Source organism: Trachypithecus francoisi, unplaced genomic scaffold (assembly GCF_009764315.1).
Source record: "Trachypithecus francoisi isolate TF-2019V2 unplaced genomic scaffold, Tfra_2.0 Contig01705, whole genome shotgun sequence".
NCBI classification, from domain to species: Eukaryota; Metazoa; Chordata; class Mammalia; order Primates; family Cercopithecidae; genus Trachypithecus; species Trachypithecus francoisi.
The window spans coordinates 760,080-822,577 of record NW_022681450.1 but is presented as its reverse complement, the minus strand read 5'-3'; the positions used below and the strand labels follow the sequence as shown (position 1 = coordinate 822,577).

At 55.9% G+C, this 62,498-nt stretch overlaps 4 protein-coding genes across 12 annotated transcripts; 3 read left to right on the top strand and 1 right to left on the bottom strand.

The window, feature by feature from the left end:
- The first annotated feature begins 3,008 nt into the window (after positions 1-3,008).
- Positions 3,009-14,333, top strand: RPS19 (ribosomal protein S19). 4 transcript variants are annotated; one of them, XM_033198243.1, is made up of 7 exons: positions 3,009-3,172; positions 3,657-3,727; positions 3,972-4,072; positions 11,264-11,405; positions 12,134-12,317; positions 12,801-12,855; positions 14,268-14,333. In XM_033198243.1, exons 2-7 carry the CDS (start codon positions 3,657-3,659, stop codon positions 14,312-14,314), a joined length of 600 nt encoding a protein of 199 aa, XP_033054134.1. In that variant the 5' UTR covers positions 3,009-3,172; the 3' UTR covers positions 14,315-14,333. The 4 variants fall into 4 exon arrangements, with proteins under 4 accessions (XP_033054134.1, XP_033054142.1, XP_033054124.1 ...); XM_033198225.1 differs by lacking the exon at positions 3,009-3,172 and adding an exon at positions 3,203-3,328; XM_033198251.1 differs by lacking the exon at positions 11,264-11,405.
- A 6,583-nt stretch (positions 14,334-20,916) lies between these two features.
- Positions 20,917-25,862, top strand: CD79A (CD79a molecule). 2 transcript variants are annotated; one of them, XM_033198214.1, is made up of 5 exons: positions 20,917-21,216; positions 23,243-23,425; positions 23,784-23,902; positions 25,140-25,208; positions 25,336-25,862. In XM_033198214.1, exons 1-5 carry the CDS (start codon positions 21,138-21,140, stop codon positions 25,447-25,449), a joined length of 564 nt encoding a protein of 187 aa, XP_033054105.1. In that variant the 5' UTR covers positions 20,917-21,137; the 3' UTR covers positions 25,450-25,862. The 2 variants fall into 2 exon arrangements, with proteins under 2 accessions (XP_033054105.1, XP_033054096.1); XM_033198205.1 differs by having other exon boundaries at positions 23,243-23,539.
- A 1,802-nt stretch (positions 25,863-27,664) lies between these two features.
- On the top strand, positions 27,665-53,637 carry ARHGEF1 (Rho guanine nucleotide exchange factor 1). Of its 5 annotated transcripts, none has more exons than XM_033198163.1 (30): positions 27,665-27,763; positions 33,507-33,549; positions 33,635-33,721; positions 34,499-34,612; positions 38,398-38,496; positions 38,704-38,746; positions 38,976-39,222; positions 39,647-39,676; positions 40,078-40,177; positions 40,322-40,418; positions 40,497-40,532; positions 41,309-41,446; positions 42,343-42,448; positions 43,079-43,090; positions 43,785-43,952; positions 44,278-44,423; positions 48,068-48,214; positions 48,455-48,537; positions 48,713-48,838; positions 48,966-49,080; positions 49,490-49,590; positions 49,892-49,969; positions 50,221-50,296; positions 50,400-50,567; positions 51,131-51,218; positions 51,357-51,443; positions 51,945-52,012; positions 52,124-52,210; positions 52,889-52,989; positions 53,287-53,637. In XM_033198163.1, exons 2-30 carry the CDS (start codon positions 33,526-33,528, stop codon positions 53,614-53,616), a joined length of 3,102 nt encoding a protein of 1,033 aa, XP_033054054.1. In that variant the 5' UTR covers positions 27,665-27,763; positions 33,507-33,525; the 3' UTR covers positions 53,617-53,637. The 5 variants fall into 5 exon arrangements, with proteins under 5 accessions (XP_033054054.1, XP_033054062.1, XP_033054077.1 ...); XM_033198178.1 differs by lacking the exon at positions 27,665-27,763 and adding an exon at positions 28,540-28,962; XM_033198171.1 differs by lacking the exon at positions 43,079-43,090.
- On the bottom strand, positions 53,609-59,208 carry ERFL (ETS repressor factor like). Its single transcript, XM_033198263.1, has 5 exons — positions 59,148-59,208; positions 56,047-56,287; positions 55,460-55,655; positions 55,244-55,361; positions 53,609-54,839 (listed from the first exon to the last, which is right to left on the bottom strand). The coding sequence occupies exons 1-5, from the start codon at positions 59,206-59,208 to the stop codon at positions 54,391-54,393; spliced, it is 1,065 nt and encodes a 354-aa protein (XP_033054154.1). The 3' UTR covers positions 53,609-54,390.
- Between the last annotated feature and the right edge of the window lie 3,290 nt (positions 59,209-62,498).

Sequence of the window (62,498 nt, the reverse complement as noted above, 5' to 3'; positions counted from 1 at the left end):
TGCAGTGAGCTGAGATCACGCCACTGCACTCCAGCCTGGGCGACAGAGCGAGACTCTGTCTCAAAAAAAAAAAGTTTATTGAAAGAGCTTGAGCATCTTCAGTTGTGGCTTCAAATTCGAGCTCAGGCTTTAACCTTATGTGACCCTGGACAAATGACTTGACTCTAAGGCTCAGTTGACTGGTCTATAACCACCTCACAGAGTTGTCAAATTATGAACCTGTAAAAACTAACGTACAAAAATTAACACCAGGGACACAGTGTTGAGAAACTGTGTTCTCTAAAATCACAGACTGCCAGAATTTTGCTCTTTAAAATCATAACAATAGTGAGAATGGGACATCTCATTCTTACCTGGAAAGTCTAAATCACTTTGACACAGAGAAGCAATCATGATCTCTAACTCGGGTGAGAGCTTCAGAGAAGTGGTTTTTGGAAACAACATTGTATATTTATCTAAACTTTCTAATGTCCAAGGAAACAGAATCCTGGGTCTGCTCCTAGCCCAGGCATGATGTTAGCTCCATTGCATAAATACATGCCTGCTTTGCCTTATGTCCATCAAAACTCTGCTTTATATAAATTTTACCTAAGCTTCACTCTTCCCAAAATCCTGTATTCACTGTCTCTTCCCTTGGTCAGGCACTCCAGAGTTCCTCTGGAGAGCTTTAAAAAAAAAAATTTAATTTAATTTAATGAAATGACTCAAATGAATTATGTGTAAATGATTCAGAACTGACATTAGAAATTATTAAAAGTGGGGACCAGGCACGGTGGCTCACACCTGTCATCCCAGCACTTTGGGAGGCCGACGCAGGTGGATCACCTGAGGTCAGGAGTTCGAGACCAGCCTGGCCAACATGATGAAAAACAGTCTCTATAAAAATACAAAAAATAGCCAGGTGTGGTGGCAGGCACCTGTAATCCCAGCTAGTTGGGAGCCTGAGACCAGAGAATCGCTTGAACCTGGGAGGCGAAGGTTGCAGTGAACCAAGATCACATCATTGCACTCCGACCTGGGCGACAGAGCAAGACGCCATTTCCAAAAAAAATTAAATAATAATTAATTAATTAAATTATAAAAAGTGAATATAAATTACCCAAGTACATGGAGATTTCCAGTTAGACATGCATATATTACCCACTTTGAATACATATGCAAATACGTTTGTGCTGGTTCTGGAAAAATAATTGAGATAATGAAAATATTTTCTCAGGTTTTAGAAACAGTATGTGATAGGTTTCAACAATAGTCTACATGAATGTAAAACTCTGATTTAAATATATGATCTTATGCTAGAAGCATGGCTGGTTTTAATTTTTCTAATAGACACGAGTATTGGCTTATTAATAATTAACACATTTTGCAGCCACAGTATCAGTGTGGGGGAAAATTCTAATATTTGCTCTGATGTTTTAAATTCTCAAAGTCTTTCCAACATAAGAAAATAGCTACACACATTTCAGTGTTTCCTTCGTGCAACAAGTTAACATAATTTTATTGGACTACAAGTTATTTGTTGGGCCTTGTAAGGATTAAATGAGATCATGCATGTAGCACTACAGCCACATGATAAATGTCCCAATAATATGTACCTGGGCCGGGCGCGGTGGCTCAAGCCTATAATCCCAGCACTTTCGGAGGCCGAGACGGGCGGATCGAGGTCAGGAGATTGAGACCACCCTGGCTAACACGGTGAAACCCCGTCTCTACTAAAAATACAAAAAAATTAGCCGGGCACGGTGGTGGGTGCCTGTAGTCCCAGCTACAAGGGAGGCTGAGGCAGGAGAATGGTGTGAACCTGGGAGGCGGAGCTTGCAGTGACTGGAGATCGCACCACTGCACTCCAGCCTGGGCCACAGAGTGAGGCTCTGTCTTAAAAAAAAAAAAAAAAAAAAGTCCGGGCGCGGTGGCTCAAGCCTGTAATCCCAGCACTTTGGGAGGCCGAGACGGGCGGATCACGAGGTCAGGAGATCGAGACCATCCTGGCTAACCCGGTGAAACCCCGTCTCTACTAAAAAATACAAAAAAAAACTAGCCGGGCGAGGTGGCGGGCGCCTGTAGTACCAGCTACTCGGGAGGCTGAGGCAGGAGAATGGCGTGAACCCGGGAGGCGGAGCTTGCAGTGAGCCGAGATTGCGCCACTGCACTCCAGTCTGGGCGACAGAGCGAGACTCCGCCTCAAAAAAAAAAAAAAAAGTACCTGTGCCTGGCACTGAGCAGGCACTCAAAAAATATTTGTTAGAGCATGTGATGCGCCATGAACCAGAGCAGCGACTTGAAATGCGCAAATGGGGATCTCCCTCTTTTTTTTTTTTTTTTTTTAATGGTGAGACAAGCCCTCAGAGGGCAAATGGACCACCTAAAGCTACACAGATCAGCAGGGCAGGTAAATCTAAATTGCCAAAGTAAGACTAAGGGCTGAGCGAACAGACTCCGACACTAGAAGGCAGAGCTGAACTAACTTCTGCTAGGGTTCCGCCTCTGCCGCTTTGTCCCGCCCTTATCTGCTCCCCGCCTCCAGCGCCTCATTCCCCTTTCGCTCGCCTCGGCGGTGCTGAAGCAACTTCCGCCCTGAGAAGGGTGGGGCTTCCCTCTCCCGCTCTCGCGACTCCTGGCGGTGAAGGACGGAAGATGACAGCCACATTTCTTCCTCGCCCTTTCCCTAGGTTCCTTGTCACAGTTCCGCCCTTACTACTCCCACTTCCGTCCAGGGACCAGCCACTTCCACCCGGAAAAGGGGTTGTTCCGCTGGAGGCGCCAGTTGTGGCCCACCCAACCTGCCCCGTATTTTCGCCTTCATAGTCTTCTCCACCATTGTTCCTTCCAGCCACGAATGACGCAAACGAAGGCAAGTTCCCCCAGCTCCGAACAGGAGCTCCCTATCCTCTCTCTATTACACTCCTGGAGAAAGAAAGGCGGGAGGAAACCCAGGCCTCCACCCCCGACCCCTTGGCCCTCCCCTTTACCTCTCCACCCTTGACTACACACCCTCCCCTCTAGGCGGGGACGAATCCACATTCGCCCTGAGAGAGGCGGAGCCTCAGCTTCTACTCTGACCACCCCCGCTATCGCGAGCTTTCGCAACTCTCGCGAGATCCGACGCCCGACTTGTGCGCCCGGGAAACCCCGTCGCTCCCTTTCCCCTGGCTGGCAGCGCGGAGGCCGCACGGTAAGCTGGTGCTCCGAGTTGGACCGGGTGCGAGGCTTCAGGGCCGGACGCCGCAGTCTCAGAGCGCGTGCCTGAGGGCCCGGAGGCGCCCGGCGCGGGCCCGTCCCGCCCCCTGGAGCCGCGGCCACGTGCGAACGGCAGGCCCGGACATGCCCGGTCAGCGCCGTCCGGGAACCGAGCGTGGGCCCTGGGGGGCAGCGGCGGGGTGCGTGGGGCGTGCGGAGTCCCGGGGCTGGAGAGTGGGTTCGCGCAGCATCCTCACACGCGGCGGCCGGGCTTTGTTAGTGCGATCCAGAGAGGCCGTGGGCGTCGGTGAGCTCCTTCGGACCCGCAGGAGCCGGGGCCCGGCATTGAAGGGGCTGTGGGAAGTAACGGGGGTACCCCGGTTTAGGATGCCTTGGAGCGAAAGGAGTGAGGTGGGGTCTGGGTCCTTGGCAGTCGTCTCCGCCAGGCTTGTGTTCACATGCTTGACCTTCTCCCGCAGATGCCTGGAGTTACTGTAAAAGACGTGAACCAGCAGGAGTTCGTCAGAGCTCTGGCAGCCTTCCTCAAAAAGTGAGTTTGGGGATTGAGGTTCAAAGCAGGTGGAGGCTATCGCTTTGGCCTGCCCGTCGGGCCCCAGTGTTTGCCGGTCCTGGCAGGGGAGGCTTGTTTCAGTATCAGGCCTGGCTTGTGTTCCGGTTCCAGCTTCTCTCTGTACTCTGGGCACACCATAGTTGTGTTGAGGGGAGGGCCTTTGAGATATGGGGTAGTTTGTGGAGATGACTGAATCGTGCTTTTCTCGCTGTTTTGGTCTTAGGTCCGGGAAGCTGAAAGTCCCTGAATGGGTGGACACCGTCAAGCTAGCCAAGCACAAAGAGCTTGCTCCCTACGATGAGAACTGGTTCTACACACGAGCTGGTGAGGAACTTCGGTCTTTGGCTGGAGAGTGGGGAGCTGGGTGACCCCTGGCACAAACCATACTTCCCTGTCTCTTCTGTTCTTTCCTGCCCCAGGAGGGAGAGAAACCCTTGGTTGGGTCGTCACTTGCTTTGTGTGATATGACATTCAGTAACTTGATGACTCCAAGTTTTTATTACGTTCTAAGAGCTTTGTTAGAGGAGGACCTGTGGCTTTGAGCTTCAGGGAAATCCAGAGACAGATGAGTGTTCATATTTTGCTTACAGATGGTTTAATTCTTACCATATACATGGAGTCAGATTCCCTGGGTGTGGGTCTGTCTTTTACATCTGGCTGTGTGACCTCTGGCAAGTTGGTTAACCTGCCTGTGCCTCCACTTTCTCATCCCCAAAATGGGACTAATTATTGTACCAGTATGAGAGTATTGTGAGGATTGAATGAATTTAAAGCAGAGTGTTTAGAACGTGTCTGTTGCATAGCAGTTATTCAGGAAAAAGTCAGTTATCTTTACTGTTGCTCAGATCATCAAGTTAGCCTTCTCCATGTCTCGAACAGGTTGTTTCTAACTAAATGGTTGGAGATCTGGCCAGGTCAGTCTTCGCTTTTAATCTTGACTTCTGACCTTATGGACACCCTGCGACCTCATGCCAGCCCCGTCTCTTTTTGATCTTCCAATAATAACACTAGTCTTTGACTAGTGTTAGTTCTCACCTGTCTTGACATTTCAGTACTCACTAAATCTTAACTCTCAGGAAGACCCAACAGGGTGGGCCGTGGTAGTGCTGTTAACAGCTGTCAAGGTGACAGCTTCAGTGCGGGCTTCCACTGAGGGGCCTCCACCTCTCCAATCTTTTTTTTTTTTTTTTTTTTTTTGAGACGGAGTCTCGCTCTGCCGCCCAGGCTGGAGTGCAGTGGCCGGATCTCAGCTCACTGCAAGCTCCGCCTCCCGGGTTTATGCCATTCTCCTGCCTCAGCCTCCCGAGTAGCTGGGACTACAGGCGCCCGCCACATCGCCCGGCTAGTTTTTTGTATTTTTAGTAGAGACGGGGTTTCACCATGTTAGCCAGGATGGTCTCGATCTCCTGACCTCGTGATCCGCCCGTCTCAGCCTCCCAAAGTGCTGGGATTACAGGCTTGAGCCACCGCGCCCGGCCCACCTCTCCAATCTTAAACCTCTTTCTATGAAGTGGGGGCTCCATCCTGACCACGGCTTGTCTCCAGATAGGTGGAAGCAGGGTTTAGAAGCAGGAGTAGGTGAGAAGCAGGGTTTGGGAGTCCTCAATGACCCTGAAGAGTTGGCCTTGGTACAGGTTGCTTGGCCCTTCAGAATATGAAGCATTTTGTAGATTAATGGTACACTTGTGCCTCAAGTGGCCATGCAGGCCATGGAGTGGGCACGGAAGACCAGCATAACTCAGCCACGGTCTCTGAGGACTGAAAGATGAACTTGCTGAGGTGGGTAGGGTTGCTGGCATATCACCTACCCACCGTTCTTTTTAAACAGAAAATGGGGCTGATGAAGAGAAGCTGACTTTCCTGGGCGCACAGCAGTGACAAGGCCTGGAAGAGACATATCCCTTCCACCTGTCCCCCCATCCTGCTTTGGCAGTGCCTCAAGGGTCAGTAGGTCAAAGCAGCTTTGGATTTAGGATTAGGAAAAATAATCTCATAGCCTTTCTCATTTGCTGGGATGAAGACACATTCTGCACATACCAAATACCTCCAAAGTAGGACTGTATGTCTTTTGTACTTTTTTGTTTTTTTAACCTGGGGAGGGATTAAGACCTTGGATAGTAAACATAGTTACATCTGCTGGTCATGGTAGAGTTGCTGTGGTCCCTTGCAGCCCACAGTGGCCCTGCCTGGAAACTTCAGGCAATGTGCATCTTCTGCCTGCCTACTGGTCTCTGTTACTTGGAGTACCCCAAAGGCCCCTTTTTCACCTCACTTGCCCAAGCTGTCCTAGCAGCATAGGATGGTTGTGTGGTAGACCAGAGGCTTATCGTGTTTATTTTTGTTGGGATATAGCCACCCCCGTGTATTTACATACACAAGGGTAGAATTGTAGTTGTGGCAGAAGCTGTAGCCTACAAACCCTGAAATATTTCCTACCTGACCCTTTATTATTTATTTTCAGGGACAGGGTCTAGCCCTGTCACCCAGGTTGGAGTGCAGTGGCACAATTATAGCTCACTGCAGCCTCCTGGGCTCAAGTGATCCTCCTGCCCCACCCTCCTAAGTAGCTGGGACTATAGGTGCCTACCAGTCACCATGCCTAGCTAATTTTTTTTATTTGTAGAGATGGAGTCTTAGTATGTTGAACTCCCAAGCTCAAGTAGTCCTCCCGCCTCAGCCTCCCAAAGCACTGGGATGACAGGCAAAGTTTACCAGCCTCTATTCTAGAGTTTAACATGTTCCAACCAGTTTGGCAGTCAGCTTATACTAGTCATGGGAGTGATCTGTTTTACCAAAGAGGAAGGTGAGGTGCAGACAGACAAAGTGACTTGCTGCAAGTCACCCTGGGAGGGCCTGGCAGGGCAGCTCTGTCCAAAACTGGGTTCCCTGCTATACTCCCTTTTTTTCTACTCACAGAGTCTGGCTCCCTCAGATTTGAGGCTAAAGTGTGCTAAAGCTGTGGCCCTGCTGAGCAGGGCCAAATTGTGTAGACCTGTAGGAATGAGTGTGAGGTAGACAGGTCTTAATCCTGGGGTTTAGGGGTAAAGAGGCCCATGGCAGAAGATGGGGCCCTCCTGAGGGTGGTCTGGAAATGGAGCAGAGCTGTAGGGGCAGGGCAAGGTAGAGGAAGAACTGCAAAGACTTCTCTCACTGGACATTCAAGGGATGGCCGCCATGGGTCTTTATGAAGTGGGTGGTACAGTGTAGCCCTGGGACAGCCTTTTTTTTTTTTTTTTTTTTTTGAGAGAGTGTCTTGCTCTGTCACCAGACTAGAGTACAGTGGCGCCGTCTCGGCTCACTGCAACCTCTGCCTCCCAGGTTCAAGCAATTCTCCTGCCTCAGCCTCCTAAGTACCTGGGACTACAGGCGCCCGCCACCACACCCAACTAATTTTTGTATTTTTATTAGAGGCGGGGTTTCACCATGTTGGCCAGGATGCTCTTGATCTCTTGACCTTGTGATCCGCCTGCCTCAGCCTCCCAAAGTGTTGGGATTACAGGCATGAGCTCCCACATCTGGCTGGACAAGCCTCTTGCTGTCTTAATTCTCTGAAGGACTTGCTGAAGATGGAGACATTTGGTGTCCTGGTGTGCGTCTGAGAGCAGCCACTGAATTGGGATGCCTGAAAATATTTCTTGTACGTTGGAGGCTGGTCCATCTCAGGCTCCTGCATGGGGCTGGGCACCCACTTGTGCTGTGATAGTAGAAATAATGAGATCTGGGAGGCATCGCAGAAGTGAGTTAAGAGATGAATCAAGGTCAGGAAAGTGGTTTCTTACAAGTTCAGCAGAGAAGGGTCAGCTAGACTGTGCTGGGGAAGGAGTTCTTCCCTGCCTTCAACTCAGTAGGTCGGGATGGGACCACGGTCTGGACTTTGCTGAGCTGTGATGACTCCTGAGAAGCTGTGCTTGGTGGTCGCCCCATGCTCCAGTCCAGAGGGACCCTCCCTCTTGGTCTAGCAGGAACACAGCTGCTCTCCCTTGACCATGAACTCACAGTAGAGTGGAGAGGGGCGACCTCCTTTACAGTTCCAGGTAGGGGTGATTCCTGGACGGGGGTTCCTAAGAGGAGTGGGTTGCCATCCCAAGAATGCACACTGCAGAGGAGCAGAAGGCCTCTAGTGTGAAGGAACTGGAGGAGAACCCATTTGTGACAGCACTTTGCTCGCAGTTGGCCCTCATGAGTTCCAGCTAGGGTGGCCTGGATTTGTGCAGCTCCACTTCAAAAGGTGGTGCTGGAACCTCGGTCTCTAGGGGTTGAGGAAAAAGGTCAGTGTTTTAATAGAACGCAGCATTTCAACTCTTACACTTTCCAATTTGTGAAGTTAATAACCCTTCCTCTCCCTTCTAGTGGGTCAGAAAAAAATAATTAGCATGAACTGGGATAGCAAGGGAGGAGCTTGTACTATCTGACCAAGGTTTTATACAGCCTTAAGAAAAATTTAATCCTCCATTAAAGAACCTAATAGGCCTTTGGGAGGCCGAGGCAGGCAGAGCACTTGAGGTCAGGAGATCAAGACCCTCCTGGACAACATGGTGAAAGCCCATCTCTGCTAAAAATACAAAATTTAGCCGGGTGTGGTGGCAGGTGCCTGTAGCCCCAGCTACTCGGAAGGCTGAGACAGAAGAATTGCTTGAACCCCGGAGGCGGAGGTTGCAGTGAGCCTGAGATCACACCACTGCACTCCAGCCTGGGCAACAGAGCCAGACTCTGTCTCAAAAAAAAAAAAAGAAAACCTAATAGTCTTTATGAGAGCTTGTTCTCTGCCAGTCACTGTGCTCAAGCTTTAAGTAAAGTGTCTCCTTTAGTACCACAACACAAACCACCTGGAGGATGGGTGGGTCCTGTGTCCCTCCTGAGGAGGAACAGTGTTAGGATGCAAGCCCCTGTCTGACAGCTCTGGATGCTGGTCCCAACCCAACAAGACTGAGGGTGAGTGTCCCATGTCTGGTGCACAGCTTCTTTGGGCATCTCTATGTTTAGGAGTGTGTGCCTTACTCTTAAAAAGCAAGGTAACAGGCCAGGTGCGGTGGTTCATGCCTGTAATCCCAGCACTTTGGGAGACCAAGGCAGGAAGATCATGAGGTCAGGAGATTGAGACCATCCTGGCTAACGTGGTGAAACCCCATCTCTACTAAAACTACAAAAAAAAAAAAAAAAAAATCAGCCGGGCGTGGTGGCGGGCGCCTGTAGTCCCAGCTACTCAGGAGGCTGAGGCAGGAGAATGATGTGAACCGGGAGGCGGAACTTGCATTGAGCCTAGATCATGCCACTGCACTCCAGCCTGGGCAACAGAGCAAGACTCCGTCTCCAAAAAAAAAAAAAAAGGCAAGATAACAGGAAAAGCTATCCTGCTTTCCCCAATCCTGGGTACTGTAGTTCAAATGGGAGAGCAGCTCTCCACCCAGAGCCCCAGGGCACAGCCAACCAACTACAGGGCCCAGAGGGATGGCAGCAGCTGCTGGGCATTTGAGCTCGTCTGAAAAGGTGGAGGTTTCCAGTGATGTCACTCTCTGGCAGAAAGATTGTTGGGGGTGGCTTATACCAAGTGAGTCTGTCTATTGGTCCTGGTTATGGGCACTTATTACCAGGCAGTGGCGTAGGGAGTAGGTCCTGGAGTGAGGTGGGGATTTTAAAGTGAGCAGATGCCAGAGGTAGTGAGACAGCAGCAGGGCCGTGCTCTTGGCCCCCAGCAGAGCATGGTTGTATTGTCTCAGCTGGGGATTGGTTCCAGGATGAACCCCAATACCCAAGTCCACAGATGCTCATTCTTAATATAAAATGGTATAATATTGGGACTGGAGGCCGGGTGCGGTGCGGTGGCTCACGCCTATATTCCCAGCACTTTGGGAGGCTGAGGTGGGCGGATCACGAGTTCAGGAGATCGAGACCATCCTGGCTAACACGGTGAAATCCCGTCTCTGCCGGGCGCGGTGGCTCAAGCCTGTAATCCCAGCACTTTGGGAGGCCGAGTCGGGTGGATCACGAGGTCAGGAGATCGAGACCATCCTGGCTAACACGGTGAAACCCCGTCTCTACTAAAAAAAATACAAAAAACTAGCCGGGCGAGGTGGTGGGCGCCTGTAGTCCCAGCTGCTCGGGAGGCTGAGGCAGGAGAATGGCGTGAACCCGGGAGGCGGAGCTTGCAGTGAGCCGAGATCCGGCCACAGCACTCCAGCCTGGGCGACAGAGCGAGACTCCGTCTCAAAAAAAAAAAAAAATCCCGTCTCTACCAAAAATACAAAAAAATTAGCCAGGCATGGTGGCAGGCGCCAGCTACTCTGGAGGCTGAGGCAGGAGAATGGCGTGAACCCAGGAGGCGGAGCTTGCAGTGAGCCGAGATGGCACCACTGCACTCCAGCCTGGGCAAGAGAGTGAGACTCCATCTCAAAAAAATGATATCGGGGCTGGCACAGTGACACACACCTGTAATCCCAGCACTTTGGAGCACTTTGGTAGGCCAAGATGGGCAGATCACTTGACTCCAGGAGTTCAGCCAGAGCAACATAGCAGAACCTGGTCTCTTCAAAAATTAGCTGCGCATGGTGGCGGCGCTTATATTCCCGACTATTCAGGAGGTCAAAACTGCAGTGAGCTGTTATCACTGCACTCCAGCCTGGGTGACAGAATGATGCCCTGTCTCAAAAAAGAAAAAAAATGTATAATATTTGCATATATCCTATGTAGATGTTTTACTTTTGAGACAGAGTCTCACTCTGTCGCCCAGGCTGGAGTGCAGTGGCACGATCTTGGCTAACTGCAACCTTTGCCTCTCAGGTTCAAGTGATTCTCCTGCCTCGGCCTCCCAAGTAGGTGGGGTTACAGGGGGTGTGCCACCACACCTGGCTAATTTTCTTGTAATTTCAGTAGAGATGGGGTTTCACCATGTTGGCCAGGCTGGTCTCGAATTCCTGACCTCAGGTGATTCTCCCGCCTCAGCCTCCCAAAGTGCTGGGATTACAGGCGTGAGCCACTGCGCCCGGCCTGATCCCATATATTTTAAATCATCTGTAGATTACTTATAGATTAATGCAGGCCAGACATGGCACACACTTGTAGTCCCAGCTACTTAGGAGGCTGGGGCAAGAGGATTGCTTAAGCCCAGGAGTTTGAGGCTGCAGTGAGCTATGATCACACCGTAACACTCCAGCCTGGGTGACAGAATGAGGCCCTTTTTTTATTTAAGAAATAAAAAGCATTAATGCCATGTAAATAATTGTTACATTGTTTTTAATTGTAGTGTTTTTCCCCTGAATATTTTTGATCCGCCCTTGGTTGAGTTTGTGGATATGCAGGGCTGGCCATATCTGGACCTGATCTCAGGGCAGGAGGGGGCTGGGAACAAGCGGTGTGCAAGAACCGGTTCTGGGCAGGAGCAGCCCACCCCACACAGAATACTGCCTGGCACTTGGCAATTATGGAAGAACCCCCAATTCCCCCCACTTGATCTTTAGAACTAGAGGACAGAAGTCACTTGAGCAGACTCAGACCAACTTGCTGATCTCTGGGTCCCAGGAACAAACCAGACTGCTCTGAGCTCCAGACCTAGGCAGGACCATGTGATGGCTGAAATCTGGATGCTTCCTGCATGTGGGCCCCAGTGCCATCACAGTGGCAGGACAGGGCAGTGCCTCCAGAGCTGTGGGACATGGAGCCAGTGAGTACCCTCTGGCGCCTTGGTTTCCGTCTAAAGGAGAGAGAGAGTAGCACTTGACACACCCGTTGAGTCCTCACAGTAACCTCCTGGCCCTCAGGTAAAGCCGGGTGGAGAGATTGAAAAGCACTTGGCACGGGGCCTGGCAAATGTGTGCTCCAGTTAATAGAAGTGTGCAAGCGTTTCTGGGGAGGCTGGTGTCTCAACTGGATTTTACAGAGCTTTTTTTGCAGGCAAGGAGGCTGGCTGGGGTGGACCAGGGACTCTGTCCGCAGAGGGGCTGGTACACATTCCAAGGTGGGGGTATCCACTGCATGGAGTGTCTGCCCTGCCCTTGTTCTCCTGAGCTCTCCAGCCTGAGGTGGCGCAGAGAGTGGCCATAGATCCCTTCACTCCTGCTTCTCTGGGGTCCATGGAGATGGTCACAGCTAGGCTCCACCCCTACATAACCTCAGGTTCAATTCAATAGCAGTGCTGCTGGGACAGTAACCACTAAAGAAGTTGGTCCTGGAGATGGTGGGAGTGCCCACCCAGGGTGCAGGGCTGCTTGTCAAGGAAGAGCTAGCTGGGGGGTGTGTGAGGAGAGGGAGCTGTCAGTTTCTGCGTGTTAGTGTGTGTTTTCAGTTTCCCTTATAAAACAGCGAGAATTAGCTGTTTATACACAAGGAATTGTTTACTTGAGACCTTGATCAAGACCCTTAACTCAGATCTGTCTCTCACACTACCCTCAGCTTCCACAGCGCGGCACCTGTACCTCCGGGGTGGCGCTGGGGTTGGCTCCATGACCAAGATCTATGGGGGACGTCAGAGAAACGGCGTCATGCCCAGCCACTTCAGCCGAGGCTCCAAGAGTGTGGCTCGCCGGGTCCTCCAAGCCCTGGAGGGGCTGAAAATGGTGGAAAAGGACCAAGATGGGTAAGCAGGGTGAGGAGGGCTACATTGATGGAGCAGCCTTCGGGCCCGGTCATGACTTCCCCAACGAATGGTCCTGCATAGTCTGCCCGGCCCCTCAGGCCTCTCCTATCAGAGGCTGGCAGCAGGGGATTCTACAGAAAAGCGAACAGCGAGGGGCCTCACCCCGACCTCTCTGGCTGACTAGCCCAGGCTCCAGGAAGGTAATTTAGCGACTGTCTGCTTTCATTAGCCTGCTCGTTAACTTTTCCCAATTGATTTTTCGGGGCTTTTGATCTAATGCTTGCACAAACGACACCCCGTCAGCTCCCCGGGGGACTCCCACTACTGCCCCCACCTCGTTAGAATGCACCTGACTAGGGCCCTCACTGGGACTTGGCTGGCGGCAAGTGGCTTCTTGAGAAGCCTGGCTCACAACCAGGAGGGGGAGGGCTGAAAACAGGACCTGTGCTCACGGGGGCCTGCATGACCCTTCCCTCCCCACAGGGGCCGCAAACTGACACCTCAGGGACAGAGAGATCTGGACAGAATTGCCGGACAGGTGAGGCCTACGTTTGGGGCGGGGTGGGTCCCTTAGTCACGGCCCAAGCATTTCCAAAGCCCATGCTTTGTCAGATAGACTCCTCCAGAGGGCACTGCCCAAAGACAGGAGAAAGGAGAGTTCTGACTTTCCTGCTGGTGCTGCTTAGAAACTTGGAGGCAGGCTTGCTGCGGTGTCTCACCCCTGTAATCCCAGCACTTGGGGAGGCCGAGGCAGGTGAATTATCTGAGGTCAGGAGTTCAAGACCATTCTGACCAACATGGAGAAACCCCGTCTCTAATAAAAATACAAAATTAGCCGGGCATAGTGGCACACGCCTGTAATCCCAGCTACTTGGGAGGCTGAGGCACAAGAATCACTTGAACCCAGGAGGTGGAGGTTGCGGTGAGCCAAGATCACGCCATTGCTCCCCAGCCTGGGCAACAAGAGCGAAAATCCATCTCAAAAAAAGAAAAACTCGGAGGGAACTCTAGCCCAGGTGCCACTGGGCATAGCTGTACCCGCAAATGACTCCCCCCTTCCTGGGTCAACCTGCCATGTTTCCCCTTAGTCTTCATGCATACTGAGCATCACATGGGCTGCTTGGGAGAGGTGGAGATAGTGGGGCAGGTTCAGAACCCAGGTCTCCATTCAGATCCTGGCTGGCTGACACCCTGGGGCAGAACGGCCACACCCCTTTGCCACAGTCTCCTGTCTTGGCCTCCCGCGGCCAAAATCTACCCTTGGCCGCCTCAAGCATGGTAGTGAGGAGTCAGTGAGCTATAGTACAGCAGGAGTACCCAGAGCCTGGCATGAGCTCAATTCTGTATCACTGACTCAGGCCTGCTACGAGCCTTGGAGTATTTTAGTGAGTCAGGTGTCACAGAAGAATGGGAGGTGTCAGCTCTCTAGGAGTTAGGGGTGGCTTGGAAGGAGAAAGCTCTCCCAGGGGACTCCACTCCACCACTCCCTTCTCTTTTGAGACAGAATCTTGCTCTGTCGCCCAGGCTGGAGTGTGGTGGCGTGATCTCAGCTCACTGCAACCTCTGCCACCCGGGTTCAAGCAGTTCTCCTGTCTCAGCTTCCCGAGTAGCTGGGACTACAGGCACACGCCACCACACCCAGCTAGTTTTTATATTTTTAGCATATTGGTCAGGCTGGTCTTGAACCCTAGACCTCAGGGTGATCCACCTGCCTCAGCCTTCCAGAGTGCTGGGATTAAAGGTGTGAACCACTGTGCCCAGCCACTCCCTTGAGACCCAGTTTCCGCGTCTGTGAAATGGGGAAATACCCACAGTGAGAATTAGATGACATAGATGCATTTGAAACCACAAATCGGGGTGCCCACTTGTGGTGGGTAGTAGGTAGCTGTTACAGAGTGCCCCAGCAGAGACCCCCTTGACTAACTTTTATTCTTCCATCTTTTCCCACAGGTGGCAGCTGCCAACAAGAAGCATTAGAACAAACCATGCTGGGTTAATAAATTGCCTCATTCGTAATCCTGGTCTGGGTCTCTTTTTTGAGTCTCTTGCTCTGTTGCCCAGGCTGGAATGCAGTGACACCATCTCAGCTCACTGCAATCTCCGCTTTCTGGGTTCAAGTGATTCTCCTGCCTCAGCCTCCCAAAGTGCTGGGATTACAGGTGTGAGCCACTGCGCCTGGTCTGGTTCGGGTCTTTTGATTGTTCTTCAGGGGCATGAGGAAGAGGCGCCTCCTCCCTTCCCTTGGGTGAGAGGGTGCAGGGTGATTGTATGGCTGTGTACCTGGCAGCCAGTAGGGCCTTCCCAGGTCACACAGTTCCCATCTGGGTTTGGAGGAAGGGCCCAGGGGCCCTTGTGGCTCACTCCCCCACATCCTGTCTTTGCAGTTCTCAGAAAGTGAGAAACGAAAGGATGGCTATGTAAGCTGTGACCTCAGCTGGGCCAGGGCTGTAGAGGTGGGTTCCGCTGGAGTAAAGCAAGAGGGCCCAGGGTTCATTTTCTTCCCTGGAAGGTGGAAAAGGACAGACCACCAGGGAGCCTCCACTACAAACTAACCTGCGCTGTCTGCACACTAACTTTCCTGGGCCTGCAGTGGCTGGATGTTCTTGAGCCTTCACTGCATCTGAGCGGTCTTCCGGCCCGCTGAGGGTGGCAGTGGTAGGAAGCTGGTGGAAGCGGATCCATGTGCATCAGTTGAGTTCCTAGGGCGGCCACACGGGGGCTGCGCAACCTGGGCAGTCCTGCACGCAAGTGGGATGTGGCCTCCGCCTGTGATTGGGCACCTGGTCAGGCTGGCAGATCCAAATGGTGCCCAGTGGGCAGCTGTCCAACCCCTGGGGGGGCAAGCCAGGAAAGAACCTCTTAGGGCCCGCTGTGACCAGATGTCCCTCCCAGCTGGGAAGACTAAACTGGTTTGGCCAGTATCTCCCAGGATTCCTCTGTCCAAATTATTCCTGGGATCTGACCCATTTCCTGAAAAGGGCTGAGCCTGGGTTTTAAAGTTCAAACTACTTGAGTTTAAATCACAACTCTGCCTCTAATCCCATGTAAACCTGTGCACCTTACTCCCCCCTAAGCCTTCCTCTGGTGTGTAACCCTGCTAACTGCTGAGAGACTGGACAAGATGCCATGGAGAGCCTTGGCTCTGAGTAGCTCTGCTGCTGGACAGTCAGTTGGCAGTCCCCAAATGTAAGGCATAAGAGTTTTAGAAGTATCGGCCAGGCAGTGGCTCACACCTGTAATCCCAGCACTTTGGGATGCTGAGACAGGCCGATCACCTGAGGCTGGGAGCTTGAGAACAGCCTGAACAACATGGAGAAACCCCGTCTCTACTAAAAATACAAAATTAGTTGGGCATGGTGGCACGCGCCCGTAATCCCAGTTAGGAGGCTGAGGCAGGAGAATTGCTTGAACCCGGGAGGCGGAGGTTGCGTTGAGCTGAGATTGTGCAGTTGCACCCCAGCCTGGGCAACAAGAGTGAAACTTGTCTCAAAATAAAAATTAAAAAAAAATACAAAAAATAAATTAGCTGGGTATGGTGGTGCACGCCTGTAGTCCCGGCTACTCAAGAGGCTGAGGGCAGGAGAATCAATTGAATCTGGGAGGTGGAAGTTGCAGTGAGCAGACATCAGGCCACTGCACTCCAGCCTGGGCAACAGAGTGAAACTCCATTTCAAAAAAAGAAACATGTTAAAAGCATCGTTGTTTACACTCAGCGACTCTGTGAAGTAAGTGCCTAAAAGTGCTTTGGAGGTAGGTAAAGTAAGCCATAGGCTGGGTAGCTTGCCAGATGTCCCACAGCTACAGCCATCATTTGAACCCAAGCAACGCAGCTGCGGCCTGGACCTAGCCACTCCAGGGCTCTGTGCCTCAGAAAAGAGGCCCAAAGGGTTGCACTGTAGCTGCGGGCCAGTCACTCCCCTTTCTGGGCTCTAGTTTCCTCTTTTGACCATTAAGGATGAAAACATTTCTCAGAATTGACATGAGAACTCAATGCCAAGCGTCCGATTTGCGCAGCAGCGGGCACTGCGCATCCCAGGTAGGAAGCAGGGTGAAAGTGTCCGGAGCAGGCCTGCAATCCCGCAGCCGCACCGCTCCAGCCACTGGGGGGCAGTCGAGGGCCTAGAAAGAGGCTCAGCCACCTAAGGCTCTTGAAGGTGAATTCCTAGGGCTTCCAGGTCTGGAGCCAGGCTTATTCCTGCGAGGGGATGGTAACGGGGAATTGAAGTGTAGAGGGTCTAGTGATCCCAGCAGAACACCTGGGGTCCTGGTCCCCAGGGCTACAGAACTGTCCTAGATACTGTGCCAAACGCACTGTAGAGTATTCTTACGGTCTTACCAAGTAGGGGGTTTGTACCCACATTACAGGAGAAGAAACTGAGTTTCAGATGATCAGTCAGTTGGCAGACTTGAGATGTAAAAGAATCCTGGAATCTTGAGGCCCAGGCTCTTCTGCGTGGGTGGCAATTGCACTTTTTAAAAATTCTGCACTCTAGGAGGCCGAGGTGGGCAGATCATTTGAGGTCAAGAGTTCGAGACCTTGGCCTGGAGCGGCGGCTCACACCTGCAATCCCAACACTTGGAGAGGCCGAGGCGGGTGGATCACCTGAGGTCAGAAGTTCAAGACCAGCCTGGCCAACATGGTGAAACCCCGTCTCTACTAAAAAATACAAAAATTAGCCGGGTGTAGCGCCAGGTTCCTGTAATCCCAGCTACTTCGGAAGGTGAGGCAGGAGAATCGCTTGAATGCAGGAGGCGGAGATCACAGAGAGATTGCACCATCACACTCCAGTCTGGACGACAAGAGTGAAACACCATCTCTAAAAAAAAAAAAGTTCAAGACCAGCCTGGCCAACATGGTGAAACCCTGTGTCTATTAAAAATACAAAAAAAAAAAAAAATTGGCTGGGCATGGTGGTGCACACCTGTAATCCCAGCTACTTGGGAGGCTGAGACAGAAGAACAGCTTGAACCCAGGAGGCGGAAGTTGCAGTGAGCCAAGACTGCGCCGCCACTGTACTTCAGCCTGGGCAACAAAGCAAGACTCCATCTCAAAAAAAAAAAAACAAATACTTCAGGCATGCAAGTATTCAGCATTCAGTATTCATAATGTAACAAAAACCTATGAAGCACCACCCAGTTTAAGTAACACGGGCAGGGCAGGGTGCAGTGCCTATAATCTCAGCACTTTGGGAGGCCAAGCCGGGAGAATCACTTGAGGTTAGGAGTTCCAGGCCAACCTGGGCAACACAGACCCCATCTTTACAAAAAATTTAAAAAATAAGGTCGGGCGCGATGGCTCAAGCCTGTAATCGCAGCACTTTGGGAGTCCGAGACGGGTGGATCACGAGGCCAGGAGATTGAGACCATCCTGGCTAACACCGTGAAACCCCGTCTCTACTAAAAAATACAAAAAACTAGCCGGGTGTGGTGGCGGGCGCCTGTAGTCCCAGCTACTCAGGAGGCTGAGGCAGGAGAATGGTGTAAACCCGGGAGGCAGAGCTTGCAGTGAGCTGAGATCCGGCCACTGCACTCCAGCCTGGGCGATAGAGCGAGACTCCATCTCAAAAAAAAAAAAAAAAATTAAAAAATAGTCCAGGCGCAGTGGATCATGCCTGTAATCCCAGCACTTTGGGAGGCCGAGGTGAGCGGATCATGAGATCAGGAGATCGAGACCATCCTGGCTAACACAGTGAAACCCCATCTCTACTAAAAATACAAAAATCAGCTGAGCGTGATGGCATGTGCCTGTAGTCCCAGCTACTCAGGAGGCTGAGGCAGGAGAACCGCTTGAACCCGGGAGGCGGAGGTTGCAGTGAGCCAAGATCGTGCCATCGCACTCCAGCCTGGGCTACACAGTGAGACTCTGTCTCAAAAGAAAAAAAAAATCAAAAAAATAGCTGGGCATGGTGGTTGGTGTGCACCTGTAATCCCAGCTACTTGGGAAGCTGAGGCAAGAGAATCACTTGAGCCCAGGAGTTTAAGGTTATGATTGTGCCACTGCACACCAGCCTTGGCGACAGAGAGAGGCCCTATCTCTAAAAAAAAAAAAAAAAGACCAGGCGCGGTGGCTCACGCCTATAATCCCAGCACTTTGGGAGGCCGAGGCGGGTGGATCGCAAGGTCAGGAGATAGAGACCATCCTGGCTAACAGGTGAAACCCTGTCTCTATTAAAAATACAAAAACTTAGCCGGGCGTGGTGGCGGGCACCTGTAGTCCTAGCTACTCGAGAGGCTGAGGCAGGAGAATGGCGTGAACCCGGGAGGCAGAGCTTGCAGTGAGCCAAGATTGTGCCACTGCACTCCAGCCTGGGCAACAGAGCGAGACTCTGTCTCAAAAAAAAAAAAAAAAAAAAAAAAAGTGGCCAGCCACGGTGGCTCCCGCCTGTAATCCCAGCACTTTGGGAGGCTGAGGTGGATGGATTACCTGAGGTCAGGAATTCGAGACCAGCCTGCCCAACATGGTGAAACCCGGTCTCTACAAAATTTAGCCAGGCGTGGTAGTGGCCGCCTGTAATCCCAGCTACTCAAGCTGAGGCAGGAGAATCGCTTGAACCCGGGAGGTGGAGGTTGCGGTGAACCAAGATCACACCACTGCACTTTACCCTGGGTGACAGAGTGAGACTCTGTCTCAAAAAAAAAAAAGTAACACAGGAAATAAAACCAAGACAAGATGAGCTCTCTGTGTGTCCCTCCCCAGACTCAACCCTGGCGTCCCCCAGAGGTAACCCCTCCCAGGAACTGGGCGTTTGCCACTCCCCTGCACGGGTCTACACCTCTACTACAAACGTGTGTCCCTAAGCAGCGCATGCCTTTTGAAAACAAGTCAACTGTATCATGCTACAATATTTTTTCTGATGTTTGTGCTGTTTCTGAGACAGCCTTATGATACCTTCCCTTATTCTGTAGCATTCTGTTGGCTCACTTTGCCACAGTGTATGCACCCATTTTCCCATGAATGGACTTTTCATTTGCTTCTCAATGTTTGCTACCAAAAATCTCCCTGCAACGAATTTATTTTATATATCCCTCGTATGTGTGTGTGAGGGTCCCCTAACTGCTCACAAATATCTCAGCAACTCCGCCCTCCCCACTCAGACCTCATTTCCCTCCTACTAGACATGCTCAAAGGAAACTGGGAGCAACACAAAGACAACTTTGAATCTCTGTTCACCACCCTTAGACTGTATGACACCAGCAAGTGACAACCTCCCCTCTCTGGCCTCAGTTTCCCCCTCTGTAAAATGGGGGATGGCCTACCTTGCCCAGTCATGGCAGGTCAATATAAAACAACTTCTGGCTGTGCGCAGTAGCATGCCTGTAATCCCAGCACTTTGGGAAGCCGAGGCAGGAGGATTGCTTGAGGCCAGGAGTTTAAGACCAGCCTGGGCAATATAGCAAGATCCCAGCTCTCTAAAAAAAAAAGAAGAAAAATATATGTTATTATTATTATTTGAGATGGAGTTTCACTCTTGTCACCCAGGCTGGAGTGCAATAGTGTGATCTCAGCTCACTGCAACCTCCACCTCCCGGGTTCAACTGATTCTCCTGCCTCAGCCTCCTGAGTAGCTAGGATAACAGGCATGTGCCACTACATCCAGCTAATTTTTGTATTTTTAATAGAGATGGGGTTTCACCATGTTGGCCAGGCTGGTCTCAAACTCTTCACTTCAGGTGATTCTCCCACCTCAGCCTCCCAAAGTGACTCTTGCTCCTGCCTGCCTCCGTGAGGCTGTGGATGCCCCTTCTCCTTCGCTGGGCTCCCTACAGCCCCACATTGGCCCAGCTTGGCACAGATACGATTTATATAGGCATCTTCCCTGGCTCCCCTACCCTCTGCCTCCTCTTCCCTTTCCCTGAGCCCCCTTCCCTCTGCCTGTGCCCTCTCTGCAGCCTCCACATCTCCCCCCACCTCCCGCCACCATACCTGGCCTAAGCATGAGCCACCATACCTGGCCTAAGCATGAGCCACCATACCTGGCCTAAGCATGAGCCACCATACCTGGCCTAAGCATGAGCCACCATACCTGGCCTAAGCATGAGCCACCATACCTGGCCTAAGCATGAGCCACCATACCTGGCCTAAGCATGAGCCACCATACCTAGCCTATTTTTTTAACAAAGAATTCCAATAAAGAGCTGATCGTGGCTCTAACTCCTTGAATACCAGAAACACCATCTCATATCACATAATGAGACAGGGAGACATTCTGGTCCTCATCTCACAGATGAAAAATGTCAAGGTTTGAAGGATGAAAGTGCCCACCTAGTCACACGAGTACTCAGCCACAGGTCAGCCTGCCTTTCTTCATGAGCATTTATAGTGACTAACATTTACTGAGCGCCTACTATGGGCCATTTCTGTGCATGCAACAACCCTTTTAAGTCCTTGTTTCTAATCAAGAAGCAAGGAAATGGGGTCAGGGAAGGGACAAGGTTTCCCCAAGTCCAGGCAGGGGCAGAGGTCAAGCTCAGAACCATCACTTGCCCACGGCACATGCCCAGGACTCAGGTTCCCTAGGCTTCCTTCCAAAGGCTCAGCAGTGACGAGCCAGCCCTTGAACCAGCCTCTTCCCCCACCCAAGCAGCCACCTCTCAGGGGAATTGTGGCCACCACAGGTGCAGGGAGCAGTTCCTCTCCACTCAGAGCCTGAAGCATACCCGGCAGGGGCTGTCCCCAGGCCTAACAAGCAAAGGGCCCAGCAGCGAGGGCCACTGGAGCCCATCTCCGGGGGGCTGGGCAGGAAGTAGGGTGGGGTTTGGGGTAGGGATCTGGTACCCCGGGACTGCTGCAACTCAAACTAACCAACCCACTGGGAGAAGATGCCTGGGGGTCCAGGAGTCCTCCAAGCTCTGCCTGCCACCATCTTCCTCTTCTTCCTGCTGTCTGCTACCTACCTGGGTATGTGGCCAAAGGGCAGGAACTGGCGGGAGGTGGGGGGGGATGTGGAGGCTGCAGAGAGGGCACAGGCAGAGGGAAGGGGGCTCAGGGAAAGGGAAGAGGAGGCAGAGGGTAGGGGGGCCAGGGAAGATGCCTACACAAATCGTATCTGTGCCAAGCTGGGCCAATGTGGGGCTGGAGGGAGCCCAGTGAAGGAGAAGGGGCGTCCACAGCCTCACGGAGGCAGGCAGGAGCAAGAGTCACCTCCCCCACCTCCTGCTCCCCACAGGCCAAAATAAGGAACTAAAGTTGCTCTTGACTGAGCACCAGGGCTGGGGGCAGGAAGGGGACTTGAGGGTAGCAGCATTCAGCGTCTGTAAAGGGGAGAAAAAGCTTTATCTGCCTTAAACCTCAGGTGCCTCTCTGTGCTGGGAGTCCCTTCTGAGCATTGGGGGAACAGGTGTCTCATGGACTCCCCCTCACCCGCTCAAGGACAGCTGGCAGGGGCTGTGGCCACACTAACCCAGGAGTTCAGAGAAAAAGGTTCCCCACCCAAGGGGACACTGGGAGCAAGGATTGGAGTTCACGTCTGAGTCTTGTTTTTTTTTTTTTTTTTTTTTTTTGAGACGGAGTCTCACTCTGTCACCCAGGCTGGAGTGCAGTGGCCGGATCTCAGCTCACTGCAAGCTCCGCCTCCCAGGTTCACGCCATTCTCCTGCCTCAGCCTCCTGAGTAGCTGGGACTACAGGTGCCCACCACCTCGCCCGGCTAGTTTTTTGTATTTTTCAGTAGAGACGGGGTTTCACCGTGTTAACCAGGATGGTCTTGATCTCCTGACCTCGTGATCCGCCCGTCTCGGCCTCCCAGAGTGCTGGGATTACAGGCTTGAGCCACCACGCCTGGCCCACGTCTGAGTCTTAAGCCCATGATGATGAGGGTGCTCGGCCCCTCTCCCCACCTCTTCCTCCTTCTCTCTTCCTCACTTCCCTCCTCCGCCTACCTCCAGAAGAGGGGGCCGGCCATGTGGGAGGCCTGGCTGAGAGCTGGGACTTCCCAGAGGAGCCCAGATTGGACACTGCAGCCAGCCTGAGCAGTCTGGTCTCACTCAGAGACACCCCCAGTCTCCACCTGGCTCTGAACCGTTTCACTCACCAGCAATCCAGCCCAAGGACTGAACTCACCCCTGACCCCTAGGTTGACACATACAACTTAACAGAGAATGAGGGCCGGGCACAGGGTCACAGGCCAGGGCAGGCCACAGACTGGCTCCTCAGCCCAGGCAGGGAGAGGCCAGGGAGCCATGAGTTTGAACCCAGTGCCACTCCTGACTGCCTGGTGATGCTGGCAAACCGCCAGCCCTCCCAGGGCCTCAGCCATCCCTCCTGTAAAATGGGGCTAAGGAGATAACCTACTTCTAGGGTTCTGTGAATGATTACACAAGAAAAAGCGCTAGGTGCAGGGCCTGGCTGAGACTGGGGTGCAAAAATGGACCGGAAGGCTGCGGGAGGAGGGGACGCCTGCACTGCTTCTGGAAGGAGCTGTCTGGACAGCGGTCCTCCAGTGCCTCAAACAAACATCCAAAATCCAGAGAGTTCACAGGGCCCAGGGCACAAAGTGGGTATGCGGGAAGGGGGCAAGAGATGGCGCTACAGAGGCGAGAAGGGCTTCCCAGGGGTCTCACCATCCCAGGGAGTCTCATTCTCCTCCCCGAGGATGTCCTCACCCACCCCAACCAGTTCTGTCCTCTCTCCTTCCCCAGGGGCCTCTTCACTTTCCTGCATCTCCCTCTCCCCAGGATGTACCAGCCCCTGTCAGGGGCTGTCCCTCTCCCTCCCCACCCAGGAGAGTTCTCACCCTCCTCCCCTCCCCACCCAGAATAGTCCTCACCCTCCTCCCCTCCCCACCCAGGAGAGTCCTCGCCCTCCTCCCCTCCCCACCCAGAAGAGTCCTCACCCTCTTCCCAGGAGTGCTGGAGCTGCAGGGACCAGGGCTGGGGGCGTGTGTCGCCATCCCTAGTCCCTGACCCACCCACCCTGCCTCTCCACAGGCCCTGGGTGCCAGGCCCTGTGGGTGGATGGGGGCCCAACATCATTGATGGTGAGCCTGGGGGAAGAGGCCCACTTCCAATGCCTGCACAATGGCAGCAACGCCAACATCACCTGGTGGCGCGTCCTCCATGGCAACCACACATGGCCCCCTCAGTTCGTGGGCGTGGGCCAGGGCTACAATGGTACGCTGACCATCCAGAACGTGAACAAGAGCCACGGGGGCATATACCTGTGCCGGGTCCAGGAGGGCAATGAGCCATACCAGCAGTCCTGCGGCACCTACCTCCGTGTGCGCAGTGAGTGGCCCAGCCCTGGCCCCTACTCCCACTTTCCCGCTGGGGACACTCAGTTTCTCTTTGAAGTGGGGATAGAGTCAGTACCTTCATTGTGGGTTTCAAACCGGCTTGGACAGAGGGACTGACGTTCTCCTCTGCAGAGTCGGGGCTCTGAGGGGTCTGGGGCCTTGCAGGGGGTGGCGGGTCCAGGAGGCTAGGGAGACCAGGAGGTGCCAGGGCTCTGAGCCACACCACCTCCTTGCAGATCCGCCCCCCAGGCCCTTCCTGGACATGGGGGAGGGCACCAAGAACCGAATCATCACAGCCGAGGGGATCATCCTCCTGTTCTGCGCGGTGGTGCCTGGGACGCTGCTGCTGTTCAGGGTGAGCCTCCTCGGACCCCCGAGTCAACCGGGCGAGGGCCTGGACTGAGGGACCCCCCGATGCCCAGGTAGCCCTCTAGAGCCTGAGGTTCCCATCCAAAACTTGGGAGAATGAAAGCACCCACCGCATAGGGGCTGTGGAAGTTAAATGAATGAATATAAAGAAGGGACCTGAACTGGCGCTGGGCCCAGGGGGTGTCTTCAATTTGGTTTCCCCTTCTGGGCTGTCCTCGCGTCCACCTCCCCGCAAAAAGAGTTTCATTCTTCCCCCTAAGAGTGTCCTCACTCTCCTCCTGCCCTCACCCAGGAGTGTGGTTACCCTCCAGGTATAGCCAAGACCAGGGAAAGTGGGGCCTGGGAGTCCTCCCAGAATCTGTGATCTATACCGGCCTCTCCTTAGGGCCCATAGAAAGTGTGACTGTTATTGTTACTATTCATGGAGAAGAGTAAGGGAGTGGAGAGTCAAGAAGACGCTAACTTGGGAGGCTGAGGCAAGAGGATCACTTGAGGCCACAAGTTTGAGACCAGTCTGGGCAACACAGCAAGACCCTATCTCTACCAAAAAAAAAAAAAAAAAAGTCTTAAAAAAAAATTAGCCAGGCATGGCTAACCTCTAGTCCCAGTTACTCAGGAGGCTGAGGTGGGAGGATCACTTGAACCTAGGAGTTCAAGGCTGTAGTGAAATATGATGTTGCCACAGCACTCCAGCCTGGGCAACTGAGGGAGAAGAAAGAAAGAGAGAAAGAGAGAGGGAGGAAGGGGAGGAAGGGGAGGGAGGGAGGAAGGAAGGAAGGAAGGAAGGAAGGAAGGAAGGAAGGAAGGAAGGAAGGAAAGGAATGGAAGGAAGGAAGGAAAGAAGGGAAAGGAAAGGGAAGGAGAAGAGAAGGGAGAAAGAAAAAGAGGAAAGAAAAGAAAGAGTGAAAGGAAGGAAGGAAGAAGGAAGGAAGGAAGGAAGGAAGGAAAGGAATGGAAGGAAGGAAGGAAAGAAGGGAAAGGAAAGGGAAGGAGAAGAGAAGGGAGAAAGAAAAAGAGGAAAGAAAAGAAAGAGTGAAAGGAAGGAAGGAAGGAAGGAAGGAAGGACGGACACTGGTTGTAGACTCAGAGAGAACTGCTACCAGTATGTGGCCTTGGGAACATCTCTTACCCTTTCTGGAAAAGCACTTCCTGGCATCCAGGAGGGTCTGAAAGATATTCACCTCCCCCGCTCACTGAGGCACCCACCCCACACACCCCCACAGAAACGATGGCAGAATGAGAAGCTCGGGTTGGATGCCGGGGATGAATATGAAGATGAAAACCTTTATGAAGTGAGTGAAGGGTGGCAACGGGGTGGGGCAGTTGTGTTAGGGGTGGGGGCATTCCCTCTGGGGGTGGCTGGGGACAGGGACTCCAGGTGTCAGGGTGCTGATGTTCACTGCCTTGTTTCCACCCCAGGGCCTGAACCTGGACGACTGCTCCATGTATGAGGACATCTCCCGGGGCCTCCAGGGCACCTACCAGGATGTGGGCAGCCTCAACATAGGAGATGTCCAGCTGGAGAAGCCATGACACCCCTACTCCTGCCAGGCTGCCCCCGCCTGCTGTGGACCCAGCTCCAGTGTCTCAGTTCACTTCCCTGGGACATTCTCCCTTCAGCCCTTCTAGGGGCTTCCTTAGTCATCTTCCCTCGGTGGGGAGTGGGGGGTAATCTCACTCTTCTCCAGGCCAGGCCTCCTTGGACTCCCCCGGGGGTGTCCCACTCTTCTTCCCTCTAAACTGCCCCATCTCCTAACCTAATCCCCCCCTGCTGCCTTTCCCAGGCTCCCCTCACCCAAGCGGGTAATGAGCCCTTAATCACTGCCTCCAGGTGAGCTGATTGTAGCAGCTCCCCTGTCACCCCCTCCTCCATGATCTATCAGTGTCACCCCCTCCTCCATGATCTGTCAGGACCACTTAGTAATAATAAATTCTTCCCAACTGCAGACCTTCGCAGGAGTCGTGGATCTTATGGGAACTGCCTCTCCCACCTGCCCCTCAGACCCAGGAGTCCCAGCCCAAACCATCCCCTACCCACTCCCCACACCTGAAACCAGGTAGCCAGTCTGGGCTGCCCTCCTGGGAGAACAGGATGTCTCTTGGGAAGGTCCCCAGCCCAGCTGAAGGACTGGTTTGGCCTTCTTTGCAGGGCCTCACCCTAGGGTCATGTCCTTAAGCAAGAAGGGGACAAGATCAAGATAGGTGTGACTACCAAATTATTTATGCTTTTTTTTGAGACAGAGTCTCACTCTGTCACCCAGGTTGATGTGCTCACTGCAACCTCCACCTCCTGGGTTCAAGCGATTCTCCTGCCTCAGCCTCCCAAGTAGCTGGGATTATAGGCACCTGCCACCATGCCCAGCTAATTTTTGTATTTTCAGTAGAGGTGGGGTTTCACCATGTTGGCCAGGCAGGTCTTGAACTCCTGACCTCAGGTATCTGCCCGCCTTGGCCTCCCAAAATGCTGGGATTACAGGCGTGAGCCACTGCGCCTAGCCACTTTTTTTTTTTTTTTTTTTTTGAGACAGAGTCTGACTCTGTCGCCCAGGCTGGAGTGCAGTGGTGCAATCTCAGCCCACTTCAACCTCCACCTCTCAAGCTCAAGCGATTCTTGTACCTCAGGCTCCTGAGTAGCTGGGATGACAGGCATGTGCCACCACGCCCAGCTAATTTTTGTTTTAGTAGTGACAGGGTGTTACCATGTTGACCAGGCTGGTCTCGAACTCCTGACCTCAAGTGATCCACCATGCTTCGGTCTCCCAAAGTGCTGGGATTACAGGCGTGAGGCACTTTATGCGTATTTAAGCCTTGGAAACACAGGGACTATCTTGTGGGGCTAGTACAGAATTCAGACTGCAGCCTTTTCCCGATGGGTTGACTTACAGAAGGGGCATTTTGGAGGGTCTGTAGTCCTAACCTGGGGATCGCAGGGAGATCCAGGGGCAATGACAGGCAGGCACAGAGACACGGATTTCCTGAGAAAGGGAGAGGAGAGAGGTTGAGACTCAGGGATCGTGAAGGGGACGAGCAAGTGAAGGAAGAGAGGATGAGACCTTGGGAATCCGGCAGAGAGACAGGGACGTGGAGAGAAAGAGGGACAGAGACAGAGCGAGAAGGAAAGGAAGAAACACAACGGAGGAGGGGCAACCGAAAATGGGCACGAAGAGGCCCAGGCACAGCAACAGCTGGGGAAATGCCAGAGACTGAGACGGAGATGCAGAAAGATAGAGAGAGACCCGGAGAGGGTAGAGAAGAGCTCTCGGGGAGAAAGTGATGGAGGGACAGAGAGGAGAGGTGGAGGCCAAGGAGGGAAAGATCCCAATAGAGAAAGACAGAGGGACAGAGAAGGGGACGCAGACGCAGGCGGGAGCATACCCACAGAGGCGAAGGAAGGGCGCAAGACCAAGAGAACCACAGACGCGGAAAGCCGGGGAGGTCGTGGCTCGGTGTGGGGCGCACGGGGAGCAGGGCTTGCCCCCCAGCACCTCCGGGGAGGTGACCCCAGCCAGCAGATGCGAGCCCCGCGGAGCCCGCGCCCGGCGGACGGACCGATGGACAAAGCCGGGGAGAGCCCGGGCGCGGCCGGGGCGGGGCCGGTGCCCGCGGGGACCCGGGCGCAGCGGGGAAAGAAGGGGCGGGCAAGCGGCGAGAAGGGGAAGGAAGCGGAGGTGCCGGGCGGGCGCGGGGCGCGGGCAGGAAGCGGGGAGGGGCGGCGGGGCGGGGGCCTCCGGAAAAACGCCCCGACTTCCTGCCCCGCCAGAGCCAGGAAGCGGGAGCGGGACCCAGGGCCCGGGATTGCCGAGCCCGACCTCGGGCGCCCCGCCGGTCACCTCCGCGCGGACACCAGGTACTCGGTCCCCGGCCCCGCCCGGCTTCCTCCCCTCGGCTGCTGGGGGAAGTGGGGAGGAGGAGGGAGGGGCTGGGGCGCTGCCGCCAGCGGAGGGGCCTCCTCCGGACCCCACGGAGCCAGCGGCCGCACCTCCTCGGGCCTCAGTTTTCCCATCTGTTAAAGGGAGCAAAGAGGGGAGAACTTACACTTGACGACTACTCCGTAGGTGGGGACGAACGGTGCGAGGCCGGGGCCAAGGCCTCCCACCTGCTCAGTGGGGGACAGACGATCACTCCCATTGTACGGGTGGGGAAACCGAGGCCCGGGGAGCCAAACCGACTCGTCCCAGGGAACGCACATCATGAGACAGTGTGGAGTTGGGATTTGAACTCGCACGTGCTTTCCGCAAAGCGCCATCCTCCAACCTCCGCATGCTTTAGGGCCACCTAAAAAAGGAAAACAACAATAACAACGACGAGGGCCGCTGTGAAGCTGAAAGTTGCAGAGTGCATTTGAAAGAGTTTTAGGAAAGCTCTTTTCTAGGTCATGAATTATACCGTGGGAGACAACTGTAGGGAGAGAGCGGGAGGCCTACTCCCATTGTACAGATGGGAAGACTGAGGCCTGCAGAGTAGTCATTACTTTTTGCAGATTACACTGCATGTCAGAGGGAAGGGTGTGCTGGAACTCAAGACTTTTGCTTTTCCAGTTCCAAAGGAAGGGGGGTGGGGTGGGGGACGGAGGGGATTGATGTACGAGCGTTGGAAATTCAGCGGGTCCCCTAAGTGGGGAGACTAATAGGACGGGGAGCCCCAGTCCGCGGCCCAAGTGCTCAGCGCCGGGGTGACTCGGAGATCTCGGATCGAACTCAGGAGGAGTTGCACCCATCTGCCCCTCCGGGCGCGGGGCGGGGCCCGGGGAGTGACGGGCAGTCGCGATACGGAAACGCCGGCCCTCCAAGACAGGCCAGAGCGGCCCTATCTGGCCTGCGTGGCGCAATGCAGCGCTAGAGCGGCCGGCGGGAGGAGTAGAGTCGCCGGGGACGGAGCCCGGCAGGAGCCGGGCTAGAGCGGCTGGCAGGAGGAGTGGAGCTGGGCGCAAAGGTGGCCTCAGGGCGGCTAGAGTGACGCGGCGGCAGGGGTGGGGAGAGTACGGAGCCGGCGCGCGGAGGGTTCGGTTCCGGTGGCGGTGGTGGCTTCTCTTTCCACCTGGAGCAGGTGAGGGACGCGGTCCCCAGCGGGCGTCAGACCCTGACTCTGCACGTCCTCCCCGGCATCCCTAGCCGTGCACACTGCCACGTCCCCCGTAGGATTTAGGGCCCTCGTAAGACGGGCCACGTCCATGTAAGATTTGGGGGTCGTGTAGACCAGCCACATTCCGTATAGATTACAAAGTCTTTCAGACCCTCCAGGTTCCTGCCAGCCCCCCATGGATAACTGGTTTCTCATAGACGTGGGGTCCTCATAGATAAGGAGCATCCCCTGGAATCCAGGGCTCTACAGACCATGGGTCTTGGGACCCACCACGCACCCCTATGGAATTCTGAGCCCCTTTTAATCTCCAGAGGTTCCACAGACTGGCAGCTGTCCCTACAGAATCATGATCCTGTATGATCCTGGATCCTTTAGACCCACTGTGTGTCAAATAGAATCTGGGGAGTTACACATTCCAATGACTCCTTTTAGGTTCTTTAAGGCTCCCAGAAGTTCTTGGAGACCCCGAGTCACCTGCTCAACACCTTATAGACCCTGAGCCCTCCATAGAACTCAGGCACCCATGTAGCCCCCCAACCCATGGACCTTCTAAACCAGCCCTAACCCCCCAGCGCCCAATGCACGTAGTATTCCCTCTGCTGGACCCGCCATCCCCCAGCCCCAGGCCTATAGAGATCAGTTGCCTGTAGAGATCCATCTATTCTCTGACAGCTTCACCTCTAATTCTCCAGCCTTTGTGGGACCCCCCCAACCCCTCCTCCTAAACAAGCAACACTCCTCGCCTCCATCATCTCCAGCCCCCAGGCCTCTGTGGAGCAGCCCTATCCAACTTGCACTCCTGCCTAGGCCATAGTGACCACATACCCGTGACTTTTCCAGGCATCCATAAGAAGACGTGATGTGTCTCAGAGCTTTGGTTCACATTTTAGTTTGTGAAGGTAGGGTGGGGGCTCCCCATGCTCTGAAGCAATGCCCTCTGTTTTGTTTTATTTTGTCTTTTTTTTTTTTTTTTTTTTTTTTTTTTTTTTGAGACGGAGTCTCGCTCTGTCGCCCGGCTGGAGTGCCGTGGCCGGATCTCAGCTCACTGCAAGCTCCGCCTCCCGGGTTTACGCCATTCTCTCGCCTCAGCCTCCCGAGTAGCTGGGACTACAGGCGCCCGCCATCTCGCCCGGCTAATTTTTTGTATATTTTAGTAGAGACGGGGTTTCACCGTGTTAGCCAGGATGGTCTCGATCTCCTGACCTCGTGATCCGCCCGTCTCGCCTCCCAAAGTGCTGGGATTACAGGCTTGAGCCACCGCGCCCGGCTATTTTGTCTTATTTATTATTTATTTATTGAGACGGAGTCTCACTCCGTCACCAGGCTGGAGTGCAGTGGTGCGATCTCAGCTCACTGCAGTCTCCGCCTCCCGGATTCAAGCGATTCTCCTGCCTCAGCCTCCTGAGTAGCTGGGACTACAGGCTCACACCACCATGCCTAGCTAATTTTTGTATTTTTAGTAGAGACAGAGTTTCACTGTGTTGGCCAGGATGGTGTTGATCTCTTGACTTAGTGATCCACCCGCTTCGGTCTCCTGAAGTGCTGGGATTACAGGTGAGAGCCCCCACGCCCGGCCTGTTTTATTTTAAGACAAAGTCCCACTCTGTCGCCCAGGCTGGAGGGCAGTGGCGCAATCTTGGCTTACTGCAACGTCTGCCTCCTGGGCTCAAGCGATCCTCTCACCTTAGCCTCCTAAGTAGCTGGGACTACAGGCATGAGCCACCACACCTGGCTATCTTTTGTAGCGACAGAGTTTCACCATGTTAGCCAGACTGTTCTCAAACTCCTGAGCTCAAGTGATCCACCCGCCTTGGTCTTCCAAAGTGCTGGGATTACAGGTGTGAGCTACTGGGCCCACCAAATGCAGTTTATTTTAAATGCATAAACTCTGTAGCCTGATTGCCTAGGTCTGAGTCCTGGTTCTGCTTCATATGAGCTGTGCCTCCGTTTCCTTCTTTGTTAAATGGAGATGAGAATAATAATGATCTCTTGGAGTCACTGAAAGGATTAAATGAGTTATTACCTGTAAATCAGCGATGCCATGCCTGGCACTTACTAAGTGTCTCTTATGTGTCAGCTATCATTTCATTATCATTGCGATAAGGAATAAGGAGGCCGGGCGCAGTGGCTCAAGCCTGTAATCCCAGCACTTTGGGAGGCCGAGACGGGTGGATCACGAGGTCAGGAGATTGAGACCATCCTGGCTAACACGGTGAAACCCCGTCTCTACTAAAAAAAAAAATACAAAAAACTAGCAGGGCGAGGTGGCGGGCGTCTGTAGTCCCAGCTACTCGGGAGGCTGAGGCAGGAGAATGGCAGAAACCCGGGAGGCGGAGCTTGCAGTGAGCTGAGATCCGGCCACTGCACTCCAGCCTGGGGGACAGAGCGAGACTCCATCTCAAAAAAAAAAAAAAAATAAGGAAATAAGAACTTGGCAAGCACACAGTTCCAGACCTGGCACCGAGCACTTGCAGAGATAATGAGCATCCCCTCCTTTGCCTTTTGTTTTGTTTTGTTTTGTTTTTGAGACGGAGTCTCGCTCTGTCACCCAGGTTGGAGTGCAGTGGCGCATGGTCTCTGCTCACTGCAAGCTCCGCCTCCCGGGTTCATGCCATTCTCCTGCCTCAGCCTCCCAAGTAGCTGGGACTACAGGCGCCCGCCACCATGCCCAGCTAATTTTTTGTATTTTTTTTAGTAGAGACGGGGTTTCACCATGTTAGCCAGGATGGTTTCAATCTCCTGACCTCGTGATCCGCCTGCCTCGGCCTCCCACAGTGCTGGGATTACAGGCGTGAGCCACCGTGCCCAGCCTCCTTTGCCTTTTTTTAATCTCCCTGCCTCAGTTGAGCATTTCTGCCTCTGAGTGGGATGAGCATGCACCCTCCACATCCGTGGTCATGTTTCATAGTGAGACAGGGTCTCACTGTGTTGCCCAGGCTGGTCTCGAACTCCTGAGCTCAAGCGATCTTCCCACTTTGGCCTCCCAAAGTGCTGGGGTAACAGGCATGAACCACCTCGCCTGGCCAGTTTGCAAATTTATTAAAGTGAATGTTTAGCAGTGCTTGAATCTTGAATTGCCCAAGCTTAGATATTGGACAAATACTCTTTATGGGAAAGAATAAAAATGATGCCTTCCCCAGGTGGACCCTCAGGGTGGCATTTGGACACTTCAGAAAGCATCATTGTTTAATCATCAAAATCCTGGTTACCACTTACTAGGGAGCTAGGGAGGAGGCCCATAAAGCAGGAGAAGGGCGGGTCTCTGCCAGCTAGGGTTATAAATAGCTTTGGGCTGTGGGGAGCCCCCCCACTGGTCCACCCCACCCCTCTTTCCACAGCTCCTTCCCGCCTGACACGGGCTCTATGGCATTAGTCAGACTAATTAAGGACACAGAAGATGTCGGTGGAAAGACTCAGAGAGAAGTGGAGACTCAAGGAGAGACAAAGATGGGAAAGACAGCAAGAGATGGGGGAGAAAAAGGGATGGAGAGAGATGAGAGACAGCACTTGAGACCATGACTCAGAGAGGTGTGAGGATGGTAGCTGCAGAAACCAGATGTGGGAGGACAGAGGCACAGAGACAGGGACAGGACAGACAGAGCTACAGAAGCAGGAAGGGGGTGTCACCGCTGAGAGGGACAGATGGAAGGAGGGGAGGCAGGGACGATGGGGAAAATGAGATAGTTCTGGAGGAAGGCAAAGAGAAAAATCAGGAAACAGGGTGAAGAGAGACCAAGACATGAAACAGATTCGAGGGTCAGACAGCCAAGGAGAGCCGGCTGCAGACAGACCAAGGTGCACATGGGGTGGAGGAGACAGACGCACCTTGGAGATGGGCTGTCTGAGGTCCCATCACTTATTTTCCCAGACTGGAAGCCTGGGAAGAGATGAGGTCCCTGGGGGAAAAGAAGAGCTGGGTTTGGGGACTCCTGGTCCCTGAGGGAGGAGGGTTCTGAGTTTTGTTTTCTTATGTGGAGAGTTGGGGGTTGGGGGTTTGTCATTGTGACTTCCTGTCACAGGAAGTGGGGCTGGTGGGTTCCAAGCAACATCCTGCCCCAGGCCTGTCACAGACCAGAGGAGACCCCTGCACCCCACTTCTGTCCCGCCTCTCCTCTAACCCTCCCATCCCGGCTTGCCTCTAGGCTGTGCTCTCAGGAATTAGCCCCCAGGCCTCTGATCCCTCCAACCTGGGAGCCCAGTCCCCCAGCCCCCTGTTCCATTAGAGCGTGAGGGACTCCAGATTGCAGGCTCTCAGACTCAGCCTTCCCATGGACCCAGGCTCCTGAGCCTCCAATGCCTGCCCCCGCAAGGCTCCCGTCCTTGGGCTCCCGCCCCCTGGCGGGTCTCTGAAGGGCTCTTTGTGGCCACACAGAGGCCCCATTGAGCTGCAGAGGCCGGGATGGGGGAGGCTGTTTACTCACCTTCACACCTGGGCCAGGAATCTGTGAGTAACCACCCTGGGCCGCCACCTCCCACCCTCCTAACCGCAGCCCCTCCTCTTCCCCCAGCCCTGCAGAGCCCAGGGAGATGGAAGACGTTGCCCGAGGGGCGGTGAGTGGACAGAGCAAGGGATGAGGGGACTCTGGGGCTGTGGGTGGGGAGTTCTGTGGACCGAAGCCGCCCTCCCCTTCCACAGGCCTCCCCAGGCCCCTCCCGGCCTAGCCTGGTTCCCATCAGCATCATCGGGGCTGAGGATGAGGATTTTGAGAACGAGCTGGAGACGGTGAGTGGGAGATAGGGTGGAAAAGCTCTGTCCCAGGCTCAGCATCCCGCCCCGGGTCCCCTCCCACCCGCAGATATGTCTTCTCAGCCTCTTCCCACGGTTTGTCCCATCCTCTCATCTCCGTGATACCTCCCTCCTAACTTCGCCAACCCCATACTCGGAGCCCACACAGCAGCATGGACGCCCACCCTTCTTACTCTTAACCCCATTTCTTTTTTTTTTTTTTTTTTTTGAGACGGAGTCTCGCTCTGTCCCCCGAGCTGGAGTGCAGTGGCCGGATCTCAGCTCACTGCAAGCTCCGCCTCCCGGGTTCACGCCATTCTCCTGCCTCAGCCTCCCAAGTAGCTGGGACTACAGGCGCCCGCCACCTCGCCCGCTAGTTTTTTGTACTTTTTAGTAGAGACGGGGTTTCACTGTGTTAGCCAGGATGGTCTCGATCTCCTGACCTTGTGATCCGCCCGCCTCGGCCTCCCAAAGTGCTGGGATTACAGGCTTGAGAACCCCATTTCTTATCATTGCTCTCTCCTCTCCCAGCAGGGACTCCAATTTCTTCTCTCCTAATTTCTGTCCTCATCATCCACCATTATTAAGTCTCATCCATTCTCCCTGACCACCTGCCCTTGCTGTCATCATTATTTCATGGACACTGTCACCACTCCCCACTTCCCAGGAGCTAACCCTGACTTGGATCCCTTGTGAAGTACCAGGAATGGGTAGGGTCAACCCCAAGGCCCCTCTTCTTCTCCTCATTGTACTCACCCCTGCCTGAACCCCCAGAACTCAGAAGAGCAAAACAGCCAGTTCCAGAGCCTGGAGCAGGTGAAGCGGCGCCCAGCCCACCTCATGGCCCTCCTGCAGCACGTGGCCCTGCAGTTTGAGCCAGGACCCCTGGTGAGGGCAGGGGTGGGTGGGCACAGGGAGGGGTGGGGCTGGGAAAGGCACAGCTTTTGGCGAATTAAACCAGCGAGCTAGTGCTGGGAGGGTCTGGAAAAGCAGATCTAGAAAACAGAGTGCCAGATCTAGAAAGAGAGAATGCCTTAGACAAGAGCCAGAAAGCACGCCACGTGACCTCAACAGGCTTACAGGTGCCCAGGGTAGATCTCAGTGTGCAGTGGGCAGGGTACACACGGCAAGACCCCGCAGAGCCACAGAGAGTCCAGCAGCCTGGCAGAAACCACATCCTGTCCCACTTTGTGCCTGTGGCAGCGCTCCCTAGCAGCCTGTGGCAGCGCCCTTCCGTGGACTCTGGGATACTGAATCCTTCTCTCCAAAGCCTTCTCGGCAGATGCCAGCACGCAGTTGGGTGCTTGGGAGAAGGCTGTTAGCCATCCCAGGTGTAGGGGGCACAGCAGGCCCTGATCCAGAAACAGGAAAACTACCACACACAGCTCACAAAAGAGACCACAAAATTGTGGATCCAGAAGCCTCCGTATGAGGCAGAAGATACCTGGGAGATGTGGATGGACAACCGTGCCATCCAGAAACACCTGCAGAGTCTAGAAAACCCAGCAGATGATTTAGAAAGGGAGAGGCCACAGTGCTGGCTGGCAGTGGATCTGTAGATAAGGGTCTCGTCCCAAGAAGACCCAGTCCAGCCCAGCACAGGATAGGAGTTGGGGACAGCCAGGGCACTGCACCATGTGGACATGCGTAGTAGACCCCTCCAGAAAACGAGAAAATTGATAGAGTGGGGAGAAGCGCCCAAGGCATGCGGAAAGAAGAATACATCAGCTGCAAGACCAGAGGCTGGTCATCCTGACACCAAAGCATCAGATATGCAGAAATTTAGGAAATTGCAGTCTTTCCCCCATCTGCATTCTCTTTCCAGAAGAGTGGCTCCCTGCACAACCACATGCATGGAAATTCTGGCCCTCTGAGCAAGGGGGTACCCCATTCAAGCCTTGGAGTTTCTAGAGCACCAGATCATGGACATCAGCCCAGGGATCGTGCTGACTACCATGTTCTTTTACAGATGTGGAAACTGAGGCCTAGAGAAGGTCAGGGACTTGCCTGAGGTGACCCTGGCAGCCTCTGGGCATTTTGAGGTTTATCCTCACACAGCTCCCTCACCTCATCAGCTTGTGGGGAGCCGATCAGTGATAGCTGTGGTCCCCTGGGCGGCTTCCTGTTGGCCTCTCTTAGAATTTTGCTATATTTGGGGAGTGTGGAGAGTGGATATAGATTTGTTAAAACTGGCCGGGCGCGGTGGCTCAAGCCTGTAATCCCAGCACTTTGGGAGGCCGAGACGGGTGGATCACGAGGTCAGGAGATCGAGACCATCCTGGCTAACACGGTGAAACCCCGTCTCTACTAAAAAATACAAAAAAAAAACTAGCCGGGTGAGGTGGCGGGCGCCTGTAGTCCCAGCTACTCAGGAGGCTGAGGCAGGAGAATGGCGTAAACCCGGGAGGCAGAGCTTGCAGTGAGCTGAGATCCGGCCACTGCACTCCAGCCCGGGCGAGAGCGAGACTCCGTCTCAAAAAAAAAAAAAAAAAAAAAAGATTTGTTAAAACTGTTTAAAGTGGAGAAGGAGGACCAGGCCTGGTGGTTGATGACAGTAGTCCCAACGCTTTGGGAGGCTGAGGCAGGAGGATGGCTTGAGCCTGGGAGGTCGAGGCTGCAGTGACTGCACCACTGCACTCCAGCCTGGGCAACAGAGTGAGACCCTGTCTTGAAATAAATAAATAAAAGGTGGGGCCGGGCACGGTGGCTCATGCCTGTAATCCCAGAACTTTGGGAGGCCGAGGCGGGTAGATCACTTGAGATCAGGAATTCGAGACCAGCCTGGCCAACATGGTAAAACCCTGTCTGTACTAAAAATTTGAAAATGGGGCAGGCGCAGTGGCTCACGCCTATAATCCCAGCACTTTCGGAGACCGAGGCAGGTGGATCACCTGACGTCAGGATTTCAAAACCAGCCTCGGCCGGGCGCGATGGCTCAAGCCTGTAATCCCAGCACTTTGGGAGGCCGAGACGGGCGGATCACAAGGTCAGGAGATCGAGACCATCCTGGCTAACACGGTGAAACCCCGTCTCTACTAAAAAATACAAAAAAAACTAGCCAGGCGTGGTGGTGGGCGCCTGTAGTCCCAGCTGCTCGGGAGGCTGAGGCAGGAGAATGGCGTGAACCCGGGAGGCGGAGCTTGCAGTGAGCCGAGATCCGGCCACTGCACTCCAGCCTGGGCGACAGAGCGAGACTCCGTCTCAAAAAAAAAAAAAAAAAAAAAAAACAAAACCAGCCTCATGGTGAAATCCCATCTCTACTAAAATACGAAAATTAGCCGGGCACAGTGGTACATGCCTGTAATCCCAGTTACTCGGGAGGCTGAGGCAGGAGAATCACTTGATCTTGGGAAGTGGAGGTTGTGATGAGCCAAGATTGCACCACTGCACGCCAGCCTAGGCAAAAAAAAAAAAAAAAAAGAAAAAATTAGCCAGGCATGGTGGTAGGCACCTGTAATCCAAGCTACTCCAGAGGCTGAGGCGGGAAAATTGCTTGAACCCGGGAGGAGGTTGCAGTGAGCCGAGATCGCGCCACTGCACTCCAGCCTGGGTGACACAGCGAGATTCCATCTCCAAAAAGAAAAAGGAGAAAAAGTCCCACTCCCATTGGAGTGAGTTCAATTCCCAGATGAGAGCCCCCAGGAGCCAGGGCAGGTTGGAGTCCCCACTGTCACCCAGCACAGGGGCTGGCACTCAGGAAATGCGTGACAAATGACACAGTGAGCCCCACTTGTCCACCTGTTCTTTACAAGCCCTCAGTATGCACAGGGCACCATCTGGGACACAGATGGATCAACCTACAACACCCCTCAACGCACACAAACCCTTGAGCTGCTCAGTCTTTCTAGGCAGCAGAATGTAGTGGAGACAGGCTGCCTGGATTCGAATCCTAGCTTTGCCACTTAGTAGCTGTGTGATTTTGGGTTTTATTTATTTATTTATTTTTGAAACAGTCTCGCTCTGTCACCCAGGCTGGAGTGCAGTGGCACAATCTCCACTCACTGCAACCTCCATCTCCTGGGTTCAAGCAGTTCTCCCTGCCTCCGCCTCCCAAGCAGCTAGGATTACAGGTGCCCACCACCACACCTGGCTAATTTTTTAGTTGTTTTATTTTTAGTAGAGACAGGGTTTTGCCGTGTTGGCCAGGCTGGTCACAAATTCCTGACCTCATGTGATCCACCTGCCTCGGCCTCCCAAAGTGCTGGGATTGCAGGTGTGAGCCACCATGCCAGGCCTAGCTGTGTGACTAAGCTTGAATAAACTTCTTGAGCTCCGTTTTCTCATCTGTAAAATGGGGATAATCACAGTCCCTACGCTTGAACACGTTAACGCACATAGAGGGTGTAGAGCAGCGTCTGGCATACAGTAAGCCCTCAGTATAGACAGTAGTAGTAGTTGTCATTACTGCCAGGAGGAGACCATGATGAAGAACCACAAAGGACCACAGCACAGGACGGAAAATTAGAAAATGTGAATGGCGGCCCCAGGGAGCCTGCAGGGGAACCCAGGGCCTGGTGTTAAGGGTGGAGGTCAGGGAGTGCTTCCCGGAGGAGGTGGCAGTTGAGTCCCATAACTATGGGGTGGTCAGGAGGCGGGGAAGGCCCTCTTCAAAGGGAGAGTGTGGTTTGAGGCGGGGTGGGGGAGCGGAGAGTCACACTGTGTGTCTCCTCCAGCTTTGCTGTCTGCATGCCGACATGCTGGGCTCACTGGGCCCCAAGGAGGCCAAGAAGGCCTTCCTGGACTTCTATCACAGCTTCCTGGAGAAGACAGCGGTGAGAGATCTTCAGGCTGCCCCAACCCCGCAATCCCTGTTTGGGCCTACAGAGTCACCATGAGGTCCCCAACCTCTGCCCTGAGGGCAGCTGCTGACCCAGGCCTTCCCCAACACCCTCACTTATGTCAGGGTTCCTGGCAGTCCTCCCAGCCTGTGTCTCAGCACACCAAGTCCTCCTCTTCACCCCATTCTCTCTCTTGAGCAGGTTCTGCGGGTGCCAGTCCCACCCAATGTCGCCTTTGAACTTGGTAAGGAGAAGGATGGGATGAGGGAGAGGTGTCTAGCAGGGACTACACCTCCCAGGAGGCCAAGGGGAGGGAGGCCGCACTCCCATGCTCTGCTCGGACAGCCGAGATTCATTCATTCCTTCCTGGCAGCGGCCTCAGGAAGCATGGCTGTTGGAGTCCAAAGGTGGGTGGGGGCCGTGGTCCAAGCCACCAGGAAGTGGACCCTAGCCCCCCATGTGTGTCCCTGCAGACCGCACTCGGGCTGACCTCATCTCCGAGGATGTCCAGCGGCGGTTCGTGCAGGAGGTGGTGCAAAGCCAGCAGACAGCCGTGGGCCGGCAACTGGAGGACTTCCGCTCCAAGCGGCTCATGGGCATGACGCCCTGGGAGCAGGAGCTGGCCCAGCTGGAGGCTTGGGTTGGGCGAGACCGAGCCAGCTACGAGGCCCGGGAGCGGCACGTGGCGGAGCGGCTGCTCATGCACCTGGAGGAGATGCAGTGAGTGGGCCAGCCCTGGTGGGAGCGTTTCCCCTCCCTAGCGCTGGGGCACCCCTGCTACCTCTGGCATGTTCCATCCCATTTGTGGGTTCCCTCTTCAGCATCAGGGTTCATTTCTTGGCACTGGAGCTCTTCCTCTGCCCTGGCATTTTAACTCACCTTGGATCTGAGTCTTCCCTTTCCAACTTTGGGGTTCCCTTGTCATTTCTGGGTCTTGTCCGTGATCTGGCACTTGGATCCCGTCCTCCTGGATGAGAGACCTCCCTCCCTCTTGTGACGGTCCTTCCCGATCCCTTCCGCAGTATCCCCTCTCTGTCTCTCTTCCCCCTTCCTATCCCAGGACAGCAACCCTGAGATGTGTCCTGGGTGGACGGGGACCCCAGACCTAGCAAATATGTCACAAACATCTCTCTTCCTTCTACAGACATACCATCTCTACCGATGAAGAAAAGAGGTGAGGGGGGCAGGGAGGGCGGCAGGGAGAGGTGTGCAGCCTCCTGGGTTTGAGGGAGGAGGGGGCTGGGGGTCTGGACTCCGGGGTCTGAGGGAGGAGGAGGCTGGAGCCCTGGACTCCTGGGTCTGAGGGAGGAGGAGGCTGGGGGCCTGGACTCCTGGGTTGAGAGAGGAGGAGGCTGGGGGCCTGGACACCTGGGTCCTGGGTATTGGGTAACAGCCCTTGCCCCTGTCTTTTTGAACCCTCTCATCTCTCCTCAGAGTCTCACGGGAAGTAGTTGTGGGGTCAGGATGGGAAGGCCAGGCCTCTGCCTCTAGTGGCTGTGTGTGTGTGTGTGTGTGTGTGTGTGTGTGTGTGTGTGTCTTTGTGTGTGTTGAGCCCTCACTGTCCCCTCCCTACAGTGCTGCTGTGGTCAATGCCATTGGCCTGTACATGCGCCACCTTGGGGTGCGGACCAAGAGTGGGGACAAGAAGTCAGGGAGGAACTTCTTCCGGAAAAAGGTGCTTCCCTCAGTGCCCTGTCCTGACCCTTTCCTCTCCAGAGACGCGCTGGGAGCCCCATGACTGTGGACACCTGGCGTCAAATTCTGCTTGGTTGTTGTCTCAGAGATGCTCAGCCTGGTCTTCCTGCCCGCCCTCTTGCAGGTGATGGGGAACCGGCGGTCGGACGAGCCTGCCAAGACCAAGAAGGGGCTGAGCAGCATCCTGGATGCCGCCCGCTGGAACCGGGGAGAGCCCCAGGGTAAAGCGGCTCTGGCCTCTGCCCTCCCCTGTCTTCCCCAGCTCTTCCCACTCACTGTCTCACTCTCTCTCATTTCAGTTCCAGATTTTCGCCACCTCAAAGCAGAGGTTGATGGTAATGGACCTGTAGCCAGAGCATCCATCCCTGGGGCCTGTGAGGGAGGGGGCTGGGACCTGGACTCCTGGGTCTGAGGGAGGAGAGGCTGGGGACCTGGATTCCTGGGTCTGAGGGAGGAAGGGCTGGGGGAGTTCCTGGGTCTGAGGGAGGAAGGGCTGGACCTGAACCCCTGGGTCTGAGGGAAGAGGGACTGGGCCTGCACTTGGCTGGGGGAGTTCCTGGGTCTGAGGAAGGAGGGGCTAGGGGCTCAGACTCCTGATTCTGAGGGAGGAAGGGCTGGGGGCCTGGACCCCTGAGTCTGAGGGAAGAGGGGCTGGGGGAGCTCCTGAGTCTGAGGGAGGGAGGCCTGGGGCCTGGACCCCTGGGTCTGAGGGAGGAGGGATTGGGCCTGGACCCCTGGGTCTGAGGGAGGAGGGGCTGGGGGCTGGGACTCTTGGGTCTGAGGGAGGAAGGGCTGGGCCTAGACCCCTGGGTGTGAGGGAGGAGGGGCTGGGCCTGGACCTCTGGGGCTGAGGGAGGAGGGGCTGGGAGAGTTCCTGGGTCTGAGGGAGAAAGGCCTGGGGCCTTGACCTCTGGGTCTAAGGAAGGAGGGGCTGGGGGCCTGGACTCCTGGGTCTGAGGGCAGAGGGTATGGGGACTCCTGGGTCTGAGGCAGGAGGGGCTCCTAGTCATGGTGGGGAAGGGCCTGAGCACAGCCTCTTGTATCCCCCGGTTATTGTAGATTTGAGTTACTGTTCTCTCATCTCCCTCTTTCTCCCTCACTGTCTCCCCAGCTGAGAAGCCAGGTGCTACAGACCGGAAGGGAGGCCTGGGGATGCCCTCTCGGGACCGGAATGTTGGGGCTCCTGGGCAGGACACCCCTGGAGTCTCTCTGCACCCTCTGTCCCTGGACAGCCCAGACCGGGAACCAGGTGAGAGTTTCCTGGGCCAGGGCTCCATGAGGCCCGGGGATCCAGGGTGGGGGTGCTGCCTGCCCCCTTGGCACCCCCAGATGGAAGCCACTCCTCAGCAACACCTCCCCTTTGCTCTTAGCATTCGCTCCTCCCTGCTTCTGGTCACCACTGTCATTCGTAACTTTCCCCTTCCCTCAGTTTGCCCTTTCCACGACTTTCCTCCCAGGCTCTGACCTCTCTGCTGATGCCGTGTCTCCCACCCCCTTGGACTACGTTTTCCATCAGCCCTTCATTTTCCAGAACCTTCCCTGAGTACATGACCAATCCACCCTCTGAGCTGCATTGCTGGCCCCCTAGGTGGGAAGCCCACCAGCCCCATGAGCTTCGTCCCTCACCGTCCTTAAACCTCTGTGGCCTCAGGCCCTTGGATCTCTGCGTGGCCAGGCCCAGGCTCACACACCGGCTCTGCTGACTCCTCGTGTTTGTTTAGTGTTTTGGATATGACTCCCCTTTATTAGCCTCCGTTTCCTTGTCTCTAAAGGAGTATGAGAGGGTGGGGAGGATGAATGGATGTGGAGGCAGCACAGAATTCAGGCCCTCCTGACCTCAAGGGGCTGCAGTCTGGTTGGGTGGGAGAGATGTTTGTGACTTATTTGCTAGGCCTGGGGTCCCCATCCACCCAGGACACACAGGGGCACCCACTTCTGTTGCATCTTCACGCCCCTGCCCCTAGTGGCCCACGGTCCTGTTCTCAGAGGTCTTAACATCTTTCTGTCCCGTGCTGAAGTACATTGCAGCAGTGTGGTGTCTGCCAGGCACTGGGTAGCTTTAGCCCCCACATTTCCAGGCCCCCAGAGTGTGGGTCTCATGGCCTCAGAGGCCTGCCAGCCAGCCCTGCTCCCTCCACCTCACAGGTGCCGACGCCCCCCTGGAGCTGGGGGACTTATCCCCGCAGGGCCCAATGAGCCTGGAGCCCCCGGCGCCCCCAGAGAGTACCGATGAGGGGGCCGAAACCGAGAGGTGCCCAGGCTGGGGTGCAGGGGTGGGGGCCGTGGCTTACTGGGCGCTGGTGGGTGGGTGCAGGGTCGCAGCTGCCATCTGTGCCTGCCTGTCCCAGCCTCTCGCTCCCCCTGCTCCTCTGCTGCTCTCTGGGTCTCGCCATTCCTTTCCCTTCTTCTTTCCTTTTCTCATTTCCCTCCTTCCTCATTGCCCCCTTTCCTTTATCCTTACTTTTTCCTCTCCTCCTTCCTCTCCTCCCTTTTTTCACTGATCTTTCTCCTCCTTCCTTCCTCTCTACCTCTCCTTCCATCTCCTTTATTTCCCCCCTCCTTTCTCACCTGGGTTTTCTTTCCCCACTTTCCATTCCCCTCCGATCTCCCTGCCACTTTTCATTTTTTCAGCCCTTCCTCCCCTTCTCTTTCAAGCCCCCCCACCCCACCCCGCCTCGCTCCTGCCTCCTGGTACCCGTCCCTCAACCCCCCACCCCTCTGCTCTGTGCCCCGGGGGCCCTGTCCCCCTTACAGCTGGGGGGGCAGGCTCTGCCCCCTGCCCGTCCTTGTGCCGCTGCTTTGGGGACCCTTTGGTGGGTGTGGGGAGGTGGGTCGGGTGCCATCTGGGCCCACCTCTGACCCTGTGCCCCTCTCTCCCCAGAAGGTGGAAGAGGTGGGTGCCTGGGCCCTGGGTGGGGGAAGGGCTAGCCCCTCCCCCATTTCTCCCAGCCCCTCCCCTCTCCCCATGGCCACTCCCTCCCCTTCACTCCCTGTGAGGGGTGGGTGGGGACATCACCCTCCCAGTTGAAGAGCTAAGTATGGAAATCCTCCCTACCCCATAAACACCCCTCTGTTGCCATCCCCCTGCCTCAGGGAAGGGAGGGGGTCAGTCCTACGCTCCATCCTGGGTTCCCCATCCCTTCCCCCATCAAATTTCAGTATCCCCCCACCGACACCCCCACTACCCCAGCGCCCCTAAAATCCCACCACTCCTCTGACTCTCTCCTCTCTCTTCTGTTGCATGTTTGATCCCTGTCCTGGTCACCCCTGCTCCCGTCCTGGTCTCTCCCCGTCTCTGTCCCTGTCCTGGTCTCTCCTTGTCTCTCCCTGTCCTGGTCTCTCCCCGTCTCTGTCCCTGTCCTGGTCTCTCCTTGTCTCTCCCTGTCCTGGTCTCTCCCCGTCTCTGTCCCTGTCCTCTTTCCCCAATCTCTGTCCCTGTCCTGGCCTCTCCCCGTCTCTGTCCCTACCCTGGTCTCTCCCCGTCTCTGTTCCTGTCCTGTTTTCTCTTTGTCTCTGTCCTTGTCTTGGTCTCTCCTTGTCTCTGTACCCGGCCTCTGCCTGACTCTGTCCTTGGCCTCGGGGTCCAGGCTATCAGGGCGTCTGGGGCGCTCAGAGAGCCTGCGGGTGAGTGACCGCCGCCGGCCTTCCCGGGGCAGCCTCGGGGCTAAGGGCCGGGGTGGGGGCCGCTCCCGGAGCGACGTGGACATGGACCCCAGTTCCGCCACGGCAGTGCTTGGCCCTGCCCGACGAGCCACGTATGTCAACCCTCTCCCTTCCCCCATCCACTAAGGCAGCCTGGAGAATCAGGGAGGGATTGTTATCAGAGTCACAGGAATGGGCGTTGGAGGCTGAGGTCATTGAGGCCAACTGTGGTCACAGACCTTGGAGGAGGAGGGGTAGAATGCTTCTAGAGATCTGGGGACTTTAGTGTAGTCAGATCTAGAGACTTGGTCTGCTGCACGGGCCACCCTGGGCGCATCGAATGCCAAGGCCACTGACCAGGGTTGAATGCTCTAAGAGGTTGAAGGCTGCTTCCTGGGATGGCCCAAGCTGGGGCCCTAACAAGGCCTCCGTCCACAGCCCTGAGCCTGGAGATGAGGGGGAGCCGGGGCGGTCAGGACTGGAGCTTGAACCAGAAGAGCCTCCCGGGTGGCGGGAACTCGTCCCACCAGACACCCTGCATAGCCTGCCCAAGAGCCAGGTGAAGCGGCAGGAGGTCATCAGCGGTGAGTACCACCCCCGTCTGCCCCACTGTGACCAAGGACACAGTCCAGCTCTGGCAAAGGCAAAGACAGGTGCAGAGACGTGTTCATCTTGGTGTTACTTACCATAGGGAGCACTTGAAGGCAGCTTCAAATCCCCTCTTGTTCCAAGTTCAGATTGTTCCAACAGAGACCACGTCGGTGGAATGTGAATGCCACTGTGGAAGGGACGTTTCCAAAAATTTCGAGTAGTGCAAGACAGTGCTGATGTTAAGAACACTGCATTTCTGGTGCAAGCCTTTATTTCCTTACTTGCGAAATGTGGGTACTAATAGTTCCTACCTCAGATATTGTCATGAAGATGAGACGATTTGTATGAAATGTTTAGCATAGTGCTGGGCACAGAGGAAGAGCTTTTTTTTTTTTTTTTTTCCATTTTTATTTGGGCAGGGTCTCAGTTGGTCTCCAGGCTGGAGTGCAGTGGCGCAGTCACAGCTCACTGCAGCCTTACCCTCCCAGGCTCAACAGATTCTCCCACCTCAGCCTCCTGAGCAGCTGGGACCATAGGCATGTACCACCATGCCTGGCTAATTTTTGTATTCTTTGTAGTCTAATTTTGTATTCTTTGTAGAGATGGGGTTTCGCCATGTTGGCCAGGCTGGTCTCGAACTCTTGGGCTCAAGTGATCCTCCTACCTCAGCCTTCCAAAGGCTTGGGATTACAAGTGTGAGCCAGCAGGCCCAGTCAAGGAAGAGCATTTTAATAAGATTGTTATTACTAGTTTGATCTTAATTGCTTAGGGGAGAAAAGATCCGCACAGGGGAAAGTTTGGGAGAATGATCAGTATGTTCACAGTGCTTACTTTTGCATGGAGAGATGATGAGTGTATCATTTTTGTCTTTTCCTTTTTTCCTGTGCTAATTGTGTGGTGGCTGGGGAGGCTGGTGGCAAAAAGAGAAAGCTTTTTTTTTTTTTTTTTTTTTTTTTTTTTTTTTGAGACGGAGTCTTGCTCTGCCGCCCAGGCTGGAGTGCAGTGGCCGGCTCTCAGCTCACTGCAAGCTCCGCCTCCCGGATTCACGCCATTCTCCTGTCTCAGCCTCCCGAGTAGCTGGGACTACAGGCGCCCGCCTCGTCGCCCGCTAGTTTTTTGTATTTTTTAGTAGAGACGGGGTTTCGCCGTATTAGCCAGGATGGTCTCGATCTCCTGACCTCGTGATCCGCCCGTCTCGGCCTCCCAAAGTGCTGGGATTACAGGCTTGAGCCACCGCGCCCGGCCTTTTTTTTTTTTTTTGAGACAGAGTTTTGCTCTTGTTGCCCAGGCTGGAGTGCAGTGCACAATCTCGGCTCACTGCAACCTCCACCTCCCAGGTTTAAGTGATTCTCCTGCCTCAGCCTCCTGAGTAGCTGGGATTACAGGCATGCGCCACCATGCCCAGCTAATTTTGTATTTTTAGCAGAGACGGGGTTTCTCCATGTTGGTCAGGCTGGTCTCGAACTCCCGACCTCAGGTGATCTGCCGGCCTCAGCCTCCCAAAGTGCTGGGATTACAGGCGTGAGCCACTGTGCCCGGCCCAAGAGAAAGCTTTTGGACTTGATTGAAAGCTTATTTACAGATTACTTCATAGTAAAAAAAGGTACTTACTCAAAAATTTTAGGGGAGTAGTTGAGTACTTTTTGAGTCACAGATCCTTCTAAGGACATGATAAAAATTAAAAAAAAAAAAAAAAATGAGCCATGTGCTATCCATTAGGACTTTCTGGAAGATGGAAATGTGCTGTATTTGTGCTGCTCACCATGGGGACCACCAGCCACCTGTGACTGGTGAGCAGTCGAAATGCACTAGGCCGGGCACAGTGGCTCACGCCTGTAATCCCAGCACTTTGGGAAGTCGAGGTGGGCAGATCACTTGAGGTCAGGAGTTCAAGACCAGCCTGGCCAACATAGTGAAACCCCGTGTCTACTAAACATACAAAAATTAGCCAAGCGTAGTGGCACATGCCTCTAATCCCAGATACTCGGGCAGGTAAGGCAGGACAATTGCTTGAACCCAGGAAGCAGGAAGCGGAGGTTGCATTGAGCCCAGATCAGTCCACCACACTCCAATCTGGGCAACAGAGCAAGACTCTGTCTCAAAAAAAAAAAAAAAAAAAAAAAAAAGCACTAAATACAACTGAGCACTGAGTTTTAAAATTTCGTTTCAGTTAACGAAAATGTAAAGAGTTGTACGTGGCTGGTGACTATCATGTTAGACAGGATAGCAGTTTCTCTCCCCAGAAAGAATATAACATACAAAATTGTGCACTTAGACTCAGGGGATTTCAAGGGCCCCTGAAACTCACACATATGCCTTCTGCGGGGGTCCCTGGATCTGAGGCTGTCAACCACTGTATAATGTGGCTTGATGGTTAGACACTAAACACAGCTGCAAGCTTGCTGGCGGGTGGGATGACCAGCTTGTCCCCATTTGCTAAGGATATTCCCAGTTTTATTACTGAAAGCCCGTGCAGGCAAACGGGGACCATTCGTCACTCTGGCTGTCTGGCACAGCAAAAAGGGAAAGACGGTGGGTTGAGGACTCCTCAATGGCTTTTTTTTTTTTGAGACGGAGTCTCGCTCTGTCGCCAGGTTGCAGTGCAGTGGTGCGATCTCGGCTCACTGCAACCTCTGCCTCCCAGGTTCAAGTGATTGTCCTGCCTCAGCCCCCCGAGTAGCTGGGACTACAGGCGCCTGCCACCACGCCCGTCTAATTTTTGCATTTTTAGTAGAGATGGGGTTTCACCATGTTGGCCAGGATGGTCTCAATCTCTTGACCTCGTGATCTGAGCGCCTCGGCCTCCCGAAGTGCTAGAATTACAGGTACGAGCCACTGCACCTGGCCCCTCAATGGCTTTTAAGAGGGCAAATGACTCCACCAAGAGAAGTTTTTTTTATTTGTTTGTTTTATTTTGTTTTGAGATGGAGTCTCGCTCTGTCACCAGGCTGGAGTACAGTGGCGTGATCTTGGCTCACTGCAACCTCCACCTCCCGGGTTCAAGTGATTCTGCCTCAGCCTCCCGAGTCGCTGGGACTACAGGAGCCTGCCCCCACACCCGGCTAATTTTTGTATTTTTTTAGTAGAGACGGGGTTTCACCATATTGGCCAGGCCGGTCTCGAACTCCTGACCTTGTGATCCACCCGCCTCGGCCTCCCAAAATGCTGGGATTATAGGCGTGAGCCACTGTGCCCAGCTGTTTTGTCTTGAGACAAGGTCTCGCTGTGTTGCCCAGGCTGGAGTGCAGTAATGCCATTATAGCTCACTGCAGCCTCAACCTCCTGGGCTCAAGGGATCTTCCCATTTGAGCCTCCCAAGTAGCTGGGACCACAGGCACACACCACCACGCTCCGGCTTTTTTTTTTTTTTTTTTTTTTTTAATTTTTGGTAGAAACAGGGTTTCACCATGTTGCCCAGGCTGATCTTGGACTCCTGGGTTCAAGCAGTCCTCCTGCCTTGGCCTCCCAAAGTACTGGGATTACAAATGTGAACCACCGTGGCTAGCCAGAGAGTTTTTTCCCACCAACCTAGGACGCTTTCCTCCCTGCTCTGCCTCATTCCTCTAGCCTGCCCCTGAGATCATGCCCCCTAGTCTGCACCCTCCCCAATGTGCTTCCTGCTTTGGTGGCCCTGCAGAGCTGCTGGTGACAGAAGCGGCCCACGTGCGCATGCTGCGGGTGCTGCACGACCTCTTTTTCCAGCCCATGGCGGACGGCCTTTTCTTCTCACTGGAGGAGCTGCAGAACATCTTCCCCAGCCTGGATGAGCTCATCGAGGTGCATTGTGAGTGCAGCGCCAGGGTCCCTCTGTGTACCCCACTGCCCCACGGGCAGCTCTGTTCTAGCCCTGGGTTCAACCTGCTCAGGAACCCCAGGGTTCACATGGGGTGGGGGCAGATACGCCATCCGGCCCTGAAGAGCAGACACAGATACACCTGCAGCCCTATTCCCACCACGCGGCAGCAGGCCCCACACAGCATATTCCAGGCCCTGATGGGGCATCCCTTCCCTCCTGCCCCCACAGCCCTGTTCCTCGATCGCCTGATGAAGCGGAGGCAGGAGAGTGGCTACCTCATCGAGGAGATCGGAGACGTGCTGCTGGCCCGGGTGAGATGCCCAGCCCTCCCTCTTCTCCCAGCCAGACACTTGGAATCTAGGCCCAGGGCGGGTCCTGAGCCCACCCAAACCAGTCCCAGGGTCTGGGCTTCCAGCGTGTCATACTTTAGGCCCTGTTCTTGCCCATCCCCACTGAGACACCTGCCTGGCCTGAATCTCACTGTAGTTTGATGGTGCTGAGGGCTCCTGGTTCCAGAAAATCTCCTCCCGCTTCTGCAGCCGCCAGTCGTTTGCCTTAGAGCAGCTCAAAGCCAAGCAACGCAAGGAGCCTCGGTTCTGTGCCTTCGTGCAGGTGAGGCGGGGTCTGGACTCCAGCTTCCCGAGGAGGAGGGGCCTGGAAACCCAGACTCCTAGGTGCCTGCACCCTGGGGTGAGCCCGAAGCCTGGGCCATCACAGCGCTAGCACCAGTTTCCTGCAGGAAGCTGAGAGCCGCCCGCGGTGCCGCCGTCTGCAGCTGAAGGACATGATTCCCACGGAGATGCAGCGGCTGACCAAGTACCCCCTGCTCCTGCAGAGCATCGGGCAGAACACAGGTACCGCAGGCCCGCCTCTCTGGGCCTCGGCTCTCCTCTTTTTTTTTTTTAATTTTTTTTCTCACTCATTTTCATCAGTGATACCATCACGGCTCACTGCAGCCTCGACCTCCCAGGCTCTAGCCATCCTCCCACCTCAGCTTCCCAAGTAACTGGGACCCCAGGGTCACACCACCGTGCCTGGCTAATTTTTTTTTATTTTTTTGTAGTGACAGGGTCTCGCCATGTTGCCCAGGCTGGCTTTGAACTCCTGGTCTCAAGCGATCCTCCTGCCTCAGCCTCCCAAAGTGCTTGGATTACAGGCATGAGCCACCATGCCCAACCAGCTGTCCTTTGTCTAACTTTGGCTGCTGAATCTGGAGCCTCCAGGGCAGGGGTTCACCAGAGCTGCTCTCTCCCTTGCCTGCAGAAGAGCCCACGGAACGGGAGAAAGTAGAGCTGGCAGCCGAGTGCTGCCGGGAAATTCTACACCACGTCAACCAAGCCGTGCGTGACATGGAGGACCTGCTGGTGAGCCTGGGCTGGCCCCACACCTGGGACAGTGGGTGGTGTGAGAGCAGGGGGTGGACCCTACCTCAACCTGTCCAGAAGTCACACCCCACCCCTTGGCTTGTCTCCCTCAAGGGTCACTGTGTGTCTGGGGGTTGGCTTGGCCCTCAGCACCTCCCTCTGAGGGTCATTGGAGGTTAGGCCCGACCCTCAGCTTGCTCCCATCAGAAGTTGGTCTTGGCTCTCCCCTTACCAATGTGGGTCACTGTGGGTCAGCCCCAGCACTTAGCTTGTCCCCATAACGCTCCCGTCTCTGCCCCAGAGGCTCAAGGACTATCAACGGCGCCTAGACTTGTCCCACCTTCGGCAGAGCAGCGACCCCATGCTAAGCGAGTTCAAGGTGTGACTTTACCCTCCTGCCTCCCCTGCCCCACTACTCTACTTGGCCCAGGGGATTCTGTGATACAGTCCCCAGCCTGTCCTCCCCATCCCATAATATACCCAGGGATCGAGAGCTTTGGCCCCCACCTCATGCCAATTCCATGATCCCCAGCCTGTGGTCATCCCTGGTCACTGCCCTGCCCTTCCCTTCCCCACCAACCCCAATCACCCCCCGCCAACCTGCACGAACCATCACCCCTCCTGCCTCAGAACCTGGACATCACCAAGAAGAAATTGGTCCACGAGGGCCCACTGACGTGGCGGGTGACAAAGGACAAGGCTGTGGGTGAGTGCCAGGGCAGCCACCTAGTGCAGGGTGTGGGGGCAGTGAGCCAAGGGCGGGGAGGGGGTTGCATGAGGGCGCTGTGTGAGCACTGCTCGCCCCGTAGAGGTGCATGTGCTGCTGCTGGATGACCTGCTGCTGCTGCTCCAGCGCCAGGATGAGCGGCTGCTGCTCAAGTCCCATAGCCGGACACTGACGCCCACGCCTGACGGCAAGACCATGCTGCGGCCTGTGCTGCGGCTCACCTCTGCCATGACCCGCGAGGTGGCCACCGGTGAGCGCAGCCACTGTATGGCCCAGGGCAGAGGGTGTCTCTTTTAGGCAGAGCTGCCTGTGGAGTGGGGAGCAGAACCCTCTACAGAGCCAGGGAGTCAGCATTCTGGCAAAGAGGTTGGGAAGTGGGTGGAGGTGGGCAGGGCGGGGCTAGGCCTAGTAGGTTTTATAAGTGAGGTAGGAACTGCTGCAGGTATTTGCACAGAGGCATGTCTTGTATAAATGAGAAGAAAGGCCAGGAGCCCAGCGAGGAGGGATTTGTAAACACACAGTTGGGAAGTTGCACCAGGGCCACAAACACTGGAAGCAGCTGGAGGGTGGGAGTGGCTGGCAGGGTTTTGTTAGGTAGGCCAGGGGACCTGCCTGATTCCCTAAGGAGGTGCGGTGGGGGGAGCTCAGGAGGACACATCAGGCCCTGGATATTAGTGGACAGTGAGTGGTGAGTTGAATCATGGGAGCCCTGAGAGCACCGCTACTGTGAGTGACTTCCCCAGCTTGTGCTCAGGAAGGGGCACGCACTGGGGGGACCTGGGCTCTGAGTCCCATCTCCCCCTCTCCCTGCAGATCACAAAGCCTTCTACGTCCTTTTTACCTGGGACCAGGAGGCCCAGATATACGAGTTGGTGGCACAGACTGTGTCGGAGCGGAAGAAGTGAGGGGGGGTCTGAGTTCTGAGTGTGGGTTGAGGAGGCCCAGGCCTCTGGGTTCCCGGGGACAGGAGGGCTGTGGGGAGGCCCCGGCATAGGGTCTGGGTGCTCTGACTGCCCCGGGGTTTGGCCTTTCTCCCTAGCTGGTGTGCCCTCATCACCGAGACTGCCGGATCCCTGAAAGTCCCTGCCCCTGCCTCTCGCCCTAAGCCCCGGCCCAGCCCAAGCAGGTGAGGGGGGCCATGGAGAGAGCTGGAGGTTCAGGGAGGGGGGCCGGAAGGCAGGGCTGGCTTCCCTCCACAACTCCAGAATGCAAACCCCAGTCCTGTCGAGTGTGCATGTGTGTGAGCATGCGCATGTGTGAATGCATGTGTGTACATACATGTGTGCCTGTACGTAAGCATGTGACCGTGCGTGCATGTGTAGTATATGTATGCATGCGTGCGTGTACGTGTGTGCATGTATGGTGTGTGTGCGTGTGTGTATGAGAGCGTGTGCATGCATGTGTGTGCGTGTGTGTGTGCCGACCCCACCGCTGCCCCATCTGTCTCCTGTCTCCAGGCCTCTGTGTCTTCCATTGTCTGGGCCTCTCTGTCTCCCTGTCTCCTGGCCTCGACCTCTGTCTCTCTCTCCGGACCTCCCTGCCTCCCCACCTCCAGCTCTCTGTCTCCCTGCCCCTGTGGCCCCCCAGGGCCAGGAGTGTGGGGTCACCCAGCACTTCCTCCCCTCAGCACCCGAGAACCCCTCCTCAGCAGCTCTGAGAACGGCAATGGTGGCCGAGAGACGTCTCCAGCTGATGGTGAGACCAGAGGGATGCTGGGCGAGGGGCCAGGTTGGGGCTCACAGGTGAAGAGGGGCATCCACAGGAGGCCCGGCAGGATCTGAGCGCCCTCCCTGTTCCCCCACCCAGCCCGGACCGAGAGAATCCTCAGTGACCTCCTGCCCTTCTGCAGACCAGGCCCCGAGGGCCAGCTCGCTGCCACGGCCCTTCGGAAAGGTAGCCCAGCCCTGCCCCTCCAGGGTAGCCACCGGCCCAAACAGTGCCTCTGTTCCAACTAGAACAAGGCTCTCTCCCTGTCAAAAATTTCCTTATGCCCAGCTGCCAGAAAACAAATGCTCCAAACCCACCCGGCCTGCACCACTGTCCTGGGTGCCCACGTCCTTCTTCTGCAGCCGCCATCCCTTCCTTGACTCTATATTCACCCTCTCCCTGACCATCTCTCTGTCTTCAGTACCTTCCTGCCCTGTCCCAACCCTAAACCCAGCCTCACTTCTTCACCTGCCTTTGGATCCCCCAACTCCATCCGCTCAGCCTTGCCTGGCACCCACCCTCACCTCCAGCCCCTACACATGCCATTCGGAATCCCCCATCCCAGATCCCACCCCAGCCCCCTGGTCTCCTGATCCCGCCCCCCTTGCCCCTGGCCAGTGCTGTCCCTGAAGCAGCTTCTGTTTCCGGCGGAGGAAGACAATGGGGCGGGGCCTCCTCGAGATGGGGATGGGGTCCCAGGGGGCGGCCCCCTGAGCCCAGCACGGACCCAGGAAATCCAGGAGAACCTGCTCAGCTTGGAGGAGACCATGAAGCAGCTGGAGGTGGGGCGGGGCGGACCAGGGGTGCCCTGAGTGGGCCGGGGAAGGAGGGGGCCTCCCTCATCCATGACCCCCATGCCACCAGGAGTTGGAGGAGGAATTTTGCCGCCTGCGACCCCTCCTGTCTCAGCTTGGGGGGAACTCTGTCCCCCAGCCTGGCTGCACTTGAGGTCCCTGCCCAGGAAGGTGAGTGAGGGATCTGGGGGCCAGGGCACTGTCCTGAAAGGAGGGTCCCCCTCCAGAGCTCGCATCCCTACAGCCCCTTCTGTCCATCTCCCTCTTTGTCTTTTCTGAATCTCCCCACTCCACCTCGTGTCTCTCATCTCTGTGTCTCTGTTTCTGATAATCTCTGTTTCTGTCTCTGTGCCTGCCTGCCTCTCCCCACCTCCCCTTCTCTCTCCGCTCTGTCTTGTCTCTGTGTCTGTCTCTCCCTGTCTCTCTCTCCATCTCTCCCCATCTCCCCTCTTCTCCTACATCCCCCAGGCCTTTTGCAAGAAGGAGAGGAATCGGGGAGAGGACGTGAGGGACCCCCCCCACCCACACAGCTGCCGCAGCATCTCACACCCTGCAGGCCTGAGGAGAGGGAGCTGTGGGCCACACCTGGGAGGGGACCAGCTGGGGTCACTGGCCCTGCATGAGCCTCAGCCATCTCTCCCTCTTGCCCTCTGCTTGGGGGACTCAGGGCTTCATTCCGGAGGGTACCACGGTGACCCGGGCCATCTCAGTATTGCCTGTGGGGGCCACCCCTCCACTCCCCACCCCCAAGTGCCTTCGCTCTGTTTTTATACCCTGAATTGGAGGTTTATTTTTTAATATATATTATCTAAGAAGAGATCTGTGTGTGAGGGTGTGGTGGGGCCTGGCGTGGCATCTGGAACTCTCTCTGGCGTCGACTTGCTGGGTCTGTGCCTCTGCGCCTGCCTCTAGTTGTTCATTCATTCATTCATTCCTTTGTTTGAACCGTTACTCCCCAGGCACTCCGCACACACACTGGGTATGAGGCGTCCCCCTGACACCGCCCTCCAGCTCCCACCCCCAATCCCCCATGCTCAGCACTGGGCACCCCGAGTCTCACTCTCTGTTCTTTTATTTCTGTAGTAAACTCTCTGGAGGTGACTGTCGGGATCATGGGGAGCTGGTGGGAAGGGGGCCCCTCCTGGGTGGGGGCTGGGGGCGGGGTTATTGCTCTGAGCTCCCTGTCCCCAGGGGGGCCTATGTGAGGGGCGTCAGGACTGGGGCCAGCACAGGGGGGTTGGAGACACGGCCACACAAACACTTGGGGCACAGCACAGGGGTGGGCGGGCGGGGAAGGCTGGGCACCATATTGCACTTTGGGAGTGGGGCCAGGCGGGGACCCCCCTCAAACTGGAGCCTGGGGAGGAGGCTGGAGGCCATCACATTCCCTCTGTCCTCTGTGGAGGGGGAAGTGAGACCCCAACTCTGGGGCTGGGGAAGGAGACTGGGGCAGCAACATGCCCAGACCCGGGAGGTGCTGAGGGCTGGTCCTGGGCCTTGGGCCAGGCATCAAGGGCAGACGGGCGGCTGCCCTGGTCCCTGTCTCAGCGGAATCCATTGCCCCCTGCTGGCTCAGCTGCCAGTCCCCCCTTTGCCTGCCTTTGCCTTGGGGGGCACCGAGAGAGCCTCATCGCCCTCGCTGTCAGAGCTGCAGCCACTGACGTCGGTGATCTCCAGCTCCGAGTCGCTGTCCTCCTTCCCACCAAGGGTAGCCTCTGGACCCCCAGTCCCCGGCAGTGCCAGGCGAGGGGCCGCTGCCAGGCCCGAGGGGCGCTCGGGGCCCAGGCCCTCCCCTGTCGAGGCCAGCAGGGGTGCGGCTGTGGGGCCTCCCCCTGCCCCTGCCGAGGGCAGGTGGCTCAGGGAACTGGCCAGAGGGTTGGGGTAGAAGTGCGGGGGGTAGAGAGAGGGAGGCAGCTTGGGGAAGGGGCCCGTGAGGTACGGGTTAAAGTTCCAGGGGTACTCAGGGAAGGCGCGGCCATAAGGACCCAGCAGGCCAGGGGGCTTGGAATAGCTGGTGGCACCTGGGGGGCACAGGGGTAGGTCAGGCTGGGGTGTTTGCCTACCTGGGGACCAGCAAAGGGGACTGCCTCCCTGCCATATCCCACCCCATCTCCCTGCATCCCTCCTACATAGCATCTCACCCCCTCACACAGCTTCCACCAACTCCATCTCCTCCCATCCCCCTCTTGTCTTCCCATTCCTTAGGCACCCCTGAAAGCCCTTGTCCCCCTCTCATTTCCCCTCCCTCACCTCACATCCTTTTCTGGGTTTTATACACACACACATGCATGCACACACACACATCCTACAGCCTGGCCCTGGGCCCCCTTCCCCATCCCTTCTCTTGTCTTTTCTTATCCTCTTCCCTCAAGCCTGCAGCTTCTCCCACCGTGCCCCCAGCACCCCACAACCTCCAGGCTCTTACCAGAGCCCAGGAACGGGAAAGGGCTGTCCAGACGCAGTTTATCTGTCTCGGAGGTGAACAGGGGTGTCCGGGTCCCTGGCTCTCCCAGGCGTGGTGCAGAGAACAGGGTTTGCAGGGTCTAGAGAGGGAGTGGCGGAAGCGGCCCTGCTCAGACTGTCCCCTCCCCAGAGTGGGCACCAAGTGCCTCAGTTCCAGGACCCCAATACCCAGACTCACCTCAGGGGTGAGGGGAGGAGCATCTGGCCCTGGGGCCCCCCCGAAGGGACTGGGGGTCAGCAAGAGTGGGGAGCCGGTGGCAGCTGCCGCCATGTCCAGCAGCGGGTAATTGACAAGCACAACTTTGCTGAAGTTGAACTTGTAGGTGAACCTCTTCCCTTTGGTCTTGTGGAGAATCCGCTTGTTGTAGTAGTAACTGTGGGGAGAGCGGTGGTGCTGGGGAGGTGCAGGGGGAACCTTGGGGTGGGATCTGGGGTTTCTTAATGCGTGTGCTGTCCCAGGCACGATGTACAGAGCACTAGAACTTGGGGAAACTGAGGCTCACAGAAGTCCCTTAACAGGGATCACAAGGCAAGGAAGGGATGAGGCAAGAGTGGGGACCCTGCCCTGCGAGACTCCAAAGCCCAGGTTTAGGGGTCCTTCCTCCTTGCCTTCCTTCCACCCACAAGTAGCTATGATGGCTACTCAGGCACAGCCCTGTGCCTTGTGGGATCCAGCAGGAACCTGCCCCAGGATGCAGAGGGGGCACCAGAGGGACAGTGGGGGGGAAAGGACAAGTTGGGATCCAGCCCCCAGCCCGTCCTCACCGCAGGGCCCGGCTCAGCTTGTCGTAATTCATGTGGGGCTTGCATTTGCGAATGCCCCACAGCCGGGCCACCTCATCAGGGTCTTTGATGACGAATTCCCCGTAGTCCCCCTGCCAGGCGATGACGCCCTGGTACTCCTCCTTCTGCAGCAGCTCCAGGATAAAGTGCCACAGCTGGATCTGCCTCGAGCCAGGGGACGACTCTGGCTTGTAGGCCCAATCCGGGAAGGCAAACCCTGGGGACAGGAGGCAGGGAGTGGCCTGGAGTCAGGATGCCAAGTCCAGGGCTCTGGGTCCTGCTGGACTCAGTAACCTGAGAGGCATCTAGGTCTCCTCCAGCCTCAGGCATCTTTAGGGACCTGGTTTCCACTCTCCAAACCTCCTCCCCTGGTGTCTGGTCCCCAAATTATCCAAATATGGGCAAGAACCCAGTCATCCAGGGATGCTGTGTTGGTACCAGTCTGACCCCCTACCTTAGTACAGCTCCCCCAGGCTCAGCATCCGGAGGTGGAGGTAGGAGGGATTGGCTTCCTGCACCCATGACAGGAGGAATGGGAGAGGGGGCACCCCTTCCCCAACAGCGTTAGTCTTCCCACTGCCCCCAGCCAGCCCCAGGAGGTCTCTGGTCTCTCTTGTACCCTGCACTGCCCCCAGCTCTTGCTGTCTCTGTTCCCCATTCCCTGTCCCCTGCTCCACCTTTTGGCATTCCCCAGAGCCCCCCACTGACCCACCCTGGCATATCCAGGCATATCCAGGCTGGGGCTGTGTGCATGTCTGTACCTGCCTGTGTATGTCTGTACCTGCCTGTGTGCATGTCTGTACCTGCCTGTACCTTTCCCATCCCTGTGTCTCCTCCACCCCATATCCATGCCCATGTCTGTCCAAGAGCAGTCCACCCATATCCATGCCCATGTCTGTCCAAGAGCAGTCCAGAACAGGGTGTGTGATTACGCATGCACACACATATGCCCACGGAGGACATGTCACACAGACATCAGTTCACTTGCCTGAAACACACAGCCACACTGGCACACAAGCACACCGGAGTGCCATACGCATGCTGGAGGCCACCAAGGCTGACATGGCAGACACGGGCTGCCAAGACTCAAGGTCACATCATCTCAACAACCCCACAATGCACACCCAGCACAACACACAATTACACATCTCAAGACTGGAAGCTGCTAACAACATAGATGCATGAAAAGACACACACAGGACCTCAGATACCCAAGAACACACTGTACAATGGAGACGGTGAACATAGCACCGAGATAGCCATGTTCCCAGACACACAGGGTGACAGCATGTCAGTAGAGCAACTTCCCAAACCCGCACACAGAGGTACCCGTGTGTCAGCACTGACACTCACGGCTCACTCAGCATCATGTCTCACATGCAGAGGGTGGTACCCCACTGTCCACATATCCCCAGGAGCTGGGCACCCCAAAGTCTCGCCTCCCATGCAGAAGGCCCCAAGACCTGGGTCCAAATTCTGTGCTCACTCCTATGCCACATCCTATGCCCCCTTCCCCCTCCTTAGAGACCCCAGACCCAGGCATGAAAATAGAAGGCAGAGAGAATCCATACAAAGCTGGCAGCAGTGCAGGAGAGGGGAGGCTGCGGTGCACCAGGGCAGGGGAGACCAGCATCGCCGTGTCCACTTGCTGTGTGATTACGGGCAGGTCCTTACCCTCTCTGGTTTAGAACTTCAGAGGTGGAAGGCAAGGGGGCACAGGGTCACACACAGGCTGCCTGGTGTATAAAAGTGGGTGCTCGTTCCTCCCGGGGAGCTCCAGGTAGTCTCCTTCTTGAGGGATAATTTTTATCTCAATTCATTTTTGGGTCTTTCTTACCTCCCATGACAGGGCTGGATCCAGACTCCAGCTCTGACCCATTCCACACCCAGAACATGTCCTACTGGGGAGGCACCTGTATCACAGACACACCCACAGGACCCCAAGGTGACAACGGGACACCCAACCCGGACACTCCATCTGTCTCTGAATGCACACCCTCAAATAAATGTCGTACCTATGAGGCACAGGCACAGCTAGAGAGAAGACCCCCAAACTCAGTAGGCAGACACACACATGTGACAGACAAACCCCCAGAATTCACTCATGCACACATGGACCCTACACTGAGAACCAGACACAGCCCCCAACACAGGCCCATGGACGCATCCCCCCACAGCCCCAAATGCACCAAGACATCCATTCGGAACACCATACACCACGAGACAGACCGCAAGAAACAGGCAAAGGCTCCTCACCCCACTCAGAGGTACAGTCGGGAGCCGGCAGACACCCCCATCCCAAAATGCAGACACGCCCAGCCCAGAGACACTCAAGTAGCCTCAGATGGGCACGTACAAGCAAATAGACAAGCTCACACAAAGACAGGCTGTGCAGACACATTCTCCCAGTGTGACCCCTTCTAAAAACACTGAAGTGTGACACAGGGACACACTCTGAAATGAGACCCCAAATAACCAAGCACAGAGTCTCTGTCTCTGTCCCTCTCTCACACACACCCCTCCTGCTGCACATCGGCATGGTGTCTGACCAGCCTCACCGTCCACCACCCCCAGTTCCAAACCTCCACTCTGAGCAAGCTGTCCTCTCTCCTGGGTCTCGGGCTGGCTGGGTCATGCCTGCACGTCCCCCTGACTGGGCAGTGCCATCTGTCCATCTGTCCATCCATGCTCCCCCTCCCCGGAAACCCCTCAGTGCGCCCTCCAGCCCAGTCCCTGCTCTCTTTCCCCGCAGGTCTGGCATGGGAGCAGGCTGAGACGTGCATGGCAGAGATGCCCGGCCTCGGGCCCCTCTGTCCTCACCCCTCACTCACCTCCTTACCTTGCCCACCCTCCCAGAAGACCCACATATCCCAGCAGGCAGGTGGCAGGGTAATCTGGCTGCGAAGTTTTTAGCCAAGTTTCTCGGAAGGGGTTTGATTTGGGGGACTCTGACCAAGACTGAGAGAGAAGGACCCACGGACTAGAGTGAGACACGTGGAGACACGAAGAGAAGGGGGGTGCGGCTCACTGGGGAGGCCTGAGGGGTGGGGAAGGAATGGGGGAGGTCCGGGCCGTTCCGGGGGTCCAGAGAGCCGGCAGGGCGGGCGGGGCGAAGAGAAGGTCGGAGACGCAGCTACAGTCCATGGCGGAGCCGGCCCTGCAGAGGCCGGGACGGACACACGGGGACGGGGTGGGCAGGAGAGACAGACACAGGTCAGCCAGCGGGGCGCTGCCCGGGGCCTCCCCCTCTCCCATGTCCCCAGCCCAGCCCCCTGCCCTCTCCCCGCAATCCCTTCTGCCCACTCCCTCCCGCAGGCACCGCTCTGTCACCAGCCGCTCCCAGCCCTGAGCCTCCCCCCACCCCGTTCCTTCCCTCCCAGCCTCTCCTCCCGCAGCCTCCTCCTCACTCGGTGCCTCCATCACTGACCACGCCGCTCCCAGCCTCCCTTCCCGCTCCCTGCCACTCGCTCACGCTCTCACACTCGCTGGCTCTCACGCCCGCCCGCCCGCTCGCGCCCCGCACAGTCTCTGCTGCCGTCTCCCGTCCCCGCTCTCCCGCCTGACCTCCCGGGTCGGTCGGTCCCTACGTCTCTGGGTCTCCCTCTGTCTCTCTCTCTGGCTGCCCCAGATTTATCTTGCTCTGAAACTTGCCCCCACACCTGCCCCACCCGGACGACCCGCAGGCGGGCTCTTCCAGCCCTTGCGCAGCCCCGACCGCAGCGGCCCAGGACAGGGGGCAGGCCCAGCCCCGCCTCCTCCAGTCCCCTACCCCACAGGGCAGCCCCCAGCGCCCCGCAGGAGGCCTCCACAGACCCCAGACCTGCTGCTCACCCTGAAGACCCCTGCCACTTGGATCTGCCTCCCTCCTCAGACACCCCTTCCCCTCGCATCTGCCTCCCCCACAGACCCCCTCCCTCAGACACTCCTTCTCCCTAGATATCTTACGCCCCTAAGATACTCCATCCCCTCCTCACTCCAGTCTCCCCGCACCTTTCCCCCTCACGCGGCGCCTCCCCTCCACACACACACCCTTGGAATCCACTCCCTCTCACACCCCTCCGCAGACACACGCTGCCCTCGCGCTCCCGAGACCCCTCCCCTCAGGCACTTCAGCCCCTCACTGCCACTCTCAGACCCCACCTCTGGAGCACCTTCTTCCTGGAGACCCCCCAGATGCTCTGAAAAACCCACTCCTCTTAGACACCCTGATACTCCCCACTGCTCCCATGCCCCCCCAAACCCCTCAGACCCTGGCAGCCCACACTGTGTTCCCCCGTGAGCCCCACCTACCCCCTGGACACTGGACAAGACTTTTCAGACACCCCATGTCCCCTCAGACATGCCCGGTCTCCCCACAGAGGCCCCAACCCCAGATGCCCCCACCTCCCATCTGCCTCCTGGAGCCTCCCCTGTCCGAGGCCCCCTCTGTTCTCACACCTGTCTCCCCATCTTTCTCCGTCTGCCCCCTGTCTCTCGGTATCTCTCCCTCTCCATCTCTGTCTCTCCCCATCACTTGGTCTCTTCTGCCTTCAGTCTCCCCCCACCATCTCCCTTCCATTTCTGACTCCTCCACCTAGGGGGTCTCTCTCCCCACCTCACTGTCCTCTACCCCTCTCTCCATCTCCTCCTCCACCACTCAGTCTCTTCCCTGTTTCTGCGTCTCCCACCCCTGCTTCTTTCCCATCTGTCTCTCCATCTTCCCAGGGTGTCCATCTCTGTCTCTCTATGACTTTCTCCCCATCTCTGCTGTCCGTCTCTCCCTCCCTTTCCAACGTCTGTCTCTCCCACCCTTTCCACCATCTCTGTCTCTCCCTCCCCTTCCACCATCTCTGTCTCTGTCTATCCCTCCCCTTCCACCATCTCTGTCTCTGTCTATCCTTCCCCTTCCACCATCTGTGTCCCTTTCCACCGTCTCTGTCTCTCCCTCCCTTTCCACCGTCTCTGTCTCTCCCTCCCCCTCCACCATCTCTGTCTCTGTCCCTCCCTCCCTTTCCACCATCTCTGTCTCTGTCTCTCCCTCCCCTTCCACTATCTCTGTCTCTCCCTCCCCCTCCACCATCTCTGTCTCTCCTGTCTCTGCCCCCACCCTGTCCCTGTCCCGCGTCGTCTCTTCAGCAGCCCCGCTCCCCCACACCTCTCCCCCACCCATCGCTCTCCCACCTCCCCGCTCTCTCTGCCTCTCAGGGTCCCCTCCTTCTCCCCCCGCCCCCACCCCCTATTGGCCCCTCTCATTTCCGTGTTGGTTTTGATTTCTCTTCCCGACGCTTTCAACTCCCCGCCGCCTCCTCCGGACACGTTATAACGAGGAGCCGTGGGATCGGCGCTCCGGGCCCTGCTCCCACGCTCCCCCCGCCATGTCTCACACGCATCTCTGCCATCTCGCGGTCTCTGTGGCCACTTCTGTGCCCAGCCTTGATCCTGTGTCAGGCCCCACAGAGACCTGGACCCCTTGCCCATGCCCATCACCTCTGCCGCCCTGTCCCTGTCCGTCTGTCCCTCCCGTCTCTGGGTCTCCACACCTCCCTGTCTCTTGGTTCCCACATAGTCTCCACTTCTGTGTCCCCACGTCTCTGGGTCCCCACGTCTCTGGGTCTCCGCATCGCTCTGTTTTGATATCTAGAGTCTCCACACCCCGTGTCTGTCTCCACATCTCCATATCTCCTCCTCCTCAAGTCCCTGTCCTGTCCCCATGTCCCCCATCTCTATCTCATCTGTCTGTCTCCATGCCCCATCTTCCTGTCTCTGTGTCTCTGTCTCCATGTCTCCATCTCCATGTCTCTGTCTCTGTTTCTGTCCCGGTGTCCGTCTCTTGGGGTCCCTTTGATCTCACCCTGCCCCTGGCGCCCCCCTGGCCCCATTGATCGCTGATCGACCGATGGAGGGAGCAGGGCCTGCGGGGCCTGGGGCTGCAGGGCCAAACAGGGCCTGGTAGGACGGCCAGACAGATGGACAAACGGCCCCAGCCCCAGTGGCTGTGGAGGGGGAGCAGCCACAACCCCCCGCCCCTCCCCGCCGGCCGGCGCGGTGCGGATGGGGACTCCAGGCAAGCTTTAATTTTTAATTTTATTTTGCTTCCTCCACCCCCCCTTCACCCCCCATCTCTACCGCCCGCAGCCATGGCACCGAATGTGTGTGCGCATGTGAGCGAAGCGGTGTGCAGAGGCGCTGGGCAGGCGAGGGCCCTCCTCCCTTCTCTCCCTGCCAAGCACAACCACACAGACCCACACACCAACCCAGGCACGAACACCGCCATGTCCCACACAGCACACATCGTACAGATGCACACACCAGCACAGCCACACACACACCATCACACATCACACACTGCAGGAGCCCACATGTCAACAAAGTCACACACAGCACCACATCCCACACAACACATCACATAGACACACACCACCATTGCCACACACAGCCCACATCACAGTTGCATG

Coding starts and splice junctions, on each gene's coding strand:
- RPS19 (XM_033198243.1), top strand. CDS start 3,657: ATGCCTGGAGTTACTGTAAAAGACGTGAACCAGCAGGAGTTCGTCAGA. Junction 4,073..11,263: donor CTGGTTCTACACACGAGCTG/GTGAGGAACTTC, acceptor TCTGGGTCCCAG/GAACAAACCAGACTGCTCTG. Junction 12,318..12,800: donor GTGGAAAAGGACCAAGATGG/GTAAGCAGGGTG, acceptor CCCTCCCCACAG/GGGCCGCAAACTGACACCTC.
- CD79A (XM_033198205.1), top strand. CDS start 21,138: ATGCCTGGGGGTCCAGGAGTCCTCCAAGCTCTGCCTGCCACCATCTTC. Junction 21,217..23,242: donor GCTGTCTGCTACCTACCTGG/GTATGTGGCCAA, acceptor GCCTCTCCACAG/GCCCTGGGTGCCAGGCCCTG. Junction 23,540..23,783: donor CACCTACCTCCGTGTGCGCA/GTGAGTGGCCCA, acceptor ACCTCCTTGCAG/ATCCGCCCCCCAGGCCCTTC.
- ARHGEF1 (XM_033198163.1), top strand. CDS start 33,526: ATGGAAGACGTTGCCCGAGGGGCG. Junction 38,747..38,975: donor CAATGTCGCCTTTGAACTTG/GTAAGGAGAAGG, acceptor GTGTCCCTGCAG/ACCGCACTCGGGCTGACCTC. Junction 40,419..40,496: donor GAACCGGGGAGAGCCCCAGG/GTAAAGCGGCTC, acceptor CTCTCATTTCAG/TTCCAGATTTTCGCCACCTC.
- ERFL (XM_033198263.1), bottom strand. CDS start 59,208: ATGGACTGTAGCTGCGTCTCCGACCTTCTCTTCGCCCCGCCCGCCCTG. Junction 56,288..59,147: donor CGCCCTGCCGGCTCTCTGGA/CCCCCGGAACGG, acceptor CCTGCCTCCTGT/CCCCAGGGTTTGCCTTCCCG. Junction 55,362..55,459: donor CTCCTCCCCTCACCCCTGAG/GTGAGTCTGGGT, acceptor CTCCCTCTCTAG/ACCCTGCAAACCCTGTTCTC.